The sequence below is a fragment of the Atractosteus spatula genome, chromosome 4 (assembly GCF_055471065.1).
Source record: "Atractosteus spatula isolate fAtrSpa1 chromosome 4, fAtrSpa1.hap1, whole genome shotgun sequence".
NCBI classification, from domain to species: domain Eukaryota; kingdom Metazoa; phylum Chordata; class Actinopteri; order Semionotiformes; family Lepisosteidae; genus Atractosteus; species Atractosteus spatula.
Genome location: NC_142709.1, coordinates 62211802 through 62283890, shown reverse-complemented (window position 1 = coordinate 62283890; position 72089 = coordinate 62211802). Strand labels below are relative to the sequence as shown.

The 72089-nt window shown below is 37.7% G+C and overlaps 3 protein-coding genes across 3 annotated transcripts; all 3 read right to left on the bottom strand.

Annotated features, from left to right (window-relative positions):
- Positions 1-1650: 1650 nt before the first annotated feature.
- On the bottom strand, positions 1651-9853 carry map6d1 (MAP6 domain containing 1). Its single transcript, XM_088913559.1, has 3 exons — positions 9101-9853; positions 6400-6619; positions 1651-2389 (listed from the first exon to the last, which is right to left on the bottom strand). The coding sequence occupies exons 1-3, from the start codon at positions 9628-9630 to the stop codon at positions 2312-2314; spliced, it is 828 nt and encodes a 275-aa protein (XP_088769685.1). The 5' UTR covers positions 9631-9853; the 3' UTR covers positions 1651-2311.
- A 6514-nt stretch (positions 9854-16367) lies between these two features.
- On the bottom strand, positions 16368-34500 carry klhl6 (kelch-like family member 6). Its single transcript, XM_088913632.1, has 7 exons — positions 34113-34500; positions 27057-27222; positions 24781-25230; positions 22947-23184; positions 19767-19969; positions 18865-19078; positions 16368-18068 (listed from the first exon to the last, which is right to left on the bottom strand). Exons 1-7 carry the CDS (start codon positions 34370-34372, stop codon positions 17767-17769), a joined length of 1833 nt encoding a protein of 610 aa, XP_088769758.1. The 5' UTR covers positions 34373-34500; the 3' UTR covers positions 16368-17766.
- A 4665-nt stretch (positions 34501-39165) lies between these two features.
- On the bottom strand, positions 39166-62385 carry LOC148836795 (uncharacterized). Its single transcript, XM_088913682.1, has 4 exons — positions 62295-62385; positions 42797-42907; positions 41269-42358; positions 39166-40924 (listed from the first exon to the last, which is right to left on the bottom strand). Exons 1-4 carry the CDS (start codon positions 62375-62377, stop codon positions 39962-39964), a joined length of 2247 nt encoding a protein of 748 aa, XP_088769808.1. The 5' UTR covers positions 62378-62385; the 3' UTR covers positions 39166-39961.
- Positions 62386-72089: the final 9704 nt, after the last annotated feature.

Below are 72089 nucleotides of genomic sequence, written 5' to 3'. Positions count from 1 at the left end.
TGCTAAAATAAGTGTTTCATCCCTGGTGCTGTGATACAGAGTATACAACTAAGATGTTTTGCTCTTCTACCTGCTTAAAATCTGTTGAGATCTCCCTTGACTAGGTCACCAGTGAGATGAATCTAGCATTCTTAGCTAGGCTTGAAATGTGTACAACAGACCCACAACACCTTTTTAAAGGAATGCACACGCTCCAATTCTAGCCCTAGGAATTTAATTTGCACTAGCAGTGTAAAATAGTGGTAGGGCTTTCTGGCTAGAGGTTCTTGTGTTCAAATCATGACTGAGGACACTGCTGCTGTATCCTTGAGCAAGATACTGTATTAAGATTGCTCATGAAAACCCAGCTTTACAAATAGGTACAGGTGTGTTTATATATTTAAAACTAAAAACTGCAATGCCTGTGAATTGCTTTGAATGAAAGCTGCCAGCCAATATAAGATGATAATCTTTCTGCTCACCCATGTTGCCATTTTTACAGCTCTTCCTTATACTGTAGCTTATTTTTCATCAGCAGCTTAGATGATCAAAAGAGGGGCATATTTTGAGAAATCTTAAGGCAGTGAGTTTGGGATATAGTTTGACTTGTACTGGCAGCAAACAAATTGCACAAAACCATCAAACATTTGGGCGCCTGGACAGGAAGCTGAACTGCCTACAGATTTCAGAATGTTGCGATTTGAGAATTTGAATACATCTATGTCTGGTGTTGGTTAGGCACTGAAGCAGATGCTGTTCAGAAGCTGGAACAGGTGTCTTTCATCTGTGTGGGTCTGGGATCTTGCTAAGTGCAGTAGAGTAGTGAGGACTGAATCAAAGCTGCTTCCGGAGCTGAGTGGGAGGATGGCTTCTGAAGATCGGGCTTACTCTTACCTTTGCAGAAGGGCAAATATAAATTTAGAATTTTCTCTTTCTGAGCATAGAGCCTGCCACTTGTTTAAAAAGGATATAAAAACAAGTCTAATCAAGCCCTTTGTGTATTTTTTTATTTGTACCTCAAATATGCTGCAGGCAACTTCACACCAGCTGGTCCTTTATCTTCCTGATGATCTCTTCGCAGGGCGGCTGCTTTAACTACTACAGTACCTCTCTTCAAGAGCCACTGTCTTGTCTGTAGTCATTTAACAGCTTTCGTTATTAAACCTTTACATTTATGGGTCTGGTTTGAAGTTGCTTAAAATGTACGTAGGGGGTACTGGAAAAAAGATTTCCTTCAAATTCTGTAAATTGTTTGAGATGCAAAAGATGTCAGATTAAAGGGCCCAGCACAATTAAGTCTAGACAAGACAGAATTTTCAAAGGTAACCATTCTGTTGTGCGGAATATTTTGACACTAGTTTGACAAGCTTTTCTTTCTTTCAGCTACTTCAAAAAGTTATTCTCTGTATTAGACCCTGTTTTATACAGTGACATGACAGTCTCTTCTGTTGTTCTTCTCTGACAGTAGTGAATTCTGAAATGGCCCAATGGCATTTTTCAGAACATTTTTCCTTCAAGGCAATCAGGCATGGTGCTTGGACCCAATAGCACTTGTTCTGCTTTAATGCCTCTTAGTATATTTAATTGTTTACATAAATTAATTAATCTCTTAGTATCATAGGTTTAACATTTAATTCTTCCTTGATAGTATTGGGGGGAAAAAAACAAACATTTTAGGAACCTAATATCTTTATTTGAACACAGTTTAAATATTTACATTATCATTGCTCATTTTAGTATTTTTCCTAGATAACAGGTTTTAAAAAAATAGAGACAAACACAACACTTATTGGATTTAAAATTTGGAAATTTGGAGTTTTAGTTTAAAAAAAACGCAAAACCCAAATATTTATTGTTTTGCCATTAATAAAAATCTAGCCGACTTAATACTTTATCATGAGGATATCAAACCGGTTGTAGCATCCATTTTAAAACCTCAAGTTGGATGTTCTTTAAAATAAATTCATAGTATGTACAAAAGAAAGATTAATTTCATTCCAGTTCAACAAGCACACACACACAAAACTGACAGGGCAGCCATTCTGTCAAGAACTCTAACTGCAAAAGCTTATTGAGACATTTTTACATGCATATTTTATCCCCAAAACATTCCTTTTACCTTGTTAGAGCATCAGGAAGAAAAACCTATTGTATACAGACTTAATTGTAATACAGAATACAGACATTGCCTTTAAAGTTATTACAAGACATGCCTTTAAAGGCATTGCCCATTTACGATGAATGTCCTCTTGCATAGATTTTGTGTTGTATGAAGTGAAAATACAGCATCCCGGGGCTCTCTTTACAATCAGAGGAAGGGTTCACGGCCTGTTCATATGTTGAAGATCCGTGATCCGCTTTGAAAGACAGCAGAGGGATTTGGAGATAACTTGGTTTTCACCAACTGCTCCTTGAAAATAAAGCAGAGGAACAAATGACTACTGTATTCCAGGACAACTTTCTTAAGATTCAGAAGGATGTGCTATGATGAAAAAGAAGTACTGCAGTGTTTTTGTCATTGTGGGGAAAGGGGTAACTTGAATTCCTAAGTAGTTCATGCATGTCTCTCTCCTCGTGTATTTTTCTGTTGCTTTTTCCATCCAGATTGCTATTTACCATCTGTTTAGGGATCAGACAAACACCTAAGCACTGCCTAAAGTGTATTGTGAGAAATTGTGCAGGGAAAAAAGTTTGCTGGAGGAAGATTATCTGTAATAATGTTATACAGGTGCATCCCATTTCATTCAGCTTTGTCATTTGCTTGAATCATATCGAAATGTTGAACTGTCAAAAACAATGGAGATTCTATTTTTCAATAAAATGCATTCAAAAGGTACAGGAGCTTTTGCATACACAGGTACAAGAGATCTCACTAGTATTTCTATACCAGTTGTATAACTTGAGATTACTCTATGTACCCTGCAATCATCTAATTTAGAATTAACCAATTAATTTTCAGAATGCATGCAGTATGATCTGAAGAAAAAGGCACTAAACAGCAATAAAATCAAGATTTTAGAAGCTAATAAGAAGAAAATGGTTAAAATATAGTTTTAAATAGCTAATGAGATACAGACGGCCAATTATTTATCAGTGTTCAAGCAGGATGAACAGCAGAGAGGTCATGACTGTTGCAAGGCAAGCAAAGGACAAGTGCTCACTAAGACACATTCAGAGTTGTTGCCAGCAGTCAGAAACACGAATATGGGGAGACATTTGGAGAAGACTGTCAAAACTAACTCCCATCAAACAGCGATTAACACCAGGTGGTCAGAATCTGCCTATGCCACATTGGGAGCAGATAGATGGTGGTAATATAAGGTAACAGAGCTTGCACCATTCATCTGGTGAATGAATTGGAACTTTTCAAAATGACTGTCTATTAATGGAAGGTATTTTAAATTAGATGCAGGTTTCCCTTCTGGTTCAGATCCAGTTGTTCTGTGGGCAGAAAATGTAGTTTTGATTCTCAGAAGCTGGTTGTGAAGGCCTGCTTATATTCTATTCCATCAAATGCGATTACACTAATTTTATTTATTGATATACTTAACAGGATTTTAGCATGCTAGAAAACCATATACATACAGTATGTTTGGTTTATATGTATTATTGTACCTTTAGGGCATGTTATCCCAGCTGTAAGGTGATGAATACAATCATGTTTTCCCTTGGGTTGCTAAAAGTGAACAGCCATGAATGTTGTACTAAGTCCCTTGACACAGCAGGCTCTGATCCTGCACTAAACTGCAAACCTCAGCCTTTTTTTTTTCCACAATGCAATTGCGATAATAGGTTGCCTATTTCTAAACAATGCTTCTGAGACTACAGGCTTTATGTCAAACCTTTAGATAAATCCAAATACTGTCATATATTAAAAAGATCATACTTTTTTTCATGACTTGCTATCTAAAAAGGGCTTTCACATTGTACAGAAACTATATGTACAACAGGCAGTACTTCTGCACTCGTGCAAACTGAAACCCCATACTGTATATATGTACAGTATATGGTTTTTCATCCAGTTAAGTATATCAATGAGTAAAATTAGTATAATCCCATCTGATAGAATGAATTGCAAATTTGGTGTAGTTGTAAATGAAAGGAATTGTAAAATGTATATGGGGTAGGATGATATGTCTGTAGTACATGGGACTACAAAGCCTACTGTATTGTGTAATTCAGTCGCAGTGATGGATCCATACCAATCCAGCAATTAGTAGAACTTATGTACTGGGATGGGACTTGCTACAATTTAAATTCGTAATGAAAAGGCAGAAAATGTTCATAAAAGACCATTCTGAATGAATTCACTGACTGTAGGTAAAGTTCTTGTGCAGAAGCATGGGACTGTTTTTTTTCTCTTTTTTATTTCCATTATTCACTTTGAATAACATTTAATTGCGGGTTTCAGATCATGCTGGTCTTGTTTTGTAAACAGCCTTGTCTTGGCTAATAATTATTTACAGTGTGTCTGATGCCCCAAGTCTTATAAATTGGATTCATACCACAACTACTGCTTTGCTGGGAGAGATATCAATTTTACTAGAAAGAAAATAATAGTGCCTGGGCTGTCTTCACAACTTGAAGCACACAATCAGGATCTAGGCAGATAACTCACTGCACTTTTCAGATAACTCAGGAGTACAGAAAGGTTCTTGATTGTGGAGCTGTAGACCATCTGTATCACCTGGTGCTATGTGAAAATCACATTCAGAGCGTTCAGAAAAATCTACTAATCAGACTATTACTGGATTATTCTGTACTACTAAACATGGATTGGTCACTGTTTTGTTCAAGTGTCCTATCTTCTTGAAGCATTGTTGGCATTTTGATTGCTCTTCCATATGTTTTGTTTCAAAGACTGTACATTAAAAATGAAAGCATTATGTATGGTCAAGCGCCTTCGGCATTTACAATGTTAGTTTCAAACATGCCCCTAAATAATTTTCGTGGCTTAATGATGGCTAAAGTGATTGGAAAAGCTTCTCGAAAAAGAATGCTTCCAATGCTGTTTTGTTTTTTTAAACATTTTTCTTTGATTCATTGACTGTAAGAGGAAGGAGGAGGAAGTGTTTTAAATACTTTGTGTCTCAGAACCTTGATAAATCAATTAATTTTTCCAAAATGAATCCTACTGCTCTTAAAAATTCAAATACGGAAGAGGTTAGTAAAGCCTTTTCATTTATACATTAAACAGAAAAAGCAAAAGGATAACCTAGATTTGAAAAATATGATTATTTTCTTCTGGTAAGTCAGAAGGGGTGGGCATCTAGTTAGCAGGGATGAGACCACAACATGCATTCATACACATATTAACAGTGCAGCAAGGATTTGTTTTTAAACAGACACTATCTACATCTTTGCCAAAAGTGCATCAACAAAGTTGTGTACCATTTTTAGATAAAAGATGCTAATGTTACATCTTGGGATTTCATGAATTATGAAAATTCAGCAGTGGATCCTGTAGTTAAACATTACATTTCATACTCTGCAGTGGTGCATGTTTTCCAATTAACATAGACATTTAAGGGAATACAAAGTTGTACATAATTTCTGCTTTATTTCTTATTACTAACCTCTTGGTCTGGGTTGCTTGCAGGTTCTTAGGATGCCGTTACCAGCAGTACCATTGGTACAGTGTTTACAGCAGTCGGGAACTAGTTGAACCATGTGAATTAAAAAGTTATGCATCCCTGCTATTTACACAAAATATTCCCAGTTGTCAAAATGCAGTGGGTGCATTGTTTATATCCTGTAACTTTAAATTAACTTTCTTATTTTCATCCTGAGCCTAACATGTCTCAGAAGGCATTAAGAAAGAGACAATCTCCACATCTTCAAATAAACATAACCACAGAAATGTGATCTTTCAAACTTGGCTTAAGTAATCCGTTAATTGTTACAGAATAAATATAAGAGTCTGTTAAAGGCAGACAAAGACTCACCTTACTACTTTGCTGCCCATGTGAGTATGAAACATGATGTCCCAGCAGCACTGTATATACTAAGAACAAGAAGACTGAAGAGTGCTGATCAATTATTTCACCTGCCCTACAACTCAGGAAGCCTTGGAAACATTTGGCTTTGTTTTTAGAACAAAATTTACTTCTCATTTTAAGAAAGTAGTTTGAATGCTTTTTAACTTGAATGGGAGACATAAATAGGAAGAGTCGACAGAAAGAATATTTTTGCACTTGAAAATTTGCTGGAGCTTTTTGGGAATGAAACATAAATTGAACAACTGCAGAAATCTATTCAAGATCATTGATTTCTCAGTCTTAACTTGGTTACAAGCCTACCCACCCATCTGAAACAATACTTGGGATGATAAGAGTTAACCTGCTGAAAGGACTACACTTTGGTAATTGCCTAGAGACGGCAAATAGTTATGTTTTAAAACAAAGGAGCACAGAAACGTACCTCCCCCTTGGTTCCTGTGCTTGCTTCTGTTTTGTCAGGTAAGGTGTTTCTCTGGGTGCTGGTGTCAACTTGCAGAGTCTCCATCTGTTTGAAGACATCCCCACCAAAGGCAGCCCTGTAGCTGGTTTCAGGAGGTACATCAGTACTAGAGCCCATGTAGGTCGGCTTTTTTCGGGCTGACTTTGATGGTTTGGCACCCATCCAGGGGCGAAATTCCTGCCTACAAGAACGTTGGCAAAAATCAGTATACTGTACATACTGAATGTTGGAATGATAATGATATATTTTTGTTAGACAAAATTAAATACCAAATCTAAATTAAGTACAAGGCACTTGATGACCATTATTTAATCATATATACCACTTCTTTATTTTTCCTTTGGTCCAGTGCCTTGAAAGATACAGTATAATTCTGTTACAATGAGAAAATCCTAGGAAAATCATATTAAGAGAATAGATGATGAGAGCATAACTGAAATGGACAGAGCCTTGACTAACAGGAGAACTGAGAGATCAAAAAGCAATGCATGAAGTAAAAAAGATGCATGATCTAGGACAAATAAATAAGAAGAGTGATGAAGTTCGGAAGGCTAGTGCTATTTTCAGTGGGTAGCACATATCAATGCAGCTTGGGTAGGGGTGGGGTGAGGTTTTAAACTGTGAAGGAGGAGTGGGTGTTCCATAGCAGAGGACCTTTGGTTTATTCCTGAAAAGGGAATTATTAGAAAGATGCTGTTTCTGTGCCAATATTCCACATGTGATGTGATTTGTGATGCTTCAAAAACTGCTTTCTCAAAGCCGGAGTGCTTACTCCAATGAGAAGATATACAGTTGAAGAAATTACAGAAACAACCCAAACAGGGCTCTTCTTATTAATTAATCACATTTAGTGCATATTGTGCTTCTCCAAAGAACTTTACTTATGGGAGGGGATTCATTTCCACCATTCCATGCAGCACACACCCTGGTGTTATGACTGCCCTTATGCCAGCATCCCCCGTCCCACTACACAGCACATCAGGTGGCTAGGTGAAAAAGTACTTCACAGATTGAATTTAGGGGCAACTTTAGTTAGATCACCCCAGTTCAGCCCCAGACTGCGAAACTGATCTTTCACTTCTATCTTTCAGAAGAATTAAGCTTCTCTTAATTTCTGCAACACTTGCCTGAGGTATCTGCTACTGTATGTGTAGTGTAGTGGCATTAATATTAGCATTCATCTGACAGTGAGAGCTTTCATTGAGTGTTAAGACGTTCTGAGTAGGTCAATTTAGTTCTTGTTTATAGAGGATTTAATATGTTTCGGTGCACTTGAAAAGCATTAGCTAAAGATAAAGGAAATAAGTGACATTAAAACCTGTTTCATATTCGAACACGCAAAAATAACTGTTGGTTCCTATTTGTTATTTTAATTCCCTATTTTAATACTTCTCATATATACTTTATATACGATTTTTTTATATATTTATTATATTAAACCTGGAGGATTTAAATTAGGTGGCAGTAAGTGGGGGAAAAAACTAATCGTAATTGAAGGGACCATGAAATGTGTGGATTATTTCATTATATTAAATGTTTTTTTTTCCAGAATTCATCGCTCGTATTCCAAAATGCACTGCAAGCGTACACTAATGCTACCTCCCACTATCCCTGTGATGCACAGAGATCTGTAAGATTAAAATCTGCATTTTTTGTGCCTGCAGGCTCTGTCGTCATCACACAAAGAGGCGTTTTGAATTTAATGCGTCGCTGAAATCTCCGCGGACCAGCAATTATTTTTCACAATCTAAAAATTCGATCAAGTACCGCCAGCTCTGTAAATGACAAATACACTGTACAACTCATGGATGTATGTGCGTGTATGATCTTCCACATAAAGAAAAGCTTTTTGAATCTTTTAGGACTTTAAATTCCTGTATCAGAATGAATGAAATAAAGTAGAAATGTTTGACTTCTGTTTAGTCGAAACAGTTGGGATCAAGTACACCCCTGCATGAGTCGACGTCAAACCCAGGCCCGTTTTTGTTAGTCTTGATGTTCAAAAGAACTTTTGCTGAGAACGCAGCTCAAACTTTACATCACAGAAATCGGAAAGCAGTATGTTTTCACAAATCATTATAGCAGCGCACCGAAGTTACCTCAGTTGTCAACATAAGGAAACCAATGGAAATGTAATGCCTTTCTTAGAGTAAGCAAAAACTTAGTCGTAGTAAGAATGGGAAAAAGACTGCTTAGTGTTACAAAATACGATCGTAATTTCTGATTTCGCGATATAAATTATTCCATTGTGAATGAACTATAAGATATTTTTTCTCTTACATAAAAAATATTTCTTTTTGCATTTTTTTTTCAAATATAGGATAAAACTAGTCTCGGCAGCAATAAAAAAAAAAGCTACAATCATAAAACCTGATACCACAAATATCCCCAAAGTATGAATGACAGATAAATGGACAGAATACTACAGTAGCTAAGTGAAACTGACCCAAATCGTTGACCTGATTGGGACTTTCATGTACATATGAAGGAGCAAGAAAAAGTGTTATTGACTCAGGTAGTAAAGATATTAAATAAGCGTCTGTTACAAAGTTAACAGTACAAAAGATAGAATAACACTTTTTGTTTTACCTCCGCTGTACCACCCGGGTAGCAGACCAGGGATAATAAATGGTGCTGAAAGAACAGCTCCGAGTTAACATACCTGTACGAGCTGGTTTTCGACCTTTCTGGGCGCTCTTCTCCCCTCTTCTGTCTGTTTTTGTCTTCCCTCTCCCCCCTTTGCTGGCCCGCGCTGGGGTAGTGGAGAGTGGGGCTATCCGACAAAGAGGCAGAGAACCCGTCTTTCTTGCCGCCATTGCTTATCCAAGGAAAATTCTCCTTTTTAGGAATTGGCCAGGGCTTAAAATCCTGCTTGTACTGGGTCACGCTCTGGAACGGCACACCGGGCGGGTGGTAATCCTCTCGGGGTTTGAAGCCGGTCTCTTTTCGTCCCTTCCAAGATCTCCTGTTCCCAAACTCCTGGACTGTAGGCGATCCTCTGTTATCGGGTGTTGTGGGGTAGTCATCCCTCAGAGCCCGGTCCCCCGGGACGTGTTTAGTGACGGCTTTCACTTCTTGCTCTGTGATTTCCGAGTAGTTTTGAATAGTCAGGGGAACCGAGAGGTCGGATTTATCAAACTGGTTCCAGAATCGAGCCAGACAACACACTCTACTGATGCATGGCCAAGCCATGTTCGATTTAAGGTTGTTGTTTCACTTAAAAAATAAAGACAAAGAAAATAAAAAAAAACGAGAGAAAAAAACCCGTTACATCCAAAAGTGACTATCCAAGTCCATTCCTAGAAAATTGCGTCGGTGTGCTATCTCCATGTCAGTATGCAGAAATGCCAAGCAGAGAGACGCTGCTTGCTTTCTGCTGGGACTTTGTCATTACACATTCATCTCACGTGGTCCAAAGGATTCTAGTGGATGCACAATAAATCTATAAGCGATCAAGTGACCTACGCGAAGAATGAAACATTACAATTGCAACGCAGTAGAAGCAGCATCGTGATCTTTTTTTTTTTTCAGCGGTAGGTTACTGTACATCTTTACCCTCGATCGGAGTATCTTTCCTTGGGTATCACAGCCAGTTCTTGGTTGCAATTCAGAGTGCGTGAGTGATTATTACAGCCAGCAGGTTTTTAGCTACCATTTCTTCAACCGAGATTCTCAACTACGCCGCGTTTGTCCATTTATAAGGGAAATGTAAACAAACTGAGTTTTTTATTTTATGGCTTGAGGGGATTTTTAGATGAAAGCAGCAGTATAAAATGTTTAGGGCCATCTCATCGGTTATATACTGTACCTGACAGACACACTAAAAGGAGTGAAATTAATTGGAATGGAAAAAGCTGAAAAGGTGCGTCAGATTGCTACTGGAAAACTTGTCCAGATCCCTGGATCTAATTGAACGGTACACTTTTTCGAATAACATGTAGTTGAGTTAATGTGCGTAGTTCTTAATGTTAACTGAGGATTTTTACTATTTTCTTTCTCAAAGTTATTTTTCAAAACACGAAACAGTACTTCGCCGCAAAAAGAACCAAGTCTTTATTTTTTCATGTCGTTAAAACCATATGTCGAATAGAGCAACTATAACTTTTTTTTTTGTTTTACCGAGAGATGGAGCAATACAAAACATGTCAGTTTGCGGAACTTTAACTGAACCGCCGAAGTGCACTGGTAACTTAATTAACACTAAAAAATACAATTCAAAATTATTTGCACAATTACGGCATATAATTATAATTACTTGTAAAACTCCAATATGCTGGAATGGTAACCTACTGTTGTTAGAAATTCTGCTTCTGAACGCACTGCCAGTCCATTATGTTTATTTAAACGACGTAGGCACAGTATGTCGTGATATTCCTAGTCTCACTTTCTGAACAGCGCAGTAACTACTGTACGTTGTTGGAATCTAGTGGGATTCCATTAAGGTCCTATGGAATTAGGGCATAACAGTAGCAGTCTTGTAGTAATGAGATTAGAAATCGTAAAACCAAACCCGACACACGCCTAATGGTCATCAGTTGCACGTGCAAAATGCGAGTTTTAATTGATGTTTGGAATGGATTCTAAAAACCTCAGTTCTTACCTACGACTAATTTCAATCGAATTGTTTGCGGATATTCCCTCCTAATCAACGACGTCATAAAGGCACCGTGTCTTGGTTTACCTACAGACAACCGGATGAATTGAGTGCGGCACTTGTCGCTTCTGTCGCCTTTGGTAACAACGGGTGAATATTTTCGGTGCTTTCCGCAGCAATCGCTATTTTTAAAGCAATCTCAATAAAGACAATGAACCGGAGATGTGCCCTACATTTTAAACTTCTTAACATGATAATTTGTCCGGCTTTGTAATGAGTACCTTCACTTTATAAAATATGTACTTTGCGTGCTGTTACTCATTAAGCGGGAAAAAAAACCCATAGGCTTTAATATTGAGGATCTCTGCTGATCAGACTACCGTAATAATTTTATAGTGATGAGTTTTATATAGTTTTTTTTTATATGCGAAAGAAAAATAATAAGATGCCTTCCTCTGGCACAAGATTCTATTATAGAAACGATTTCAGATCCTTTACAAAGGAGTTTTTGAGCAGTCGGGGACAGGATCGTTTAAAGAGATCTGCCAGGCAAAGTGGAGAAGGTCATTTGCTGACACCTTTCCCTATAGCCGAATGGACGTCCACGGTTTTGTGCTAAAGTCGGTCGAACACGCTTCAGCGGCTGACTACGGGCGTACAACATCAAAAAAACTAGTCAGTGAGAAGTGTCTCGAGAAAAAGCCCTGGTCTCAAATTAAATTAGACTTATCCAAGATAGCTACTAGATAACCTTAGACCGATTTTTTTTTTCCTCCTCCTCCATGTTCCCTACTGTAGGTAAACCGGATGTTGGAACTTTTTCCCATTGAAACTGATATCGGGTTGTTTGTCTCAGCCCTGGCTGCAGCGGTATACCCAAGGCTGAACAGGACTGCTCCTGCTGAGGAGGAGGAGGACTGTAGGAGGTTTTCCTATAAGTAATATCCATTATCTATTCAGAGGAAAACCTTCCAGTTCTGTGGACGAGCCTTGATTCACCCTTCAGGGGTTCTCTCTGCAACACACTGCTGCTTGCCGTGAGTCGGCTGCTTAATTTCATTTAAAAACAGCAGATAAGACCATTTTCATGATGTCCCAGACAATAGGTTTTAAACTGTATATCACGTGTATAACATGTTGCAAATACTAGAGGTGAAGGTGTAAATGTTTGATCAAAAATGCCGTTTGTGTAAAGTTGTGATATTTTAACGTGGATATATTGTACTGACTTTAAATTCTGGAGCCTTGTTGATGCCTTTTTGCTTCCTTTTGCTAATTTTAATTTTGTATATTGTCTTGCTGTTATATAATTCAGATACAATTGTACCCTGTTCTCTTCGAGTTGCTACTGTACATGTTGGCCACTATCTCCACTTCTCTTTTTTTTTCCCATCCAGACCCTCTCAGGTGACTGTGGATCTGGGAAGTTCAGTATTTTGGACAGAAGATCCAAGGACTCAAGGGATCCGAGCAGATTTGATATGCAGACACCCTGCCCACAGCACCCCTGAGATGATTTATCGTGACATCATGCTCATCAGGGTAAGCACTACCTTTTTTGTGACTTGAGAAAGGGCAGTAGTGCACTATGATCATGCAACCTCAGCCTGCGGTTTTTGTAATGCATTGGAGATCATAGATGGGTATTCCTGAAGAAGCATGGTGACTGCTAATTTCTTACTTTTTTTATTTTGTTTTATCAAACATTTTGTAGGACTTGTCATGAGTTTCAAAGAACGACTCTGATAACATTGTGAAGTTCTAAGCCTTCATTTTCTTCCAATACGCCTTGTTTTTATTAATGGTGTCACTCAACCCTAAGAGATCTTTGTCTTCAGATGTTTACAGCAGTAATGATTTATTCTAAGACCTGATATCATGCTCGTGGGCGATGCTTGATCTCTCAGGCCCTACATATCTGGCTATGTTCAGTAAACATTTGAGTATCAGATAAAAGATAGCACAATTTGTTAGTCACCAGACTCAGTTTCTTTCCTATAAACATAGGTGGTAGTGAGCACTACAAGTTTAAAAGGGGGCATTGATAAACGGGCAGATCAAAAATTGAATGTTTTAGTTTTTAGATAAATTTAATCCCCTCTCTCATATGCTCTCAACTGTGCATTAGACTCTGCTTCCTTATCACAGACATCTTGTCAGACAAATGAACTGTTGATTGATTATTGATCAATGTTGTTTGCCGAGAACTCAAAGACTTCACGGTTCATCTCTTCAACTCCTCAGCTCTTCAGGCCAGCAGTTCTGGGACACTCCGTTCACCCAGTTGAACTCCCTGACCCTTAAGAGAGTGTTGTGGCAGGACAAAGCTGCCTCATCTCTGGCTTTGGCAATACCAGGGGCAGGCTGCAGGCTGTTAACGTGTCCGTGAAGGACAGGGATTCGTGCAACAGGACTTATGAGGGAGTGATCACTGGAAACATGTTGTGTGCTGGAGACAGGCTGGGGAGCAAAGACTCCTGTTGGGTAAGAGATGTTTTTTTTGGTACCAAAGTTTAGTATGACCATACTCCCGAAGCTGGAAATGGGGCACATGGAATTCTGTTAACATCCTTTCTTTCAGATGGGAGGGTTCCACTTGAAGCTTTTTACCTCACCTGTCTCTTATATCTCATGGGGTTTGTAAACGGAGGCTTGTAAGGAGGTCAAACCTCTAATATTGCCCACTTCTACTAACTCACAAACATTTTGCCCCCTTTGTGCACGTCTTTTCTTCCGCTCCGTTTGTCTCTCTTCAGAGCCATATTTATCACTCTCAGCATTGCTAGATTTCACATTTCATTCTACTCTGTTCCTGCATGTCTCCTGCTCTTCTCAGTCGGTTCCTGCTCCATCTTTTCCTCACACTTGCTGGCCTTTCTGGAACCCTGGTGTTCATATCACTTCACCTTGGACACGTAGCTCCTTGACCATTACTTCTCCACACACTGTGGGAACTAATCTGTTCCTTGTGGTCATCACATCTCTTCTTCTTCTCTTCTAGCATCTGCTGAGTGAATCCTTCTTCACAAACCCCCACTCCTTCATCTGATCTCTCCTTCTTTTTTGCCCCTTTCATAGTCAAACATCCAACCCACCACAGCTTCAACCCCATGCCTACCTCTGCTGTTGATCTCATTCTGTTCCCCAAAGCTCTTTTCCTGCTGTCCCAATAGGAGCCTGTCCAGGCAGTGGAGCTCACTTTGTCCTGTGGATCTGAGTGCACAGTGTCGGTCTGTTTGATCTGAACTTGTTCACAGCCCTCACTGCCACCCATCCTCCACCCCAACAAAGAGGGGTTTTAAAAAAGCACCGGTTTTTATACCAAATTATGAGCATTATATAATGGAATTATCTTTAGGTCTTCCTAGTTCAGGAACTATATTGAATTGTTGTTGCTGTTTCTGCAAATTTGAGGAAGTTCTGTTTATCATAATGTACAGATGTTACTGGCTTGTGAGAGACAAGCTACCCAGCCATGCAATTGAAGATATTCTGGTTTCTTTCAGGAACCTGATGGGCATTTTCCGTGGCTCAAATCCTTAAGATTAACAAAACTGGAGTAGACGGTCCCAATTGCCTGATCTCTTGTAACCTTTCTCATGTACGTTTACACTACAGAATTGATTTTGCTCTGAATCTATTGAAATGGTGCCCTCTGTAGGTTAGAAGTAAAAGTGCTCCAACTTCTAGTTGTATGATACTGTATAATACCAAACAATCCTGAAGAAATTTCTTATAAACATAACCTAAAATATTCAAAAAGATTGAGAAAATGACGAAGCCTGTTCTTTTTTTCATATTATTTAGCATGTTATGCTAGACAATTCCAAAATAAGGAATTCATGACTCAGGACCAGCTTAGACTCAGGGAAGTCTTCTGGAGATGAGTCAGAGATCAGAGAAGTGTCTAAGAGGTAACAATGTTGTTCAGGGTTTTAATGGGTGCGGAATGATTCAGAGACTATTTAATATAATTTTATACTAGATTAATGACCAGAGTACTATGTACTAGCACATTGTACTGGTAATTGTAGTGAGGCCTGACTTACAATATTGTGTACAACATTGGTCATCATATAACAAAACATATTATGGCTGCACAGGAATCAGTGCAGAGAACAGCAACCAGATAAGTATATTCCTAGAATCAAAGCAACATCCTGCTCCATTTTATTTGGCTACAAGACCTACATCTTTTTTTGACAGAAAAGGTATTGAGGGGACAAAAGTCGGCTTGGTCTTCAAATTCAATATGAACCCATTCAGTACAAACTCATGTGAAAGATGAACTAGAGTAATGAACTGCTCTTCTGTGTGTTGACAATCTTTAGTGGAACATGTAAATATGCAACAAACTTTTATGAAATAGGCAAATAACATGGATGGCATTTAAAAAAGCTTTAGTTTTGGCAAAAAAGTATATACCTAAAGATAATTTCTGATTGTACTTTTGGGGGATTTAAAGATTATGCTGTGTATTAAGTCATGGAAATTAACTTGCAAAATTCTTTCTCTTCAGGGGGATTCTGGGGGTTCTCTTGTCTGTGGAAACAAGCTTTTAGGAGTGATCTCATGGGGAAGAGGCTGTGGGAGAAGAGGGTTCCCTGGAGTCTATACCTTTATAAAGTGCTTGGATTGGATATACAACTGCATCAAGTTAAATCACTGTGTGAGGATTTGGAATGGAACAACCAAGGTCGATCGCAGAATCTGAGAGTACACAGATGTGTACGATTTACCTTCATATCAACCTATGATGATGGCATGATAAAGGAAGAGCTGCTTTCAGTATGACTGTGGTAATCCTCTAACAGATTGTTCCAGGTACTGTAATGTAAACATAGCTGGTAGTACAAAACAGCAGCATTTTTTAAGCCATTTAGACCACTCAGCCTGAGCAACATCAAATTGATTTCAGATATGAAAAAACAAAGGTTCAATGAACCATATTAACTGGTTTTCTCTATATAATGTACAAGTTCTATTGTTATATTACATCTACAGTAAGTTAAAAAATGCAATTAAAAAGGCTCATACTTAAGGTGCTTTGTATTCTCCTAGAATCAATTTGTATGTATGGTTCAGTTTTGCCATCTTTCATTGGGGTAGACAGTTGGTAGCAGTGGCTCAGCGCTCCACCTGTGACTGGAGAACTGTGCTATCTGAGAAATAAGGTATTCAATTTCATAGAGGTGTGTCTCAAAAGTAGAAAGCATTTTTGTAAAGAAAGTAGTCTGCAGACCATGGTTAGACTAGAGGAGAACAATTTTGCATTGTTTGGGATAAAGTTTTCTTATGTTTGCATAATCCTACAGTATGTTTAAATGAACAAAACCATTTTTTTCTTTACAAAATATAATTTATTTAAATCTAAGACTTCTGACCATCTTTGACATCCAATCTGTTCTAGTCATCTGAGAAAATGCCAGTGGCTCTCTGTTAATTCACAGAAATTGAAAAATATAAAACATGCCAAATATATAATCTTTAGGGCAATGCACAGTGGCACATCTGAAAAACGTTAGGGTGAATGATTTTTAATATAACGGTTTATATTTATGAGGGGATTAGCGATTTCAGCCTTGGTACAAAGCAAATCACAATTCAAGTCTGCTTGTAGTTACATATTGGAGAACACTTCAGACATGCACTGTAGGTCAATATTTATCCACTATGTTTAGATAAGGAAAATTACATACAAATCTGAAATTTCCTGCCTACAGTCCAGATGGTACAGATAAGATAAGTGATTCCATTTCTCATAGTGTATTGAAGGTGTGCTTTTTCGATCGTTCTTTTCTCAATTAGTTGGTATTCTTTAATTGATCATGTTACATATTTGTTTATCAAGTTGTATATAGTGGAAATTGACCAACGATCCTGGCCTGTGAGGAACAGTTTTCTACCACTTTAGCACAGATGACAAATGTTTGGGGAATTATTGCCCTTAAAATGATTAACCTTTGTAACTAGGTGAGCAATTAAACTTATTTATAAAAAAATATTACAGGTGAATACTGAAAGACCTTAAAATACATTGTTGTTGATGGATTGCTAGCTAAATCAGATTTAATTATTTTTGTCAGTAAGGCTATGATTACAACTTATCTTTTGCCTGAAAACCATAATCAGTACGGTAAATACAGCAGTGACAGGGGAACAGACTATTCTTTGAGCTTCAGTAACTGAAATATAAAACGATGGTAAAAGCCAATCTTTTATGCCTGGAATCAGTTACCCCATTCATTTTGGGTGCCACATCTGTTTGATTCCTACCATATGTCAGTTACTTGTCGCCACACAGTAACATAAAGGAGGGAAGGCAATCGGAAGTAGGAATCAAAAGCAAATAATTGTTCATCTTTTTTTTGGCCGTTACCAAAAGGGAAGTCTGCTTAGCTGAGCTGTTTTTCAGCAGTCCACAGTAAACATAAACTTCGACAAGTGTCGTAAATCTCATACTTTGTAGTTTAAAAAAAGCATACATGCCAAATAAATCTTCAGACGTTTTACGTAGAACTAGTATTGTTTTCAATTCAAGGATTCACACAGGGTGAACGTCTATCATATTGAGATACCCTAAGAACGGGGGCAACATGCTTCTGATCCTTTGCAGTTAACATGGCATTATGTGTCAATCTGAGGTAAAGAGGAATTCGAGGTAAAGTACGTTTTGCGCACTGTTTGCAGAGCTTTTGAGAAGTCCGTTTCCCGAATCGGACAACCGATGAAGTTTATACGGAAACAGCTCCGGGCACGATCCTACGGATGTGAGTGTAGGACTTCCGGAGGGTCACGCTGCCGTGGTGAGACACTCCGCGAGGCAGAACGCACTCTTCTGTGAGCTTCTGCAGTTCTGGGTCCCAGCACAGCACCGTGGCGATAACTTCGTTCTTCTCATCCCGGCCCCCCGTGATGAAGAGCTTGTTGCTGCAGGCGGCGATGCCACAGCTCGCTCTCTCGTGGTTGAACCTTGTGACTAAGCTCCAGGAGTCCTCTAGGGGGCTGTAGCAGTACAGAGCTTTCATCGCACCACCTTGAAAACAGTGGAGAAATGGGAGAAAAGGTTGAAATTGTGCTTTGGTAGACTCTGCTTTTACAACTACGATCTTATTCTTTTCCCAATACCTCATTACATTTGCTTCACTAAGTTACACTTAGCAAATGGCTAGGAAAATGGCAAGAACCTGTACAATAACTTCTGTGTGTGTCATTCTTTTAATTGAAATTGCCATGGTATACTCTAGAACCTGGAGTGACCTGTTTATTGATGCCACCAACTTGAGGGAGGAAAAACAATATCTGCACCGCAGGACATATTTCCTTTGTTTTAGTCCATTTACAATCATCATGAGTGCATTACTGAATGTTGATTAAAAAAACTTAAATTAATGAGTCTTTTATTTTTCTAGCTTAGGCCTGGGCTTGCCTAGTTTCTGTTATTAAGAAAGGTTAGTAGTATTTATTCCTTGGATTTACAAAGTATTTTTCTTCAAAAAGGATCCCAAAGTACTTTACATGTAGGGCAGTCATTATGCAGCAGCAGAACAGAATTGTGGAAAAATGACTTCACTGAATTAAGGGGGACATTTTGGTAGGCATGAATGAGCAGGCCCAAGATTGAATTCAGCTGGTGCTAGCCAAGATCCTACTGTTACAAACAGAGTACATCTTATAGCACAGAGTTCTCAGTCACCGTAAAAGGGCATTGATTTTAAAACTCTGGGCCTACCAAACTGCAATACTAGTACTGCTACATGCACGCCTTGTTAGTGACGGTTAAATCCATCCTTTTCCTTTGGTGTTTAAAACAAGTGCCATATAAAACCAACCGACTACATAGATGTGGTCCTTGAAGGTCACAGCATTTGTGCACTTAGCCTCAGTAGGCATAGGTGACTTGAAGGTCCATTTATTTGTTGAAGGGTCAAAGCACTGTGTTTTGTCTGTGGCCAGTTTGCCATTTGGACCCCCTCCAATCACGTACAGTTTCTTGTTGTAACTTGTAGCTGCAAAGGAGCTCACATTCAGTATCAATGGGGCTGCCTGTGAAGAAATACAAAAATGTTCTGATCAATCCTAAAGCCTATGCACAGGGTGAGAACAGAATTTTGCTTTCTCTCCTGAGCTGTTCTATTGAACAAAGTATCTACAGCCCACCAGTAGAGGGAGTACTTCTTGCACTGGTGCTTCATTTTGAAGATCAGTTTTTTTAAAGTGGAAGTAATTCCCTGCTTCAGATGGACTAGTGCATTGAGAGAGTAGTTTTTAATTTATACAATATGAAACCACAAAGTTGGGATCTTTTTCTTTTGGTAAGTATACTCAGAATGTATGACCTTTCTTCTATATAGTCCTGTAAAAGGCTTACCATGTCAAACTTGTTTAAACCAGCATGCTTTACCCAAACCTAGCCTGCTTTCTGTGTTTTTTCCTTATAGAAGTATATTAATTTTGGTCACTTTTTATCCTGCAGCAGTGATAGATACAGTAGCATGACTCTAGTATTAGCATACTTTTTTGTGAAAAAGAAGTAATCAAAAGTAATCAGTGAGAAATATGCATTTTACTAATCCTCCTTGTATTTTTTAGACTTCTAAAGGGGATGGGAGTATGTGTGAGTGATAACTGCTATTTTCCTGCAATTCAGGGACTTTCACAGCAGATGGGTTAACGTCAGGGGAGAGTTGTCGCCTTGCCAAACCGAGCTTGTGAAAGAAAAAAAGAGCATTACCTCAGTCCAGCAGTTATGAAAGGGGTCATATGTTTCCATGCTGTTCAGCCTCTGAATGCCATCGAAGCCACCTATCACATAGACTTTCCCTCCCAGGACGGCCATTTTGTGTCTCCAGCGGCCCGTATTAAGGTATTCAATTTGGATCCACTTGTTCAGGGAGGCGTTATACTTCCATGCTTCATGCTGGGTCTCCTTCCCACCTGCAAGAAAGCTAAATATGTTCATGACGGAACTAATGAACGAAAGAAGGAACTTACATTTCAATAAGCGGTTTCGTTTAAACTCTCCACTGTGCTGAATCATTGATTGTTGCTCAACCTACTGGAACCGTGTTTCAGGGCATAAAAACCGTCAATGTGTATCCATCTGTAACCCTTTCCTCATAGAGGATTCTCGCATTCCCACTTTCAAGCCTGAGCAATACTGGCATGGCCATTACTGATGCTGCCTCCCAGCTGCAGGGCTCTGGGTTGGATTCCAGACCTGGCTGCTGGTGGGTGTGAAGCTGGGTGTCCCTGTGTTCATGCAAGTGTCTCCCAGGTGCTTTAGTTCTAAATGGTCCCTTTCTCCATGGCCTTTGGTGAACTGGCATTCTGTTCAAGAGAGGTGAGGGAGGACTGCTCACAGGCGTAGGCTCTGGTTGTCTGCGAATGGATGGCTGCTGCAGTGTACCTCTGAGATCCAATCCACAACAGGGCAGACAACAGACCAGCCCAACCCAGTGGTCTAACAGTGCTGCCAGGCGATATCACTCCCTAGGAACTAGCAGAGTTCATGCATCTCTTTGCTGCCAGTATCATTTTGTGCTTAAAACACCCACCTCTGAGAGAAGTGTGTTGAATTGTTTTCTCAGAGGAAGCAACTGGCAGGAAAGTTTCATTTCCTGAACTAAAGAAAACAAACAAATACAAAGACCCTAAACCACATCCTCATGCTATATCTCGAAATCTCCCCTGAGTCTTATCTTCGATATACTATTGGTGTGGGATGCATATCAGGGTGGAATAAAGATGAGGCAGTTAAATAGTGTGAGAAAATGTTCATCGTTAGCTAAAATGTTGTTGGAGGTACAGTATAAGAGTGTATTGCATAGTATAGACTTGGAATGTATGTTTGCTTAATGCTTTATATACTGAGCTTTAGATTAAATGTAGAAGTGCAATTATTAGTTATTAGTTATTATAAGTTATTAGAATTGTGACGATTTTCTGAAAAAGTTGCACTGAATTTTTTATTGAATAGACCTTCCCATCATTTGGTTTGTTGTACACAATCATTAAGTGTATTGTTTATCATGTTTGTACCACACTTGCTGACATCCATCAGTACAACCTACACAAAACCTTAATTAATCCCTTCATTATAGAACTTCAGAATTCCACTTCTGGTGAGATAGTTATAACATTTTATTATACTGTATATGAAATTACATTGTCATAACTGTTTCGACTGTTTTTACTGCATGTAATAAGAAACATTTTCCATAAACGCCAACCAACAAGTCTGATGTTGACTAGATGTAAGGTTATAGAAGCAATTAGAACTAAACTGCAGGATTAAGATTTGAAAAGACAAGGTCTGTTAATTCTTCAGAATTCTATGAACAAACAATAATGAACACACAGTATGGTGTTTTTTTTATTTTCAGAAAGCTACTGAGAAAGGTACTCAAAATAGATTAATTTTAAATTAAAGGCAGTAGGCATGTGGAGAAATTGCATTTAGTTAGACTGAGAACTAGTTCATGAATAGAAAACAGAATACAGAATACAGGGGGAGTATGTGCAATCTGGGGTGATAGGACTAGTGGAGTACCACAAGGATCTGTACTAGGACCACTGCTGGTCTTAATTTATATCCGTGATCTAGATTCGGGTATAGTTAGTATCATGTTTGCAGACAATACCAAAATCAGATGGATTAGCAAACTCTCTAGAGGTAGCAATTGAAATTTGAAATGATTTATATAAAATTCAAGACTGGGCAAATACCTGGCATACTGTACAATGTTTAATGTAAACAAAAATTGTAAATACTACATGTTGGTAACAAAAACATAAACTATAGATACAAAATCAGAAACTGAACTAGGAAATGATACTTATAAAAAAGATAGGAGTTTGACCCATCATTTAACATGAAACATAATGTCTACACAAAATGGAGAGGCAATAAAATGGCAAACAAAACATTAGGGAATATACACTTGTTACAAGTGTATTTAAATCAAGGGACATCATGCTAAAATAGTATAATGCACTAGTAAGACCACATCTGCAATATTGTGTACGGTTTTGGCAAGCATGTTGCAAGAAAAATATTGCTGCTCTGGAATGAGTTGAGACTAGAGCAAACCACTACATTCCCTGGCTTAAGAGAATGTCCTACTCTGTTAGACTTAAAGAGGTGAATCTTTTCAATCTTGAACAGGGAAAATTCCAAGGCGAGTTGATCCAAACATTCAAGGTTTCGAAATCAAATACTCTAGGTATAGTCAAAACTAATACCGTCTTCTTTAAAAAAACAGCTGAATAAGATCCTTGAATTAATTTGCTAAGTAACAGTAGTTTCAACCAGCTTAATTGATTGAATTGCCTCCAGTTGTTAATGGTCTTAGTGTCAGTGAAGAGAAAATCTAAACAATTTAAGGTAAATTATGCAGCTATCCAATATGAAGCGATCATGTAGTCATGTAGATAACCTGTCACAAATCCTTTCTATCCATTAGCAGAAAGGTCCTTATTCAAGATAATGAGTCAATTAGAGAAGACTGGTAAATATGGCTCTGGCTCTGGGTTTCTACAACCATTGTAATGTGTTCTACACATATGTACAAGCTACGTTTTGCACTATAAAGCACAGATCTGTCAGAATGATCTGCGATCTTAAAAGATAATGAAAATTGCCATAGAACGGTTTCTGCATAAAGAAGGAAAACATTTGATTGTAAAGGGTAGAACCAAGCAAAAAAGTCTAAGGCTTTTTCCAAAAGTATGATATCAAAATAGATAAAAAGATCCAAGTTAAATGCTAACCTTTTCATGTGTTCACGAGCCAGTGGCTAACAGGAAGTGTGAATTCAGATTAATGAGTGAAACAAAGAAGGGAACGCTCGATGCTTTAGAATAACAACTGTGCCAACTATGGATCTTTCCTGTTGTTGGAAGACTGACATACCTGATATGTACACTTCATTCCTGAAAGTGATGCAGGCAAACTCCACCCATTTCCTGTTCTCAGATTCTGTCTCCATCTCTGTGATTGGCAGCTTGGCCACCTCCAGGCGACTCCGGCGCAGGGGGTCCAGGCAAGTCACCTCCGAAACAAACTTCTCATCCTTTGTGCAGCCGCCGATGATCATGAACACCTCCGACTGAAACTCCTGCACTCGGGGTTTTGTGCGCTCCGAAATGACCTGAAAATAGATACGGTACATGTTTGTTTTCTTCAAAAGGAGAACGTTTTTGAGAAGAATATACGAAAAGTAACAAGTGAGAGCAGGCTGCTGTTTGGTAGACAACAGTATATTGATGCAAGGATCTCTTCCGTTCCTTTCGTGAAACAGGTCAGAGATCCTGCTTCAAGAAAATGGCCGAGTTGAGCTCCCATAGCCCTTTGGGTAAAGAGGTGCCACCTGTGTATTGTATCAGGTCCTGGGTGGCTTGATGGCACAGGGGTTAGCATTGCTACCAGACCTGAGTCGCTATCTGCATGGAGTTTGAATCTCTCTGGGTGTTTTTGTGTGTTTTCTCTGGGTTCTCTGGTTTCTGGAGTCTAAAAACATCCTGATCAGTTAATTGGCTTCAGGGAAAAATTGGCTCTGGTGTGAGTGTGTGCATGCTTGTGTCTGTGTGTGAACCCTTTGATGGACTGGCATCCCATCCAGGGTGTACCCTGCCTTGCCATTGCTTGCCAGGATAGGCTCCAACTCCCACACGACAGTGCATGATGTGATTGAAAGATGGATGGATGGATGAATCAAGTCCTCTGGTAGTCTTCTTTGTTCAAGACTTAAAAAAAGTACAGTCCATTCAATCTATCATGATAGTACATTCCCATAAGCCCCAGATTCTATCAGTTTGATCTTCTCTGGACTGATTCTATTAGGTGGTGACCAAGACTGTACACAATATTCTAAATGAGGCCTTACTGTTATGATCATTATGGAGGACCTGTCACAGTAAAGCAATTTACAAAAGAAATGTTTAGACAGATTAGGCTTAAAATTGATCAGTGGCGTTGCCCCTGAACTAATTATGTGAAAATGTTTGTGACCTTGAAGACTTGTCATTGCTGCAACTTGTGACTGTTCTCATTGTGATGTGCTTCTCAAAGCCTACACCCCTCCTGACCACACTGACTTTTTTAACACTGCTGTGGTTTCACTACATTGCCAGAAAACGTCAGTCTAGTCATTCTTCTAGTAATTCTCCCACAAGACAACTCACTAACAGCCATGCATTCAGTTTGCAATGTTAGCAGCCTTGTTAACCAAAGTCACAGTACCCCAGGTCTCCAGGAACTTTGAAACTCTTAAAGTTTTTTTTTTAAATCATGACCTACATATGACCTATGAGAAGTGTTAAATGAGTCTAATTAACCAGGTGATTAATTAGTTAAGAGCTCTGATGGAAGTTCTAATGTAAACCCTGTGAGCCTTATGTAAGAGTACTATCCCCCCTTAGTCTGAGCTGCTAAATGCAGTAAACTTAAATGTCAAAGCAGACCCAGAAAATTAGTCATCACACAGGCTTACTGTCTCTGCACGCTCTTTTGAAGCAAATCATCTCAGAGTCATTTTTGCAAAAAATAGCTATTACATTTACCTGCTGACACCAAGGCTTCATTTCCTGAAGAAATGAAATGGACATTATGAACAATGGGCTTTCAAGGCTAAAAAAAAATGAACGTCTAGGAAATCATTGAAGTAATTAGGAAAATTCAAAAGGTTACGATGGCGGGGAGTCAGACACCGAGGTGCTCCAGGAAAGCTCGTTAGAAGTCAGCTCACCTCGTTTCCAGAAAGGTGATACATCCGTGCCTCCTGCAAGAGGGGGAAGGCCTCTGGGCACCTCCGAATCAGGCCATCCCCCTCCACTCTCTCCACAAAGTACCAGGGGTCCAGCAGGGGCAGGCGGACGTGCTGGAGGACGTGGGGCAGCAGGGGCAGCCTCTCGCTCTCCCGCGCCCGCACCCAGCCCATCACCGTCTCGAACACCTGCTCCTCCTCCGTCACGCACAGATCGTCCCTCTGCAGGATGTGGCAGAACACGTCCCCGGGCAGCTCCAGGAACTCCTCGTAGGCCACCACTTGTGGAAACTTCTGGATGATGTAGTTCTGGACGCGCGTTTTCAGGCCGCTCAGAGAGTGAGTGTCGGCAAGGCGCAGGACCCCCACACAGTTGTCTGGCAGGAGAGCTTCTGTGAGAAAGTTGGCGCAGGCGTCCACCATTCTCAGGAACTGAGAGAAAGGATAAGGTATTGGGGAAAGCAAGAACACAGGACAGATCTCTTGTGGTATTTGGTGTACAAATCAGTTATGTCCAATTCCTAAAATGTATTTTTTTCGAGAAGTGGAGCAGATTTTGGATAAACCACTCAAAAACTGCATTTTTATATCAGAATAATTTAAAAGAAGCATCCCCTTATCGTTTCTTTGGAACGAACTGGTCCGAACTGGTCCAGAGATGGGAATTAAGGCATGTTATGGAAAACTTTCTAGACTTGAAATTTTGCTTAGTAGAGTACAGTAGGGGCCCAAGATCTGTTCTGCTGATTTTGCCTAAGCTCTTGGTAAAATGGATCTTTGAGTAATTAAGGGGCTAAAGGCACGTGTGGAACCTGTTGCTTTCCAAGCAACCTATTATATTCCCATTATCAGACGATGTATCCTAGCAAAACTTCAAAGTCTGGTTTGAACTGCTAGAACAAATTTTGAAGAAAATGTATCCGGGTTAGAATTAACTATAGAAGTTTAGAATTAAGTTTCTGGCTTCTGCGGAGGCAAATTAAGTAGACGGCAAGTACAGGTTTCTATAACGCACAAACATTTAAAATTATCTTGGTGTCTTTAAATAATTACTGGTGACTCATCAGAGAAATAAACAAGCACCTTCTTTTCCTCCTGGGACCACGCAGAAATAGAAACAAATAAAATCTGTGAAAACACACCAAAGAAAGACTAGTTTTCACTTCCCTAAACTTCTGTCACCTGGTTGATATCAATAGGCATCTTGGTAAATAATATGTAATTAAGCAAAATCTTACTATTTAGGTGGGAAAGTATAAAAGCTTAGTTATCACATAGAATGTATTTGAAAGAATAAGTTATGTTTTAGAGCTACCAGTTTTGTGTGCTGTCTTCCACATGACTGGACAAAAAGAGCATTTTTAGATGCTGTTGTGAAATGATGTTTTGATGTTTATGCTCAGTTTACCAGGCACATTTCCCCCTTGTGTGTGTGAAGCTCACACACCCTGTGTCCAGGACACGCCTTCCCTGGCTGTCAGTTCACCCGACACACACAATATAAAAAAATAAGTTAAACCGCGCTTAAATACAGTGTGAGAAGCTTTTATTTCTTTCAGTTCAAAGAAAAACCCTAACAACGGTGTGAAATGTGGTTTCATTTTTAATGTGTGGGAAAGGTTCGACCTGTTTACAGTTATTGTGAGAAAATTCTCAACACTTGTCAAAGAAGTGAAACTGTTACGCACACCTATATACAGTAAGCCACAACTTTGATGTAGTTAAGTGTTACTAACTGTTCTTAATATGCTTGTGACATGCACAGAATCTTGGCTGGGAGATTGGCAAACAAGACTAACTATGGATCTTAAGTTCTTTCCTCAGCTATGTGTGAGATATTTTGGTTTCTTTCCATAGGGCAGCTCTCTTGCTCTGCCCACAGGAGGTATAGAAAAATAACTTGCGAGCTTCCCAATCCTGTCTTGCCTTGCATTGGGTTGAGAACAGCGAAATACAAACCAGAGGTTGCAAGTGGAAACTGTTGCTGTAATGTACAGTTTTTAACAATAAGAAGTGGAGGCATTTTTTACACAGAAGGTTGTGGGAAAGTGGAACAAGCTAGCCAGCCATGCACACGGGGGGGGCTTTTTTCCTCTTAGTCCTAGAGTTGTGAGACATACTCTGGTGTCTGTGAAAGATATGAAAAGGCTTAGAAAAAAGTAATTTGCTATCCTATGTTTTGAGAAAGAATTGTGTTTCTTCTTGAAGAGTCTCAAAGAGATTTTAGTTTTTTTTCCCTTCACTGAGCTAGGCCTCACCTGGAACAGGCTTGCAGCTTCAAGAATTTTTTGCACGTTTTGCTTCGTAATGAGCACTTTGCTTGTGTAGGTATAATCCAGGAGAATCTTCATGGTTTCTGCTTCCACACCTTTAATAAGGATTCTCTCCTCGTGTTTCTCTTTCAGATCATTACAGAACATAGCCCTAGAAAACCAAGAAAGAGGTCTTTTAAAAGCAAACAGAACTGTGAATAAAACAGCCATTCTGATTTTGTTCTGTCCTAGGCCACTATTTTATGAAAATATAATAATACAAAAAATATCAAAGGTGATAGAGAAACAACAGGTTCCTCTTATGCATTGATTATGATTTTAAATTTACTATTGGATAGATCATTGAAATATGTCTTAATAATTGAGTTGTCTACTCAGTTTTTGACAAAAGAAAAAATAAAACATTAGTGCAATTTTCAAGACTCTGAATCGTGTACTAAATAATTGATGTTTTTTCCAATCACTGTATACATTTTAGTGAGATTTTATGAATCAGAATAGTTTAACAGGTTATTTCCTCCTGGTCCATTACTCCTGGTGTTAACACCTGGTGTTACTACCATTTTTCTTTTAATGAAAAACATACCATAACTTTGCATTTGCATAATATTAATAGTACATCAAGGAACCCCCTTATAGTCTTAGAACTTTAGTTTAATTTTAATTATCTTTTATAATTTCTAAATTATGTTTAGAATTGCTAAATATGTTAAAACATTTTACAACACAGGGTCACAGCACTGAAACTAAACATTTCAAGTCAAGCTTTCTGTTTTGTGTCTTTTTTTCTGACAAATGAAACCTCAAGACCTTTGACACTGTGGCCAATGACTGGGAAGGTATTTTCCTGCCACACAGCAGTTTTTTTCTGTATTTAAAGAATTCTCAGAATTTAATTTCAAACTCAATATAGCTTTTGCACTACTAGTAGTTAAACATATGTGCCGTAAGCCTCTTGGATTAAGCAAACAAAGTTTTGTTGAACTCGAAGGGCGATTATTTACAGTAGTTTCAGTTTCTATAATATGCTAAATGTGAATCCATTTAGCTTCAGATGTTGAGATGTGTCTCACCTGAAATGTATATTAAAGAATGAATTTTTAATTTAAGGGTTCATATTCTGTAGAGGGCATTCTCACCACTAAAAAAATGATGATTACATTTATTCCTCTTCGATTGCTACAGGAAGACAATATTTTGTATTTTTAAATATTAAGTGGATTTTGCCTGTCTGGAAATGTACCAAAAGCACACTGCTGTGTGGAAAATGAGTAAAACTGTAAAAAATACTGTATATGACCAATCATTGTATCCAAATGACAATTCCGAGTTTACATGAAGTACGTGAAGATTTTTCTAAACATAGATATGATGATTCAAGTACTATATAGAATTGTTAGCTTTGTGCATCACCAATTCTAAAGTTAACCAAGCAAATGGGGATTTTGACGATACACTTCTTAACTTCTTGATTAACTTCAAATCTTTGTTGTTTATTTTTGTATTGAGAGATTCTCTTTTGAATACAGTGAAGCATACTAGAAGCACTGTTTATTAACCTCAATATAAATAATAGCCTGCTACTCAACATACAGTACTTCATGACCGCTTCAGAGAACACGTCAGGGCTGTGAAGATTAAAGATCTCTCCAAGCCCATTGTTTCTCATTTCACCTCTGACGGCCACGACCACTCTAATCTCTCCGTCTGTGTTCTCAAAGACGGTTATCCGAACTCATACATCAGAAAGACCACCGAAACCAAAATTATTCTGCAGCTAGGATCACACATTCTCCCTTCTCTTAACGACAGACTACTGTTCTTTTAAATTTTCTCCATTCATTGGAAGTTTCATTTCAGACCTCTCTGCACCCATTCTGACTTCACACCTCTTGATTGGCCTCTCTTTCTGTCCCCTGCTCCCACCTCTCACTCCTACTGCCCTGTCTCTCTCACACCTGAAGAAGGCTCCACGGCCGAAACGTTGTGTTCTCTTTCTTCTTTTTTTCAGCATGGAATAAACCTATTACTTGTACTTCATGTATGTCTTAAAGTAGAAATCTTGTAACATTTTTATCATAAAACAAAAAAAATTAAGAATAAATGCTAAAAAATTAAATGTTTCTTGTTGGCAGAGACATTAAGCCCTCACAATGGTGCACACAGAGAACAGACAAGAACTGGCCTACATGACTATATGATAGATTTGGCTGATTTATTTTCAAATGGGCAAAAGCAGATTCAAGTTTTTTGCAATGCATTTTCTAATACTGGAGCCTCATGCAGTACTAGCTATCACATTGTTTTATCAAAACAGTTATATTCTCCTCACAGCATCCAAGTCTTACAGTTCATCTAGTTTAATAATAAAAGCTTTCCGCATCATCCAAAGTTGATTAAGACCTGTTTTGCTTCGCACTGACTACTTCTTCAAAGATATTTTGCTCTGTTTCTTTTTCCATTTCCTTTTCTGTCTGAATCCTGCTCTTAGGTAATCCTTAAAAATGAACTGAAACCTAAGAGAATCACATTTTGCAGTGAATTAGCAGTGCTTGCTCTATCAGAGTTTTAAATCTCTTTGAAGAGATTGCAAGTGTTAGTTAGCCGTAAATGTGAAACTCTGATTCATGACTTTAAATTTGTAACTTCGAGCCCATGAATGCTAGCTGCTAGATGAGTTGTGCCTTTGTGGGTTAAATGAGGTCCAATTCATATCCACTTACCATTTAAGTATTTTCTTTGCAAAATAAAATATCTAATGTCAAAAAATAGCAAAGGTGTCAAGAATAAGAAAGCTTTTGTGCTCAAGAGTTGCATTTCCTGGCTCATTCTGGCTTTGCTTGAGTATTGAGCCTGTGCTGTGAAACCCAAGGTTTTATTGTTTACAAATCTGCACAGATTTTTCATGTTATATGACAATGGAACTTAGGTAATGAAGTACTCAAAGTGTCTAATATTTTCAACTGGATCTCAATGTCAAATGTCTTCACGTTTTCTTTTCTGCCTCAAATTGTGAGTTAGAAAAAAACTTTAAAAATGAGTTGCATGTTATTGCTATGAATGTGTTTCCACTACATTTCTGAAGGTACTCTGCATACAGAATGTGCAAGATTACACACATGGCAGTGATAACCATGAAATGCATATGAAAGAAAATCTGTTACATAGTGTAAAAAGCATTTTGTCACTAGATTAAATAAACATAATACATTCACAGGAAAAAAAAAGTGTCTTTCTCCGTGTAACAACCTGACACACAACAATGTTAGGACACAGTTTGTAATATAGGATATGTTTGATTTTAGTGTCTAACGTCAGGTACAGGAGTTGGATTAACTAAGGAGCAGAGGAACAAGTAAAGGTTTATATCAATGCTGAAAAGAAAAGAGACAATGTTTCGACTGCGGAACCTTCTTCCTGGTGTGAATACAGCCAAAACGTTGTGTCTTTTTTCTTTTCTTTTCAAGCATGGAATTAGTTGTTTACTTGTTCCTTTGCAGCCTACGCATGCTGACGCAGCTACCTGATTGAACTTAATTAAGGAGCCCGTTTTCTTTGTTCTTCCTCCGACACAAGGACAGCAAATGGTCTATCATTTCTGATCTCTGCAAAATAATTATTCTTTTGTTTACCTTTTTAACTGCGACAACAAGAATACATACGATACACACAAGAGTACATATGACATCATTGGGGGTACATTAACAGTTGCATCCTACCAAAAGAGACTAAAGGAGGCAAATAACTGCAAAAGAACTACATAGTCTGGGACTCTGCCTTTTGTTTTGTTAGCTCCTCCCCCTTGCTCCCACGCACTGTGGCTTTTAAAGGAAAACCTCCCTTTTAAACACATACTCAAACCACAACGTTACAAATAACGGCAATATTTTCCCATAAAATATACACATTTTTGTGTTTGTTTTATGTTTTCATAATTAGAATGATAAAATCAATGGTAAAAAATGTTTTATGATAATGTGGTAATTGTTTACACATGGTGTGAATGCCTGGATGGAAAGATTGGTTCCCCTCCAGACCACAGGAGAGCGCTGTGGACGCAGGCTTGCTGACATCTGTTTGCTGTCTCCCAGACTATATATGTGGCCCTGACCTTGAGTGTGGTTTTGGCTTAAAGTATGAGTGAAATTTAGTTAAAGCCTTACCAACACAGCTAAACAAATACCTATGAATCATTTTAGAAGCTCATTTCTTTTGTTTTTTCTTCCCTGTGGAGATTGACACTTCCATAAATCCTGCAGGACACGATGGATCAGCTAGCAACATGTAAGGCCATTTTATTTTCGTTATCACTACTTTTCCCATGGGGAAAGGTTATGTGCTATGGCATTGGTCCCTAAATTGCTCACCTTCTGGATCTTTTGTTGTACAATGAATAACACCCTGACATCTCAATCTGATCGGGCCAACTGGTCTTACAGCACAAATGATGGGTGTATAATGATGGCAGCTTCTATATATCTGTCCATTCTATTTCCTCACCTTATCCTTTGCTTTTGTGAAATTATCTACAGTATAAAGAACCTTCCACTGTGAGCTTTAATGGTATCAGGGATGGTACTGTTGAAGCCTGGAGATGCGTCACAGATTGAGTGAAAACTATATTACATTCATCCTCTGTTCCAACTGTCTAAATTTGACTATTGACTCAACAAGGTCTTCTCTGGGGTCATAAAGTTTTTATTTTTTTGCCGCTGAAAAGTCGTCTGTCCATTAAACTTTTGCATATGTAAAAATAGGACACGTCTTGAGGTTAGGTATGTGTGGCCCATGTATAGATACATCAGTTTTGCTCTTTTTGGAAATACAGAAAGTATTAAAGTAATACATAGTCCTGTGAGCATTTTGTATTTCTACAGGATTCAGTAATAGTAATTTTCTCTCAGGTCAGGCCATACTGCTTTTGCTGGTTGAACAGCCATGTAAGATGTTAGTCTAACAGCAGAGGCATTCAGCTCAGTATTAACATGTTACAAAGGAGCTGTGAGACAAAATCATACAGGGCCTGGGCGTAGCTACATTCAGTTTTATAAAAATTAAAATACAAACAGGAGTAAGTGATTAATAATAGAAACACCATATGTACTGGCACCAAAAGAGGTGTGTCAGTTGTTTGAATACTATCCTAACATTTCTTGAATTAAACTTTAAATTATATAAAAATGACAAATAAATGTTTATTTATACATAAACTAAATAATGCTACACTAAATAAGTGGTTCCTCCAGCAAACACTTTATGTGAGAATTTGAAAATATTTCTACATTCTAGTTGTTCATGCTTCAGACTCATGCACCTTAAGAACAGTTGTGAGCAGTGCAGTTTGTAAAGATTGTTAATCTTGCCCAGATGAGAAAGATTTTATAGTAATAGTTATAATAACCTTTGCCTCTCTATCTGTGCTTTCTCAAGTTGTCTGTAGTACTTCCTGAAAAAATTTGTTTTCAAAACTTCAGTGTCTACTTTGGCTACCTAAACTCTGAATTCACTATTCATAGTATAGCAACATGTCATGCTACAGTAAAACAAGATAAAGGCTTTATTTTTAAATGAGAAGTCTGTTGATATTTACAGCTGTCCACTGTGGCCCTTTATCTGGAGAGCAGAATTCTGTGCAAGGTAAAGACGTTTGAAAAGGGAGTGATTAGTTTTCAGGGACAAATCTAAAATTGTAACATGGTAGAGACTCATCCCACCCACAGTTATGGGGCTTTCAGATGTACAGTGAAAAACTGTATATCACAAAAGAAGTGTGTAATTAACACTTAAGCACAGAAGGCCAGCAACAAGGAGGGCAGATTTCTTAAAGGGAATTTTTAAAGGAGAAAAGAAAAGTAGTTGAAAAGGTATTGGGGATATCAGCTGAAAAGTTTTGCAAATGCTATGTTCAGGATAATGCATAGATTTTCCGAATACAGTGATGTACAGAATACAGTACATCACTTTTAAATATGCTTTGAGTGCTTTGAGTGTTAATCTAACACTTCTGTCTGTAGTTCAGTGTACCACTGAATAGAATGGATTTTAGAAACCTGTTTGATCCAGTGGAAATAATTTTGTACCTGCATGTTGTGTGTGGGAAAACAGAAATGAATATGTTAAAATTCACTATGCTCTGTGAATTAGTATTTTCCAAATGAAAAAAGATTTAAACCAGATACAACCCAAACACAACATTAGACTTTTTTCTTATTCCAACACTGGTAGATTTAATAACCAATTGCCCTAGATTGTCCCACATTTAGAAAAGTGCAGTCCAGCTATGCAACACCAAGCCTTTTTCTACATTCAGTATGGTGGTGCCAAGTCAAAGCAGACATTTCTCCATCTAACTGAAGTAATTGGTTAATCACTGTTATCTTTTTGAACTTGGCTAAAGTGATACGTATAGTTGACAAACAATAATTATGTTTGAATATGCACAAGTTGAATTGTATTAAAACATAAATCCTAAAAGTACTTCCTTCACAATACAACCATTGAGATTTTTGGCAGTCGTGATGGAATATAAGTTTTAATTTATGAATTATGATGTTTTACTTGCAAATAATGAGTAAAAATGCCTTTCAGCTTGCAGTGGAGAATAACTTATCGTGTCCAGAGTGCTGTGCAAAATCAGTATAAATTAATGAATTCTGGAAAATTCTGTGTGTGAACTATCTCCAGTCTTTCTGATGAAGTGATGCAGCCTTTTACAGTTTTCAGAAACCTAGGGACCATAATCATATACTTCTCTCTTGTTTGAATCAATTGTGCTCTTAATTCTCTTGGCAAACTCTTACTAAAATCAATATACCCTAGAAATCAATTGGGCTCCATGCATGGGAATTCTCAGTAATCATGAAGGTTGACAAAGCTTTGATCGATGTGAAAATGACCTGTTTGCTTGGGCCTTTAAAGTCTAATAATGATGAAAAGAGTATAAGGAAGAAGGTAGTAGAACAGCTCTCTTCTTTGTGCTGCCATTACCATATGAAGATGGGTTTAAATAACATTGTGGCAGAGCTGTGGAATGGTTCTTACCTGAAGTAGTTGCTGGCTGCTGCCAGGACGACCCTGTGGCAAGGGAATTCCTTGTCATCTACATGTAGCGTCACATCCGTGAGGGAGTTTTCCAAGCGTAATGCATCCAGGCCACTCTGGAGCTGGGAGGAGAGACCGGAGTCATCGAATTTCACCCTCTCCTCGGAGGATCTCTCCAACACCTCTGCCTCCTCACCATGATGGTTGCTCTCCAGGGTCCCCAGGGGCACGTCGGCGCTCTTTTCCACTGGGCCTTCCATTGCACTTACGCAAAATTGGAAAGCTCCACCACCAGTAACTCATCCCGATGCTGACACATGCTGCCACAGCTGTTGCCCTGCTGTGGGTCTCTGACTTGGTCGTGTGTTCGTGTATGTGTGTGGTGTGTGCGTCTTTTTCTGCCTTCCTGCTGGGCTACAGAGCAGCTATGGGGTGGATTTCCTGTTCAGGACGACGTGCTTCGCTTATCTATAGCCAGCAGGTGCAAAACAGGAAACCCTGCACTTTCTCAACACCATTTCGACAGTTAAACGCATTGCCGGGCTACGTCTTTAACAACTTCCACTTCGAAAGTGACTGCATGATAATGAATTCCCAGACTCTTCCCTCAGCATCCCTTCAGAAGGCCCGGGGCCTGAAGGCTTTTTAATCCTTTGGGCTCCTGCAAAAATTAAAGGCTCTCATTTGAAAAAATCTAACTCGCAGGGCTCCAGAACACCATTTGGTGTTGCGGGCTACTTTTTCTTCAGAAGGGGACCGAGTACCTCTCTGTTCCCCAGGGCCTGTTCTGTGACCTTCAGGCAGGAGCCAGGAAATGGTACTTTAAGGAAGAAGAAAGCATGAAAGATGCTAAAAATGGACTAGAATTCCAAAGATTTAAATTAACTCCGAATGGCACTTGAGAGCTGAGTGAGCTAAATATTGCCCTTCATAATCCCCCACCCTTTAAGTTAGGAAGGTTATATAATGTCATATTTTTTACACTTTTGTAACAAAGAATTTCATGCACTTTTCTCCCATGCTCTGCCATTATTGTCTGTTAATGCATTCAGTCCCTGTTTACTTCGGGCAGAGAGTAGGATTAAGTATTGGAATCTCACATTCCCACCCTGTGCCAGAGCCTCTCCTGGATCCCCCTGAGAAAACAGATCACACAGAAATCATTCGTTTTAACTTCCCACAAGAAAAACACTCCCACACATATACTTCCTTCTGCAATCCTTTGGTTTTTCATGTGGAGGTCTAGCAGTATCTTCCAGGAAGGAATTCCAGAAGGATTTGTGTGGTGTATTTGAAGAATTTTAGAAGGATTTGGGTCCAAAATATTTCTCGGGAATCCATCAGTATATTTTTTGTTTGGGGTAGAGTCACCTAGAAATCCTAGAATTCTGGTTGCTTCCTGCTTTACAATATTGGGTGAGACCTTTATTTCTGTTAGTGTGATCTCTGCTGGAGATTAATAGTATAGTACAACTGGGCAGAAACCTTTACTTGTTCCTTTGCAGCCCACACACACTGATGCAACTCCCCGCTCGAACATATTCTAATAATGGATGTTTAGACGGAAAATTGTGACAATCTTCACTCAACTCAAGCCACTGAGCACCTGGTGTTTTTGTGAAATCACAAGACATGAGTTCTGTACTGTATTTTGTTATCTCAAAGAAAATACTACTGAACAACATACCCATTTGTTGATTATTTAAAATGAAAATAGTGTAATTGTATGTGCCCAAAATACTTACATAAAGCTTAGACTGGTGCATTTTCACTGTGCGCCATTATAGCTAAGAACAAATCTATGGATATATACCAAAGGCAAAACATCAACAGTGAGACTTGGAATTATACAGGCAAAATACCTGAATTTTTGTAAGTCTGAAGTTTAATTTAAAAAGTGGCCACCTGGTACTGGTACACCTGGTATTGAACTACGTATCGGTGTAGTTATAATAAGTGACCACTATATTTTATTATTGTCATTTGTCCAAAAACACTTTATTTACAGAAAAATATTTTTCCCTCCAGTTCGTAATACAGTATATCAAGCAGAATTATCACAGAAGCCATCTAACACCAGCAAGCACACACCTTTTAAATTACTTAGCTCAACATTTTCTTTTTACTGGCTGCAGAGACTATTCCATAATCTTGTGGGAGGAGAACTGAAAACACTAAGATTATGTCTCAGTCGCTGAAACATTACATCTTCTCTGAGAATCTCTGGTCTCTTACAGGTGAATTTTTCCAAAGTAAGAAATCAGCGTTGTTTTCATCATAAAAATTGTGCTCATAGTGCATGCTCATTTTAGATATTCTGCTTTAAATAAAACAAAACTACTTTGTTGTAGTGAAAGTAGGAAGCTGTAAAAACCACAAAGCAAATTTAAACTGACTTTGTCTTGGGCCAAATAAAACTTTCATGTCTTGTATATACAGTACTGCCACTGGGTAGAAGCAATAATTATTTGGCAGAGAAGAATCCACTACTGCATACAGGGTTATTTACAGTATGTGTAATGTGCTCCGGGATCAAAGATTTGATTTTAACTGGATCTGTACTGTACGTTGGCTTATATGGTATTTTTAAACAAAATGAATCTTGTTTGAGCCAGATTAATGCAGGAGTTTAACCTAACCAAAGTTCTTTAACCTGACTGAATTTCTTTATGAAAAGCACTGAGATGACATACACAATAGAAACTTCTATCAGGTAGCATTTTTTAATTTGAGTTTGACAAGTGAGCCGAAGTTGACAAAACTGGAGATCATTATTCGATTTTAAGATCAAGTGAACAAACCTGGAGATTACTATTAGATTTTAGACACCCATATATACAGAGTATATGCATGCTTTTTAAAATATAATACAGGGTTTAAGACTAATGCCTTATGTAAATTATTTTAGTGTCAGTCCTTAAGTTACAGTCATAAATTACAGACCCTTTCAATGAGATAAGACATTTTCTTCCATTAGACATCCTTCCAAACATGTTCTTTGTAGGTTTAATTGGTGTCACCAAATTATCCCCTTGTGCTTGTGTGTACCCTGAAATGCACTGGTGTGCCATCCAGGCTGTTGTCCTGCCTAGCTTCCTATGCTACCAGGGTAGGCTATAGGTTGCTGTGAGCATTAACGGGAATAAATGACTTCCTGTTAATAGATGGAATTTCTTTGCATTTCATTCTTAACCTTAATCAACAATAACCTGGATTAGCCCCCACACCTTGGTTAATTTTACGCCCTGTTGCAAAAACGTTTTCGGCATATTATCCACGTTAATTGTACTCATCAGTGCCAACTGTTTTTTAAAGAATCCAGGTATTTTTTTTAACAGCATGGTGAGGTAGCTGGTTCAGACACTCACAGTCTTAACCCCTGTTTTTAACACACATTCACGGGATTTTCACTTGGATCATTGCTGGTTTTGAAAAATCCATTATATCAAAGTATATATAATCACAGGTATATATGGTTCTGTCGTACCTGCAACTATCACCTACCTCTGCATTTTTACTTATAGAAAAGAGCGTCATAATGAAGAAACCTAGAGAAACCTTTAAAACACCTTGCTTGGAACTGTTTTATTACTTCTTACTGCTATTATTAGGTAATTATATCTTAGAGATCAAAGACTTTCATATCTGAAAACCTAATGTGGGTAAGGTTGGTTCCTATTTTTGTTTTTGTATAAAATTATAAATTGCTATTGGCTATTTTATTCTATTGTTCTGAAAGAGTCTGTTGCTGATATTCTGGTATTGTTACCAACCTGATTTTCTGTTCACCTCCTTTTGGCACACTTTATTTTTTAACCCAGTATCTCTTTACTAATATACACTCCCTGGCTTAAAATACCTCTCTCTCTCGGTGATTGTGAATGGGAAGGTGACTTGAGGATAGATCCATCACTTTCTGCAGACTTCAATCCTACTGAAAAGTGTGGGGTGTACAGTCAATCCCACACATCATTACCCTCATCACAACCTCAACCGAAGGCAACCATGTTGTAAGAAGGAAATGAGGGACAGAGCAGCAAATATTTCCGAACCTTGTAGATTGCATACCACCTCTTGTTCTAGCTGTCTGCAGAGGCTCAATGAGTATCACAGCTGGTGCCGTCCTGAGATCCTGAGGTGGCTGTTTGCTCCACAGAGGTGCTAGAGAGGTAGAAAGGGGCCATAGTTGGAGTGAAGGTGAAGGTGAGCCTTTAGGTGACATTAGTGGATGAGTGAAGGGAATGAGAAGGCATATAAAGGTAGACAAATACCACTCATGCTGAAAGACAAGTTGCATCTCCCTCCTCCCTTTTTTATCTGTATTCTACCGAAATATTCTCTCTTTGTGACACCAGCGATGAAGGAAGACCGATTATAGCCACACACATACCCTTACAAAAGGAATCAAGCAGCTTTCCTTGTACAGTATTTTTAATTTCTCATAAGATACGCCTTATCAGAAATGCTCAATATTTCTCAACAATATTGTTTTGGTCTCATAAGACCAGAACCCCAGCTTCATACTTCGTGGTTGTACTAGATCTCTGGGATCTCAAGGAACTGTGAATACGAATGAATATGTATCAGCCCTTCTGCAATGACTGTAGCAGGACCGCCACAGGTGCTGACTTGAAACAAATGCATACAGAAAACAGAAACGTATTGTGCTTAATGATCTACCCTGACTGACCGTAAGTGATTGACACATTAATAATGTTTGTTTGTCAGCATTTTTGCCCCACAACTACTAAATATTAAAAAAGGCTTCTCTGATTATATAACATGCTTTTCCTATAATCTCACTGAAAAAATCAAATGAACATAGTGGCATAAAAGTAGGAAAGCATTTTGGAGATGCTTTATCTGCAGATGAAAATAATGATGGATGTCCACGGATTCCAAAAAAAGGATTCACCATTCAGATTTAAAAATTAAACCCAGAACAGACCTTCTGAATTCTTTTACTTCACCTATAAAAGTACATTCTGCAAATTATTACATCTGGATAAAGTATCCAATTTTTTTCACATAAGAATTCAATGGACAAATTCAGTTTTTTCCAAGATCATTCATGTTTAATGATAAATAGTGTTTCTGTTTCTAATCTATTTCAGGCAATATAAGTATTGGTTTATGGCCTTTTTGGTAGTTTTATTTTGAGGAATTTTACCTCTGTTCCATTAATACAATGTGCTCTACATCATCTTCTCTTAATTTCATAATGAAGCATATTCAATCATTTTCCTCACAAAGCACCTCATTTGTAAAAGAAATTTCTGAATTCTCTAAACTATTAATAAGTTATATGGGAAAATACTTTACACCCCCCCCCCCCACCCACATGGGTGACACTTGGCACCCATTGCACCAGCCAAGCAATTAAGTGAAGTAAAAAATACATCACCAGTCGGATTAAGTGAGGCCACAGTAGATTTTAGCCAGGACAGTAGGTTTGAGTCCCCTACTATAATGAATGGTGCCATCGCTTGAATCTATTAAGATGGGAAAAATTATTCCTCTTCAGTACAGATAATACTACATCCAGAACTGGTGCTCTCTCACAAGCACTGGCCCTCCCTGAACATCAGCTCTTCCTTGAATGTGATGTTAGGAAAGCCAGCTAAGAGGTCCTGATAGTTCAGTCTAAGGCCAAGTGATTTGAGATGCACTGACCTTGTCCACTTCTGAACCACGGGCTACTACCTCTCTAGTCTACCTCCTAAAGGCCAGTCTTGCCAACTATGTAGCTCAGAGACTGAGGCCCTGGCTCAGACTGGCTTATTGTAGACCTCGCTGACCTGACCTGTCGACTTGGAAGATATTTCCTCATCCCTTATATCGAAATTGTTTCAAGGCACATTCTGCAGGCTGCTTGCTGTAGTCCAGTTGGAAAAGCTTCGATGACCTTTATAGACCTGATTTTTCACATTTCTCATTTGAGCAATGGCTTTTCTGGCTTCCCAGTTCCTTGAATGATGGGTCCTGGACTTGCCTGGACTTAACTGGTGTGAGGAGGCTGACAGCTTAGCCGCAATATCCGGAAACTGCTTGGTATACAGTAATGCGGTGTACTGTAGCTCAGGCATGATGAGGCTCTGACATTTGCTTTTGGTTATTTTATCTAGCTCAGGGTTGAGGTTGTAGCCCTGAATGACAGCGGCACCGTACTGAAAGGGCTTCAGGGAAGTGTCTTTGATCTGCGAAGGGTCCACAGCCCCTTCATCCTGCAGACAGGTCTTCATGAGCTGGGCCCTTCTCTCTCGAAGGCGCTCCACTTCTCGTTGCATCTCCTCTCGTCCCACCATTTCATCGATCTTCCTCCAGAAGGTGGCATTGAAATGCAGGTAGAGCTTCCAGTCTAGGGAGTTCCATTGCTTTATCTTCTCCATGGTCCGAGGGGACAAGTCCTGCCTGGTCTTGTTGCTTCTGCTGTTGAGCTTGAAAGAGACCACGTCATCCAACTCCCAGCAGAGGGCGTTCTTTAACAGGATCATGGACTCGTCAAAGTATTCAGACACCAAGATCAGGTCGAACGTGTTTTCTATCATAGTTATAGACAGGTTGGTGTATCTTTCATTGTCATTGGCATTGTTATTGAAGCCAAAGTCAAATGTCAGGAGGTTCTTGGCATAATGGTTGTTGTTTAAAGAGGCATTATAGTGCTTCCAGGGATTTGCTAGGAACTCGTCCAGGTTTCGTATCCTGAGGAAGGCAGGAATGCTCTTGTAATAGGAGAAAATGGACTCCATCATGGTGACAGGATTGCGTACAATTGAGAAGTAAAATGAATCTGCTGGCATGACCTTCTTGACCTGTGAATACAGCACAGTAATTAATCATTCTTTTATTAAAACTGCAATCTTTGATTTTAACATATTAAGGTAGGATATCCTTTACCATGTTTTTGTTTGCTTTTCAAGAAAGGCTTAGTCAGAGTTCAAATAATAACAGAATACTATGTCTGTGAGATTCTACCCTAAAAGCCATAAAGGTAATAAGATCTCTTTAAAACATAATTTCATTTAGGACACTAACCAGTAGAGAGGTCTACCATAATTTCAAAACAATGCACAAATCAATTCTTTTTTATTTATATTAAAAAAAAACACCATCACAAGCAACACAATTCAATTTAAAAAATGAGTTAGTATCTCACCTCAGATGACAAGAACCTCATATGATTGCACATAATGTCATATTCCTTCACGGTCCTTGACTTGAAGCCTTCAACAAACAGAGATGTGAAATACAGTGGGTAAAACAGCTGGCTGTGTTTGCTCAGGGGGAGAGCAAAGGTGAGATTTCGGCTCTCTCCAAAACGGTATAATATGTTGAGGATTGTACTGCTAGCTGTTTTATGTGTTTTGAGGAACACAATGTGCGTCTTTGGCTGGCAAGTGTCCTTCTCTTCATTTTGTGCTCTTTTGGCACTAGGTCTGCCCAATGAGGAGTGGGCATGTGGTAGCAAGTTTTGATTGAGAGGCGAAGGCACAGAAGAGGTAGATGATTTTGGCTTGGAGATTTTCTTTTTCTGCTGTCTGTATGCCTTTAGATGTTGCTTGGTATTAATTGTTGAATTTGAAGTGGACTGCAATAGTTTTATTTGATCCTGGAGAGAACCCTTTTGATATTGTTTGGTTGAATAGGTTATACCCAATCCTACTGCGGTATTTTGTTTGAATATGTTATCTAATGATCTTGGCTGGTGGGCTAAGGTATTTCCAGCAAGGCCTGTATAATTTGGAGATTTTGTATACCCTCTGACAGGTTGTTCCAATGTTACTGAATGAACCGTCTCATCCATGCTTTGAGCACGAGCGGTAGCTACTGCTTGCTTTGATTGTTTTGGATTTTCTACCACTGTGATTTTTGTGTTCTTGTTGGAGAGAAGATTGTCCTGATGAGACAAACTTAAATTCTCCATGGACAGTACTGATTCCCTAGGACCTCGGGAATCATGGCTTGTCACAGGCAGCAGTGAATCCTTTGCAATGTGTACGACGCCATCTGCTTTAAGACTGGACTTATTGCCATGTCTCAGATTTTCAGAAGTTCCATGGCCATGTCTTTCATTTTTTAGAGTGGTGTCCCTGCTTAAACCCTGGATGTATTTTATACTACGGTTTCTGCCAGGAGATTCTTCTTCTGACACTTCTTGTGTTGTTGTGATTGTCTTTTGAAGTTCAAAGGTGAATCTCATGCGGAAAAGTTTATTGTCGGTGAACTGCTTAGAAATCTTGTCACTCCTGAAAAAAAATTAGAGTTCTTTATTAGCAAGTTGAAAGGATACAGTTGATCTACCTGTCTTTTTTTTCTCGCTAAATAAAGAAGAGCCTACTTGTATGTTTACTATATAGTAATATAGTAATACTTATATGTTAATACTACCATACTAGTAATACTAGTTTTTTCATATTAAAAAGAATGATGACTTTAAGAGTATTTAAAGAGATTTACAAATAAATTATATACTGATTAGTTTCCCAGCATGGTTTTGAATATTTTTAGTTTTAGTTTCTTCACCCTAAAATAGTAATTTTACATGGTGAATTCATGTTCAATGAGGGAAATTAGAATATCTACTTTCAAAAGAGAGTAAGAATGGTACCAACGAAGTTATCATTCAGTCATCCGTTACTTATGCTGGATTTTTGTCAATACCCATTAAAATCATGACAACTGACCTGTATCGTCTGGTCATCCCTAGTATTTGTATGGCCACACAAAGAACTGTTAGGGCCATTAGAGCCATCCACATGAAGCGCAGATGACTACACAGTGCTGCCTTTACACGCCTGGAGGAGAAAGAAAATCAAGGTTCAATCAACTTCTCCTCTGGTAAGTTCATGGCAGTTTTGTAAATGATACTGTACAGTGAACTGCACAGATGCTTATCTTATTTAAGCACCACGTAATTAGACATGAGATAGCCTTTATACAAATGTTGCTACCTGACAACAGTCCCTTGGGTTGAAAATATCCTTATCACATGAAGACCAAGCACTGTCAATCAACATGCTTTCCATTTTACACACAGGAACATTGGTTAGACTCAATATCAGAGAGAAATATAACTATACTAAGTTTCCATGAACCATGTAGCCCTTTAAATACGCCTAAATTCTAAGCAAGTGTGAACACTGATATTTCTAAAGAGACATTCAGGAGAAGCACTGGGACACCAGATACAGACTTTTTGGTTTGTTGATCTCCTTAATGGGATATGAGGCCATTTATTGGCCACTTATTTTGTGGAAATCCCTTCCACAATGCTGTATATCTTATATAAAATATTCACCTTCTGCGCAGCATTGGAGAACAGTATAATGCTATTATGTGATCACCGTGGGTACCATTCAATTCAAGCTTTGTCTATGTGTATTACCAGTAGGGGTATAGCTAGAATATCATTCTTGTGTTCTTGTATTGGCCTTCACAACAAATTATATTTACAAAGGTTTCACAACCCTCCATTAAACAAGCAATCACATACTAAATATATTATTATTGTATAAATGTTAATTGTGTTTAGTATTTACTTGTAGTGGTCATTATAGTAGTGATAGCACAACCAAACTTCTGTGGAACATGTTCAATGAAACAAAATGTTTCTTAATGGAAAGTTATATGGCCTGTTAACTGAAACTTAATTGCAGTAGTTTAAGGTTGATGGTTTTGCTCAATTTAAAGTTGTTTGTGTGAATCTTTTCCTGTGTATTTAATCATGGCCACAAGGTGGAGCTATTATTGTATTTTTACAATTGGGTTATCCTAATATTGTGGGTAGACCTTTGGATTCATAACTGAAATGCTTTAAGCCCCTGTGGCAGGTACTGCCGTTATACTCTTGGGTGAGATATTTTGCCACCAGAAATAAAGTTCACCCTGTTGTATAAGCGGGGACCAGCATTGCTGGAGGGGTGATCCAGATGACGGGCTGGTGTCACATCTAGCTCTCTAGTGCACTTAACACTACAGAAACCAGGATGAGCTCTGACATAGACTTCAGACATTATATCTGTGTTGCTGTTTTGACTGAGGTACAAGTGGGATTAGAAGTGGGGAGGGGGGGGGACACACATACTACTGAGAAATATCTTCATATATTTTGTAAGGAATCAAGCTTTTCTAGGGCCCTTTACCAGTCTATTGCCCATTTACTTAAAACAGCGCTAATTGCAGGCTGAAGATAGTTTCAATACGTCACACCTACAGTATTGCTTAGACATTTGTTAAAGTGTTAAAAATAAAAAGGTCAATTATCAAGAAAATAAACTTTGGTGTAACTTTTTGGGGGTCAGTAATTGAACATAATCTAAGATGGTTTGTATATCTGCGGAATATTGTCATGGAAATATAACTATCAAGGAAGCCACAAAAGAGAGTTCTCACCTGAGTAAGGTCTTTATTTCAATATTGCAATATTGGGAGCCCTGCTGCCACTTCGCCAAGTGCAACCAGAGACTCAATTTGTTACAAGCAGTACAGGGTTTTTATAAGACGTTGCGCTGTAAAAAAGTTCAGCACTTGGTCCCTTCTAAAACTTCCCCTTTCTCTAAGAGAAAACAGATTACATCATAGAGCGAGAGAAGAAAAACTAGATTTGTTATTCAAAGCTTACCGGTTACTTTCAGCTAATTCTAATGACCCAGACAGCATATATTGTTTTGGTACATTGTCTTCTAAACTAACCTAAACAGTGTACTTTGTTGACGAACTGTTTTCTAAAATTCTGCACGCACTGTAGCACAGCAGTTACATCCTTGAAATATATTATCTAAAAGCACCAATATATTTCTCTACATTTTTAAGAATCAATTTACTTATTAGATTTCCACTTCAATATACAGTATACATTTGAGGCATGTTTTCTTGTGTTAAAGTGATAAGTGAAGAGAGCCTTCAAAGTATGAAATACCACCTGCTTTCTGGAGACACATTAACCTTTCACACCTTTTGTGAGCTTCCTGCCATAATTAAAGCAAAGAAGGTGCTTGTTTGAACCTGACCACTTTTTACAAAGCTGCTTAACATCTCTACAGGAATAATCAACCCAGCAGCCTCTTCAATACCAAAGTATTGACAAACCACCCACGGGACATAAAGCTGACAGGCAAGACATTTAAAAAAGGCCTTTGTGGTCTCTTCTGTGGTTGCGTGCAGCTGTTGAAGAAATGGCAGATGGCAAAATGGTTGACAGAGTTTATTAACTGTTTATGAATCACTAAGCTTTCAGCGTTTTGCCGCCGTTTCTGAATTCTGTTAGGCTCCTTAGGGAAGGACACCCTTGCCAGTGACTCAGGACCGGAAATAGTATCAACTGTAAATGCATGATGAGCGTGAACGGTACTGTAAACACCAAAGATGTCTTTTCTGAATTCTGGGAGTCTTGAGAAGAAACAAGCCACCCACATCTTCACATCTCACCGACTGTATTGTAGAGAACTTCTCTTGGCACTTGAGAATTAAATTAAGACAAATTATACATTGGGTTGTGCTATTTAGGTAGCTGAAGCGTTCTACAAAATCAAATACTGTACTTTAAGGAGTTGTGCTCCAGCACTCATTGGTTCACTAATTTGTAGACTGCTGACAATGGATACTCGTACAACACAACTGAAAATGAGAACTGAAAAAGATCACTACATCTACGTCAGCTTGGGCATTTTTCTACTCAATTAATTCAAATCCTGTAAAAATAAAGACTGCTAATGCACAGCTTTATTAGTAGAAAAAGGGCAGCACTACTGATATGTGAGGGTTTGAAGATGTACCACTGCTTATGCAACTGAACCTAAGATTTTTTTTTTAATTCTGAGCAACATTCTAGTGGCTTTTTGGTCAGAAAAGGCATAGCAAGCCAAGTGTACTTTCTGCTGGGGAAAAGCATTACTTGTTCAATAAAGTCTTCATAAAACATACCAAAAGCTCCAGATGCAGCAGAAATCGTAAAAAAGAAAGCTGAATGCAAATCACAATGATGTGCTTATGAATGATATAACATTATATCACAAAAATTATATCATTTGTAATATGTCATAGATAGATCCTTTAAAACAGAATTAAAATACTGGAGCAATCCCTTGTACTGTATGTTAGACCAAGAATCTCAGGAAGTAGGCAGAAACTAATTCAACCTGAGTGCAGGTTTGCTCTAGAGCACCACTGGGGTGACCTAGATTAGTCTGAATGAAATTAGAGGCAAGTGGACAAGAGAAATCTATGAGTTAAATGGCAGTGGAAATGTAGCTGCCTGTAACAGAGAGGGAAAGGAAACTTGAGAGGCCTTTGCGTATCTAGAAAATGGAGATGTTGCCCAGGACTATGGGTCATACATGGGCCATGGCTGCCAGTCAGATTGTGCGACTGCAGTTTGAATATATGGAACAAAAGGAGTAAAATCATGCACGATTTTATAGAACTGCTCTCCAGTGTTTGGTATTATAAATAAAAATTGGGTTAGCATTCTCAATCATGTGGCCCAGAACTGGGGAGCCTGGGTAAAATTGGATCTATGGGTCTGATAAAACAATATATTTACTGAACAAAAAAATAGAAACAGCTAAGAATCTGATTTTGAAAAAAAAACAAACATTGGTATTATACTTATTTAAATGAATGGCCCATTCCTCCAGAGATTTCTCAGGTTTTGACTATATGTCTTTTGACAGCCGCAGTTGAAATGACATTCTCCATTCACGTTCAGATCTTGTCTGACTCAGCCTACTGCTAGGCTACACATGAATTCTGGTATTGTTACTGTAGTGAAATAGAGCTTCAAAATTAGATTTTCATAACTGCTTTTTTGTATGTTGCTTAACCAAATCTTTTGCTATTCTTGTAAGAATACCGATTACCAACAGAGCAACACAAGTTTAATGGACAAAGCATTACAAACGTAATGTTTTTCAAACATTACAAAACCAGTGCTGTTTGTCACTATCTGAAAACCTTTTACTGCCAGGTGTTCCAAAATTAAAGAGGACTGGGGAAAAATATTCAGGTAGTGACCTTTTGTACTAACACAGTCATTAGTACTTCCTCCAGCTATGAGATGTAAAAGGTCCCTCATTAAGTTATAATTGTTTCTATTTTCTGAACTGTTCTGTGTCAGTAGGGAGATTTGAAATGAGTGGAACAAAGACAATCATGAAACAAACAGTTTTTTCTGACCATTGTACATTAATTTTTATAGAAACACACAACGCCTGGTCTTTAATCCTTTTAGATGGGCTACTTGCCTTATCTAATCAGTTACAAGCTCTCCTACTTCACCTTGGTACCTTTATTTGCACTTTTTAGTGGTGGATTTGTTGTGGATCACATACTCAATCAATCCCTCCCTGGAGAATTTGGTAATTCTGCAGTCACGGAATTTTCAGCATAATTTCTAGCACAGTTAAATACTGTTTATTATTATTTTTTTATATAACTAGTATGCTGCTTTTTTTGACTTCTAAAAACATTTCCATTAAATATCTAGCTGAGTCTGTGGGAGTCAAGTGACTCTAGAGAAAATTGTGTCCACAGAAGTCTGCTGGGAGTGAACAACACTGCATTTGATGGCAAATGTATTTTTTTTTCAGAAAAGCAGTGCAAGCATGAGCTCTTTCAAATCAGTCCAGAAATTGTCTGATGCACACATCTTTGGTTATCTTTTGATTTCAAGCCAATTAAGCATTTGCAGCACCTACAGAATTATTTCCATTCAGCTTCCCAATTAAAAAGGAGAAATAAAGAACAGTCTTGTCACCCTTACTTACCATGCACAGTAGTTGGTCTTTTTTAAGTTGAGGGTTTCTTGCGTAATATTGGAGTGAAATAAATAATTGAGATTTTTTTTACTGTTACTGTTATTGTTAAAAATGTATGTTTTTTTTCTACTCAATGAAACTAAGGGGCTGGCTCTCTATTTCTGTCTCTCTCATAGTGCGATCCAGCCTTTGAAGTCCTCCTACACATCCAGCCCTCCACGACTTTTAGTCTGTTCCGATCAGTGCCCTTCCTGCTGCCCTCTCCTCCAATTATCCTTCTCCTTGTTCATAAAATCAGCTAGACGTCCTGTTCATTCATCTCTCTCATTACAGAAGATTACTGAGTACACCGGGCTCCCTAGGAAAATTAAAGGGATTCCTAGGTTAATTCCTTCAGTACATGTAGTCCAGAACTGTTTGCATAACAAAACAGCAAAATAGAATATTTCTACTTTACCAATATAAATAAAAAAAACATTATTTTAACGTCAAACCTGCTGAGAACTTCCACATGCTGGATTTTCTAAAAAATATTTAGAGAATAATAAAGAGTGGTAGACCTGAAAGAGACATACAGTTACAGTATATCTACAGTAATTGAGGTTTTGATATATTTCTTATCACATCTTTTGTTTTCAGAGCATAAGAACACACAGAACACACAAAAACATACGAGCGATGGAAACGTACACAAAAAAGGACATTTCAAATATCAGTTCCGCGTCATATCTGGCAAGATCTTTATCAGTCAGCTCAAACACTTCAGCCTCTCATGGCCTGCTTTTAACTTGATTTTGTCACATCTTTCATTTCATTTCATTTCTTTCTTTCAATTCCAAAGCAATCAAAATCCAGAATGCTATGGGCATGCCTAGCTTTGGTCACACCTCACACAACTGACCAGGACATTTTCTGTGGCTGGACATGGCAGGAGTGAGGTAGAACAAGTGATTGAATTTAGTCAGGTGGAATAATATAGTTTTGATTGGAAAGCTCACAGGTCTGGTGTCAATTGTAGGAGAAAAAAGAGGTGGGAATCAGCAACAAAACTTATTAGACTAAACTAGAAAACTGTATATTTAAACTTAACTACATAAACGTGGTTGAGTTGAGAATATGTATTGTGACTTTGTTTTAAACAGCAGTTCGATTTACAAAGCACCAGGAGCTTATTATATTCTTATGTAATGGTTTCTTTAGTCCCAGACATTTAGCGACTCAGGCCATTTAGAGAAGCTCAGGTGCAGCTGCACAAGTTTACTCAGCTCTGCAAGAGCACATTTATCACTATGATGGTCCACAGAGACATTTACCTTTACCCTGGTCTCTGAGAGCAGGACTTAATCCTAATCCATGTATTAGTACTTCAGACTCCTAACGGAGATATTTGATTAGTGCTCAGTGTTTGACTGTGGTTAATCACACAGAGTTCTTTCTTTTTTACTTGTCTTTCTATGAATGGCTGTTCCAGGACAGAACTGAGTTTCAGTGGGATTGTATTGTTATTAAAACCATATTATACTGAAAACGATATTTCAGTTTAGGAATAGGTTATAAAAAGTATTTTTCAGATTTTTCTCCTTCACCTTTCAGTTCTGCTTTTTTACCAGATTTTGTAATCTTTATGAGCTCTGGGTGGCTAAATTCTTAACAACATTCAGGTTAGTTTTTTAGCACCTCACTCACTAAAGGCATTTGCACATAACTCAGGTTGAGCCCTGAATCCAGACATTGTTTCTTTAGACTTGCATCCTCTTACTAACTGATTCCTCAAACAGTGATGCACAACTGGCAGAGCACTGCTGGAGTGGGAGGGATGTTAACTGACCAGCGTCCTCTCATCTGTGGGCGTAGTGTGCAGTATTTCAGATAATGAATGGCTCTCACTGCTGGGCGCGTATGAAGAACATTTTTGCAGGTTATCGCATTCCTGCTTAGCAGCATGAGGGGTTGTCTTCATGTCTTCAAGTAAAAAAAATCAGTGTGTTTTATCAACAATAACTGGTAAATCACTGGTCAGAAAAAAGGAGAGCTTGCTATGCATGTTAATTCCTGAGATGAAATGCTACATCTACGAAAACAAAACCGTTTGCCATGTACCAGCATGTCCATACATTACATAGAAACAAGCTGTCTTTGGACCATCAGCAGACTGAGTAAGTTCACTTTAAATACTCTGGCCCAGGTTGCTTATGTGCATTACGAAGAGCAACAGAACTGTCTCACACACATACAAAACTCATTTTCTCACACTGCCTTGTGCAGACCTTCCCTCCTCTCTCTGTTGGATATTTTAGCTAGATTAGCATCCACCTACAAAAATCCCCTACCTATTTCTATGGATTTTAGACTTAAATCTCTGAAATCTTAAGCATTGTCTGAATCAACACTTTTAGCTGATGGCTGGAACAATTACTTAACCACTCTTTAATATGTCTGATTGCTTCAGTGTATTAAATGGTTTATTCACTATACAGAGGTTATTATTGCTACTTTGTATGGCTGGGGCATTATATATTAAACAAAAAATGACCTTGTTTTTATATCTCATATTAAATCATGCCAATAAACTGACCTTCACTCAGCATGAAGGAAAATCTTAAAGTAGCTCTCTCATGTTAAATATTAATGTCCAATGCCATTGAATGTGATTGTTAATATTTGCCTTAATACTTACGCAAACATGATGTAGATGGAACCTGCCACCACATCCTACTGTAAGTCCTACACTATTGTATCACTATTCAAATTGGTGGTGGAATGATGGCTTGTAAAGGCTTTCTTATTTCTTAATGCTCTTGTTCTTGATGCCTTCTTAACTGAATATTGACCAGGTAGGTCCAACACACATTTCAAAAAGAAAGGAGAGATTCACATGTAATTAAATCACCCATCAACAAAAGAAAGCATGCCCTAGCCGAAACTATATAACCAATTAATTCCTGAGGTTTTAATGATATTCTTATTCATAAAAATACCAAAAGAAAATATATTCTTGTTTTGGATTCCATTGACACTAAACAACATATACGTAAAAACAAGAAATTGATAAATGCAGAAAAGAACATGATTAACATCCCTGAAGAGATATGAGACCAATTGGAAAGCAGCTATTGACTTGCTTTACGTGACATCTTAAAAATCCATTGCATGGGATGGCAAATGTTTTAGGCTGGCTCCTTACAATCTAATTTAAACCATTTCTCTTAGAGACGCCATTTTCTGTGTTCTGTGTAAATGTCTAGAAATTACTACAGCGAAACGGTCTCCATTCATCTCATCATTTTGAGATTAAAACTGGGAAAACTTGGTTGTGCTTCCCATAAAATACAAAAGAGAATATGCTGTTCTTTGTGACTATTAAGGAATTACAAGTAAATATTTTATTTCTCAAAACATTGCTTGGAACAATCGAAGTCAACAAAAAAAATATTCTATACAAAGAGCAAGTATGACATTTATATTTCAAGAGAATCTAATTTCAGTGAACTAAAGTGTAAACATTAGTAAACACAATGAAATTTCCCTTGGGAACACTTTGCACTCTCCAGACTATCAGGGATTGTTTGACCAGACTTCCATACACAGGCAGGCCCTCAAGTTAGTTTCATACTGTGCGTTTTATACACGCAGTCGGGGGTCATCTCAACTTAGTGGTGTCTAAGTAATATGTAATATGTAATATGGCTAAGTAATATGAAGGTGCTTGGTCATTATTGTGACTAACTATAAAAAATAAAATACAATGGATTTGTATTATGACAGAGAAGGCCAATGTATTTAGTAAAATACTGTATGCTGCCTCATTCACATGTATCTGCTCTGTGTAAATGTTTTACAGTAATGTAATGAGCCTATACACACTCTATATATCATTTCCTAGACCTTAAACAATTCACTTTCCTAACACATCAAAGGAGGGTAACAACCTGCTGTAGTGTTCAGACTTTCCCTCATCGGCTCTGACACACTTATGGTACTGTTTTAGTTTTAGTTTTGATTCTGCCATTGTTTTGAGAGGATTTAGAGTGTTAAAGTGGTTTGGTGACAAATTTGTGGCACTGTTTGAACTTGGCTTATGGAGCTATTTTTTATAATTTCATGTCAGTTCTCTATAATCATTATGTACACGCAGTGCTTCAAGCACTATTTTCTTTTTTTTTCTGTAGTGTTTTAATACAGTAATTGTACCCATTAATTTAATTGTTTTTCATGCAAGGGCTGCTGCAGCACTGTTGACCCACAAAGACCTTTTGTGCAAAATCATACTTTAACTCTGCGTCTCTATTGGACATGCCGTTTTTTAATTTTATATTTTAGAGAACAGAGCAAACCATTTAAAATACAGATGACCTTGTACAACAATCCTTTTATAATAGAAATTTATCAATATACACCATACATGAAAATTTAGTCTATTCTTATGTTCCCCTAATATTTTACAATTACTTTACTTCTAACCAAACTATATGTATTCAAAATAGGGAAGATATATATATATATGTTTTTATGATTTTTGTGGGAAAAAGTATTTAGATATATATTCTTAATTCTAGTCTCAGTTAATATGTATCTAAAATAAATCAGCTTTTAACTGTTTAATGTACTGAACCCATCTAGACCGATATTTGACAAACCTGTTAGTCTGTAATTTAAATGAAAATGTTAATGTTTCCATTATGTAAATTTAATTTATTAATTCAATCCAACTATTCACTGTTGGTAAGTCTGGGAAAAGCCACTTTCTTGTTATGGTCTTTTTACCTGCAGATAAAAGAATTCCAAACAGATATTTATCAGTATTTCTTAAGTGAATGTCCTGTACATGTCTTTTTAAATATACACAAATTGTTTTCTGTTGAACTCCATCTGGGTAATTCAGCCTACAGCATTGTAGGGGCATTTGCCTGAAAACGGTGTCTGGACAGGTACTGCCGGTAACATTTATGACTTCTCTTAATTAACTTCAGCAGCAAATCCATAATCTCAGAAATAAAAGTTGACCTCTATGTACCTTCTTCAAGCAATGCAAAACTGAGCAGTGAGATCTGACACATTTTAAGAAAAACATTTTGCCAGGATCTGACAATGACAATCCATGACAAAACCAAAAACAGAAAATTCATTGAAAACCTCAAAATTACCATTCACAATGGCCAAAGTCTATTTTTTCCAGATGACAACTATCCCTGATCTAGAATGTCATATAGGAATTTAGAATTATGAAAAATGGGAAAATTCATCATTTCATCTTATTATGATTTCATTGTGTTTGAGTTGTACAATAATGTATAGAAATAGAAGCTACTCAAATGAACAATGTTTAATTTATAATTGTGCATAAAGATACCTAAAGCTTCCTAATCAGACAACAGACTTGCAGACACATTAGCATTTTTGAGAATATAGTAGCCCCCGGATCTGTTCATACCCTTGATGACATGTATCTAAGTATTTACCAAATAGAATGCAGTTGTCCATCAAGATTTTTTATATTGTGAAATGATCTATAAAATATGTAGTAAAGAATAGTACTAAATATCCACCTGGAAGTGCTGCACAATGGTTAGCAGCAGCAGTGGGTTCAGTTTGGTATGTTCTCCCTGTGTTCACATGGCTTTCTTCCCATTTTCTCCCACAGTCCAAAAACATACTGGTAGGTTAATTGGTTTCTGAGAAAACTGGCCCTGGTGGGAGCATGTCTGTGTCTGTGTGTGCCCTGTGATGGACTGGTGTCCCATCCTGGGTGTACCCCGCCTTGCGCCCATTGCTTGTCAGGGACTTTCCGGACACTAAATTGGAATCTGTTAGAAAATGGATGAATGGATTCACCTGGAGTTTTGTGATAAATAGCCAGCAGCCATATCATCCTGCATATCACAATTGGCAACAACTGACAACCCACTGGAGCTCAGCAGGTGTGAGCCTGGTCAGTACCCGAATGGGAGACCTCCTGGGAAAAACTAAGGTTGCTGCTGGAAGAGGTATTAGTGGGGCAGTAGAGGGCGCTCACCCTGTGGTCCATGTGGGTCCTAATGCCCCAGTATAGAGATGGGGACATTATAGTGTAAAAAGGTGCCATCCTCCGGATGAGATGTGAAACCCAGGTCCTGACTCTCTGTATTAAAGACCCTCGTGTCCTGGACAAATTTCCCATTGGCCTTTACCAATCATGGCCTCCTAATAATCCCCATCTATGAACTGGCTTCATCACTCTGTTCTCCTCCACACTGATAGCTGGTGTGTGGTGAGCATACTGGTGCACTATGGCTGCTGAGGCATCATCCAGATGGCTGCTGCACACTGGTGGTGCTGGAGGGGAGTCCCCATTACCTGTAAAGCACTTTGAGTGGAGTGTCCAGAAAAAGCGCTACATCAGTGTAAGGAATTATTATTATCATTAAATCAATGCTTGGTTTATTTAGGGTATGAATAAATTTGGAAGCTACTGTATATGATGCTTTATAGCCACTGCTCTAAAAAACTATAGAAGCACTTTACAGAGGTGACATTTCATTATTACCCATTGCTTACAGACTGTAGTCACATGAACAAGTTTCACTGACAGCTCAGAACTTCTGCTTGGTTAGAACTCCAGCGGTATTAAATGGGAAGATTTATTTTAGATGTAAATGTGTGTTTGCATATAGCGGTTTCCTAGAGACAAAAACACCTAGGAATGCAACTTTCTTTGTAATTCACAATATTGCTGGTTTTCCATTATCCGTGTCATACACAGCTGCTACCATATGTACTTTTATGGAGAGAACAAAAACATTAAAATAAATCCATGTATGCATAGTATGATAATAATAAATATCAGTTTCAGAAACATAAATTAGGGAAATGATGTTTTACATTGTTCAGCTTTGTGCCACTACCCTTTACATTTAGGTCATTTTGCTCTTTTATTAGGATCTTCTGTTAGCACTAATAAATTACAAGTAAAAGGTTTATTCCATGCTGAAAAGAGAAGAAAGAAAACACAACGTTTCGGCTCTGGAACCTTCTTCGGGAATAAGCAAGAGAGCAAACTTACATCCGAAGAAAGCTCCACAGCCGAAACGTTGTGTTTTCTTTCTTCTCTTTTCACCATGAAACATTTACTTGTTCCTTCGCAGCCTACTGACACAGCTACTCACCTGAACTACATAAATCAATTAGTATTACTATATAATACAAAATGGAAAATGTCCAAGTATACTGAATAGAATAAGAGATGAGCTCAAAAAGAAAAGTCAGGTCCAGTGTCAAGTCATGTACTTTCTGACTAAAAATGTGGTACAGGTTTGTTTCAGGATAGTCTTCACTTGCACACAACCAGAAAAATGAATCAGAAAAACTGTTCTATCATGTAATACATACTCATGCAGTCCCGCCACCATTAATGGATTTAATTCCTAAAAACACACCGCAACTTTACTGTAGATCAGATTCAAAGTTTGATTTTCCCATGTTTGACTAGTCAAATACTGATTTTGCATGACTATAATCCCCACCTGAATAATAAAATTGAACAAAACAGGAAAACAGTCAGGAGGTTGTATATGATCATGCTTCCTCAAAGTGTCTGATTAGAGAGAATAAGGAGACAAAGTCCTTTATTATGTCACAGACCCTAGCTGTAATTTCTTAGTTCTTCCTGCCTCACACACCAAGGTCAGCATCGTTTGTGACCTCAGCATCTCACAGCAGAGATGCCCAATAATGGTATCCGCTGGTATGTTTCACTACTGATTATAGAGAAGTCCAATAGGATGATTTTGTCATTGCCTTTGAGGATTTTGAATATTTGAATATTTGATTTAGTCCTCATAGAACAGAAAATAGAAAAAAAAGTGTTCCCTTATTCTTCAGAGAAAAAAAAAATCCTTTAATCCCTGGAAAAGCATCTGGTCACTCAGCTGTGGACAGATTCCAGAGCAGCAATATCATTTTTCTAAATCTGGTGATCAAATTGCACATAATATTCTATATGAAGTCTTACTAGTGTTTTCTACAATTTTAACATAATGTTCATTGATTGAAATTCTTTACTTTTGCTAAACCGTGCATTTTACCGTTCTGTTTTCCTTCTCATTGCAACCCCACACTGTCTGGAATGCCAAAGTGGTTAAATACCTAAGCCTTTTCCATAGACACCTTTGTGAAGCTAGAGTTTGTTTCATCTTCCTGCATGTATTACTCTGTACTTGTGTACATTAAATGCCATATACTGTACTATGCGTGCCCAGCTTATAATCCTCCAAATCTTTTTGAATTTCATTTGCAGTTTTTATAGTGTTTTCTAGGTAATCCTCCAATTTTGGTATCATCAGTGAAATCTAGATTGTTGTTTTAAATTAGAAAAAACACTGGTCCTAATACAGATCCCAGTGGTACTCCACTAATTACATAATCTCTTCTCTGTACTGTTTTCTGTCCATTAAACTTGTTCTTTCTCCAGATACATGTATTTCCTTGAGTGACTCATGCCTTCAATTTAAGAAATGAAAGACTTAATGCCTTATACCAAGGGATATACTGTTTTTATCCATTGCCGCTGTTGCTTTTTTAAAAAAAAAATAGAAGTAAGACTTTTTGGTCTAAAATTGCTTTTAGTTTTGCCACTGTTTTTATGGGCAGGATCTACACTGGCAATTTTCCCAGTCAATGGCTATTAAGCCTGCCTTGAGTAATTGTTGGACAACTGGCAGATTACAATCAGGCCCTGGAGTTTTATTTAAGTGGTTCTAATGCCTGTAATCCTTCTGCCTTTTTTACGCAAATGCTATTCAACACATCATTTTCTTTGCTCAGCCTGAGCAATGTTGTCAATTTATTCCTTAGTAAATTCCTGAGTAAAATATTAATATATTAAAGTTATCTCATTATCTCTGAGACTCTTCATCATTCTTTACTTTTTTGTTTATTTTAGAAAGCACTTAGTTTCTCCTCATTTTTCTTATGCGATTCGTCAAACCTACTGTAGGATAGGCAACTTCAGTGCTCGAGCTATGTGTTACTGCAGGGTTAGAAGTTCCTCTCAATTAGCACTTGATAATTGAAAACTTAGCCCAACATAGCTGACTTCAGCTAATTGAGTAATTAGTTCATTTAAATTACTAAAGTCTTAAAATCAGAAACAAATAAAAGTCAAGGGCCAGACTTGCCTACCCCACATTAATCAATTTTAGTACCTGTTAGCTTGACTTGACTTTCTTTTGCTTTAGAGCGGAAACTGTATTGGGCTTCAAGCAGAATGTAATGTACTGTAAAAAGAAGAATACAGTTAAAATAATGTAAGCTGTTTTCTTCTGATTCCATATTTTTCCCATCCAATTTCAATTCAATTAAACTGACTCATTACTTCATAATCTGGTTTCTTGAAATTGTAAACTTTTTAAGTTTGGACTCTACCTGTACAGTTTCAAAGTGTACTTCAAAGCATTCTGCAGTCACAGTACCTTTGCTTTCAGGCTATAGAAGATTCCTTCTACCCTTTTTTGGAAGGTAAAAGTTCATGGATCAAAGGCAGCTCCTGTATAGCAATGTCCTCAACCAAAATCTTGCTGGATCTTTTACTGGGAAGCGCTGTTAAACCTCTGAACAAAATGTCCATTTTGCTAAACCGTGCATTTTACCATTCTGTTTTCTTTCTAATTGCAACCCCACACTGTCTGGAATGCCAAAGTGGTTAAATGCCTAAGCCTTTTCCATAGACACCTTTGTGAAGCAAGAGGCCTCCAATTTTGGTATCATCAAAAATGGACTAATTTCTGATTAAATTTCTTATTAATATTAAATGGGAATAGGAGTTGAACTATGCCTACAGCCCAGACTAAATCCAACTCCCTTTGTGTTTCTAGGCCTTTCTCTTAATTGCACTATTGTTTAATTTGAAAAGAATTTAAAAAAACAGATACAAAAGGAAGAAAGTAAAGGTTTCTATTGAGACAACTACAGAAAACATTAAAACAGATAAGCTATCTGCATAGCTCAAGTGCACTAATGTCATAGCCCATGAAAATACTTTTAAAGTACGTACTGTATACATGAGATATACTGTAAAATCATATCTGATAGTATTACAAAAGCACTGTGTCTTGGTATTAATAATTAATTGTACAGTATTTATACAGTTTTAACAGTCACCTGATACAAGAGAGACACAATAAAAAAGTGACATTTGATTTACAAAACTACATTTTGGCATGTTTTCCCTGTGATGAGCTTATACTCTGTATCTATAATATTAATTCTAAACATTCTTCCTTTGCAAATGAAAATTTTCAAATTTAAAATAGACAAATGTAATATTTATGTAATTATAATGTTGAGATCATTGATTCAGCACCACAAATGAAATACAGTACATGTACATGTATTAAATTCTATATACTGTATATACAGTGCAGTTCATTGGTATTTGGACAGTGACACACTTTTTGCTGTTTTGGCTCTGTACTTCAGCACATTGTATTGTATTTTATTTTATTTAAGATTGTTAATGTGTCCAATTACTTTTGGTCCCCTAAAATGGGAGAACTATGTATAAAAATGGCTGTGATTCCTATATGGTTCAGCCAATATAGACGTAAATACCCTCGAATTAAAGCTGACATTCTGCACTTCAACCTCATAGTCATTGTTTCATTTCAAATCCAATGTGCTGGAGTACAGAGCCAAAACAACAAAAAATGTGTCACTGTCCCAATACTTACGGACTGCACTGTATATCATTATTTTATTCAAAAGGATTTGACTTTTGTCTAAATGCTGTCAAAGAGTTATTTCTGTTGAACATGGAGCATATACTGTAGGCAGTGTAATTGTACTGCATAACTATGGTGAATGTTTTTTTTGGTACCAGGATACAGTTTTCATAGTGACAAATTTCATCTTAAATCTAGAAACTCAGAAAAGATCTACTGCACTTCATTTGAAAATTAATCAGAATAAAATGAGAACCTAACTTATTTTAGAGTGAGATACTAAATCCCCAAATTTTCTAAAAATGTCGGTTTTAAAGATGCAGTACTTTTTTTTATTGTGCGAGCAAGTGATCTTGACACACCTGCTCAAACAGAACTCGGTAGCTTGCAAAATTAATTCCATACCGATAAGTGCCAGCTGCATGCTAGGATGCCACTTGTCCACTACAGCTTGAAACAGGTCAGAGACTGGTGCACTTTCCAGGCAGTGCAGGCAAGCTCAGTCAAGCGGCCAAATGTCAAAATATTCAATAAGTAAAATCCCCCATCACAATGGACAGATATTTAGATATTTCCTCATATTTTGTTTGATGGATGTCCTGGTTTTGCCATTCAAAATTTGTAAAAAAGGTTGTGAACAAGTCAAAAAATATGGAGGAGGAGGCACAGGTCATGTTTAGAGATCCTAGATACTTGGTTACCTGTAACAGAGTTACAGCAGTACCTAAAATAAGAAATATGGCAGAAATGGTGTTTGATTGCATGTGTGTGCTGTGCATATTTTATGTATAATTCTGCATTAAAGGGGGACTGCAATGCTATTTTTACATTTTGGGTTTATAATGAATGAACAATGATGAGTGCATTTTAAACCACAATGAAACTACCAAGTACATGGTAACAGAAGAGCCGCCTGCCTAACAAATAAAATACACTTGCATTCATTTTGAGTTTTGCAGAATTTACATTGGTAGTACTATATTTTATGGTAAATCACACCTAAAACAAAAATTCTAGCTGGACTTATATTTTTGGAGAACTTGTTGCGCTGAACAGCTGATTTGAATGAATTGAATTGAATTCAATATATCGAGTTTTGCTGAAAAATTCTACTTGTAAACTCTGCATGCAGATCACATTCAAACCTTTTCTGGGGTGAAATGTCTGGTGAACAAACTGTATTTATTTTAATGTACATCATGCTGAATCTCATGATTCAAGAAACGTGTTGATGGGACCAACAGTGCCCATGTTTATTACCCATATCTTGGATAGTTGGCAAATACTGTATGTCATACTTAACATGCTATGTCCTGAACAGCCCAATAGGCAACAGTGGGGTATCGGTTAAAATACGTGAGCTCAAAAAGACAAAAAAGGATTAACGTTGTTAGGAGACCATGTTTCTCATTCATTTACAGCAACTAGTGAGCAGGAAGGGCCGTTTTTATGTCACAATTCACACAAACTCTCGCTCTCGACCATGGTGAAACCAGCAGTTTCTTGTCTGCCAGTGAGAAAATAGTAACTATACAGTACTTTCACAACGTTAACGATTATGCATTTAATTCAAAATTTGTAAAAAATTTGTGATTCCATCAATAAATGTATTTTGTTACCGAGATTTAATACCCAGTCTAAGAAACTGGTACTACAGTTCCCCTTTACTGGGTAATGTCTGGTATACTTTGGCAATCAGTTCTTTAAAAGGAAAATTGTGGTTACAGAAACCAATCTGTTTCATGGTAAAAAAACATACCATTTCTACACATACTTTATGGATGAGAATGGCACTGAAAACAGAAAAATGCTATTTGTTTCGTAATGTGTGCTTCATTGATAAAAAAAGGATTCCAATAAACAGAAAACTTGTAAAGAAACTTACAAGAAACAGACAAGCACAAACCACCTTGATATTGAATGTTATATATTTTCATACAACCATTTTCAAGAAGGAATTAGTCCAGTACAGGGCATATTAGAACATAGAGAGACAGAGCCTAACCCAGCAGACATTGAGCACAAGACAAGATACAACCTGGACAGGTTGCCAGTCTATCATAGGGAACACACACAGGGAGTCATTTTCACATCATGCAGACTCCATATAGAAGGCACCCCAGATAAAATCATACCCAGGACCCAAGATCTATGAGACAGCAGTACTAACACTACAGCAATACCACTCTGCTGCCCTAGTGCCTGCTATTCCAGGCTAATTCAAGTATGCAAACTAAAGGATTAGCATTATTTCAGGATGTAATCAATGTTTTCTTTAGAAACCCCCAAAATTATCCCAATGTTTACAGAAGTACAATTATTCCTTAACATAAAAACACAAGTAGAGTAGAAAGTAAAATGCTTTTCCAGAAACAGAGGGATTCATAACAATATTTTCCGGGTTCCACTTTTTGCATATTTAACATAAAGCACTATCACTGTATTAAACCATATACACCGTCAGATTGGAAACAAATTGTGAGTAATCTTATGCCATTAGTTGGCTTCATTCACTTAATGGAATTACATCAGAAAGCTGCACGTCTGGGATAAAAACGACTTTCCTTCAGCCTTTGTCCCTTTGATTTTTTAATACATAATTATTATACATTGACCTCAAAGCAGTCCTCAAAAGACAGTTAATAATTACAATATATTTCTACCATTGAGTTGCAACAGGACCGACGCAGATGTACCTTAGAGACACCCATTATCAAAACAGTCTGGGGTTAATGAGTACAAATACCACGGTCATAAAGCACACCTTAATCATTGACAAACCACGTATAAAATCACCTTATCACGTAAAAGCCCAATGATACAAAAAACAGAGCTAAAATAACAAATTACGACATGCTTCAAATCAATGTACAGACATTTTACACTTAATATATGAAGTATATGCGAATATCAACAAAACATGCTATTAACAGTTCTATCCGTAATTGTGTTGACTCGCTGTAACAATTCACACATTTGTTGTCACACTAGCTTTTAAGATAAACTTGTAGCTTTTCTGTCTGAATTGCAAGAGGTTTTTGTATGCGATAGGCACTCTGACAGTTGTGCATAGAAAGTGCGGTCAAAACCCATGTTAAGTGAAATCAAGCAACAATGCAAAATTGCATAGAAACTCGCGGAGAATGGGGCTCTCGAGGCTAAAGCAGTTACAGCCGTCGAAGGTTCACATTGCTGTGACTGACTGGTCTTGTGCAGTGTATTCATAATCGGACCGGGACTCACATTCAGTACAGAACTAATACTGTACATGCAAGAGTGTGTGCAACTGAAGACACTATATTAAATGCAAGGTGCTAAATCATATGCAATATCATTTAGGAAAATCTGATGACTTCTTAAAACGTGGCTATGAAGTGTACCAACAGCGACGTAAGGGAAACAAAAAAAAACCCGAAAACCTATCTTTAATAACGTGATCGGCCGCTTCGTTAAGGAAATGTTAAATGTAGCTGTTGGCAGCAAAAAATTATGCAACTATATTACTGTTAACACAGTAAATCAATTATAAAACTATACTGTAAATGTTGCCCCATCCATAAACAGATTGTACAGAGTGGGTCTCAATTAGCACACAAACAAATCTAAATTTCACACACAGATCCTAAATAATTCCAATATATGGTCCCTTTTGTGATGTAACACACTGGTACAGTATTAATGTAAGCATAGTGTGTAATACAACAAGAAACGTACAAATCATGGACTTTACTTACAAGGACCAGGGCTGTGCTGTCTTCCAGAAACTCGGAGCTCTTTCCTTCATTGCTTTCCTGTGCGGAAAGGGCATTTGATGCATCGTTGCGTGTATAAAGAAAGGTTCGGTTCCACAGCCCCCGTATTTAGAAACTCAGTAAAGTCACTTCGCCAGACGCTCCAGTCTTCAAGACCTTTCTAGTTCAGACACTGAGCATCAGCTTTGCGCGACCAGAACTCCTCCTGCTGTCACGCTATTGGCTCTAAGCACGGATAAATCTGAATATGTAACTCCAATGGAGGAATAAGCCTGCGGGGGATGAATGAAGAACAAAAGACCTGAGACTTTTTTTTTGTCCTCAGGTACAGTGGAAGAAGCGGCAGTCATTCATTGTCTTCAGGGTTATTCGTGAAGCGAACTGCATATCATGAAGATGACCAGTGAAACGACTGCTTGCGCATCTTAAAGCCTTGCGTTTTCTGCACACAGAAGTATCTAAAGTATACTGTAGATCTACTGTAGGAAGGTGCAGGGACCAACACATTGCATTCTTAGGCAGAGTCGATCTTTGTTTCAGTCGTAGTTGCTGCTACAGTATGTGCGTGACTTTATAAAGTTAATTTAATAGCAAGTATATATTAAAAAACACCAATTTAATCGTACGCGCGTCGAAACACGAACGCAATGCAGAGGAAATGTACTGTATGATGTCGTTACCTTGGTAACCACTCTATAGGATGCCAACCCTTAAAGCTCGTGGGGAGTCCTACAGTATGGCTTTTATGGTGATCTAGAGATGAACTGGTTTCCTAGTTCAAATAATTACTGTTTGATTATTTCAAAAATCACAACAATCAGAAACCCGTGTACAATTTGAAAACTGAAACAAGACATTGACTTCTATTCTTATTTCTATTCTATTACTTGGTTACTAAGGAAAGTACGGCAGACTGACGTTCAAACGTATAGGAATAGGCTATTTTAGAAAATAATTCGACTCTAGTGCAATTTAGGTAAACTAGACGTTTTGGATTTGTGTTGTGGAGCAAACATTAGAAAACATGCGTTGTAAATGCAAAACCACTCGAAGCTAAACCAACGGTCAAAGTAAACAAGAAATTTGTCAGATCAGGACGACTTGTGCACTTGAGTGACAGAAGAACAAAAAAAAATCCCTTTTTTCTAAAAAATTTGATTTACGACTCTAAGACAAGATGAAGGGTGAGTGTTTGCAACAAATCCTTTAAAGGTCAGCTTTACCTCCACACAAGGAGAAGAAAAGGCCTGTGAATCAAACAGCACAAGAGCCGAAGTGTTACCCTGTCAAGAACAGACCAGTCACAAGGAGCCAGTCAAAATGCCATTCCAGGCCATACAGCCAAGATTGTCTGAATGCACAGCTCTCTATCTGACTGGGATGACAATCTGAAGTGTTTTTTGGAAGAAACCCCTCTCCTGATAAATTGTAAAAACAAAGAAAAATAAAAAGTAAGACATTGTATAAACACACCATATTATGTGTATATATACTGCATAATATACTGTATATAATATACAGTATTACACTGTACAGGTGTATGCAAAATATGCTATATATAACACTGTGTATATATATACTGAGTGACGTTATATATATGGATAATTAGTGTGATTTCAACACATTGGTGAACAAATTAAAAGTGGTTGATGTACATTAACTGGGTAGCTGGCTCCCTATAATAATTTCAATTGACATCATGTTTGGGCACTTTATGTGATGAAGGGTGTTGTTCTCAAGTCTCTGGGTTTCACAGGCTTTGGTGTAGTTTTTTAAAAAACTCATAACTGCCACTTCTGTAAGCCAACTAAAAGGTAATTTATAAAGATGCAAACAAAAAATAAGGGTTAGTTGTAATGAATAAACCCTCTGCCTTGCAGATGGATGAATCTCAAGACCGAACAAAACTTTGATTTGAGATGGAATTCAGACCTGAAACATTACAGTGCATTTGCTTTCAAAAGACAAGGTCTGTCAAAACACCTTGAGAAGACTTTCTCATTGCACTCTTTTAATGAAGACATTCAATAAGTAGTTGAAAAGAGGAAGTGTCAGAACTTGCAAAGATAGTGTCTTCAGTTGCACACACTCTTGCATGTACAGTATTAGTTCTGTACTGAATGTGAGTCCCGGTCCGATTATGAATACACTGCACAAGACCAGTCAGTCACAGCAATGTGAACCTTCGACGGCTGTAACTGCTTTAGCCTCGAGAGCCACATTCTCTGCGAGTTTCTATGCAATTTTGCATTGTTGCTTGATTTCACTTAACATGGGTTTTGACCGCACTTTCTATGCACAACTGTGGATCACCTCTAATGCAAGTCAAGAGAAATGACCTGCAAATCTAGTAACGTCCATAAAATCATGATTGAATACTGATATAGTGTGAAATATAGAATAGAAATGGACCTGCATGCTAATTTGATGAGTTACCTTGTTTTTAACTGCAGTTTAAATGTATTAAACCAATTGTAAATTCTAAATAAACTTACTTTTGAGTACAAACATTGAGTAGCTGAGTATATTTTTAATCATGAAGTATTCAGACAATCACATTTCAAACAAGGGAATTCAATGAAAGAGTATTTTCAGCTTGTGACTATGGAGCTCTTGTACTGGGGAAACACAAGACAAAGACCAAAGTTTTTTCTAGTCTACAAAGATCTTCTTTGTGCCCTGAATGCAGAGGTAAAGTGAGAAGCCATTTTCATGACCGACGACAGGAGTGTTCCAGCAGCCACTGATGAGAAAGTACAGAAACTGGGGGAAAAAATGAAATGGCTGAATAAGAGTGGGATCTCTGGATGAGGTGCCCTTTCTTGGATCAGAAATATTTTTTCTAGATTAAAATAAAATACATATAAGGTGCTACAGGTTGAGATAGCTTACACTGTGTATTTCAAATGTATGTTAACACTGGACTGTATTCATAACAAAACCTTGCCAGAGTCTGTTTTAATATGGCAAACAAGAAGGGACAGGCAGCTAACTTTAGGCCCCAGCAGGAACTGTTAGCAGGGCTGTTGCTGCTCTGCTGGAGGCAGAGTCTCTCCATCTGGTGTAAGAATGTGTCTGAGCCTTTTACCTACATCTCCTGATCTCATTTAAAGTGGGTTTTGCAATAACTTTCTATGCATGCTACTATGCTGAAAGTACTGGTGTGGAATTTTCAGTTTGATTAACTTGGAACTGGGTATTTATAAAAAGACTGGGAAAAAAGCACTTGGGAGTTCCAGGAAAAGTGGCTTTTTAAATTTGATTAGTGCAGAATGAAGTGGGATCAGGGTGGCATCATGACATGTTTTTTAGTGCTGATGCCTTACAGCTCTAGAGTTCAAATTCAATTTGGGTTTGAGATGCCTTCTGTGTGGAGTTTGCATGTTATGATTGTCTTTTGAGTGGATTTGACCAGATGTTCTGCCTTCCAAAGGCATGCTGGAAAAATAAATTAAATCAAGCTCCTTGGTGGACTGGTATTCCATTCAGGGGCGTATCCTGATCACGAATAAGATTAGAAATAAGATTTTTTGATATTTGAAGATAAGATCACTTTATTGGCCATATACAATTTCTTGCATTAGGAATTCGTCTTTTTGCATACCCCAACTTGCTCTCCGTGAGACACACAGACAGGGAGAGAAGCTTAGGGTCAGAGCACAGCATCAGCCATTTATATGGTGCCCTGGAGCAGTTGAGGTTAAGGGCCTTGCTCAGGGGCCCAAATAAGTAGGATTCCTCTGCCGGCCACGGGATACAAACCGACAACCTTCCAGCCACAGGCAGAGATTCTTAGCCACCACCCTAAAGTGAGGTTATGATCTTTTTTCTGACAGCAAAAAAAGGAAGATGTCAGTCTTCTGGATTTTATCATCTACAGCTAGACAAACATTTAAGAAACATTTCTATTTTAATATTTAGCATGTAATTATCCCCAGATTTGCCAGATCCACCATTCCAGTATGTTCTACTCCTTGAGGCTGTTCGTACATAAGGTGAAAACAAGAGGTACAGTATTTCTCAAGTGAAGTAATTCTTTCTGCTGGAATCAATTGATAGAAGAATGTAGGCTGTTTTATTTTCTAGTGGGCTGATAGTTTGGAACACTCTTGTTGGTTGTCTGCTTATGAGCAACTGAGTACACAGAAAAGACCTAGTGAACTCAGCTGAGCACTGTTCAACTTTCTCTAACTTTTCCACTGAGTGAAGCTATTGTGGAAACAGGTGGTATACGGTATGCCCCCTTTTGTGAAAGCAGCATGCTGGCACGATTCCCCAGCTGGGATCTGGTAAAAAAAAAGCCAACCATTTTCAAGTTAAGCCTGACATTTTTTTTCACCTTACATAGGAAATCTTAGCAGACTGAAACTTCATGTGAAATGTCTAATTGACATCTATTAGAGATATAGGAGTGGATGTGCAGGCTGGCTCAGGCAGCTACTTTAAGCACGTCTCTGCATGGCTTTTGGCACTTTTCCTTTCTGCTTCTTAAAACTACCCTTCATCTGTGCTGAAATAATACTGCATCCTGGTAGATGTTCTGCGAAACGTCTGGTTTATAAATTCACTTCCCGATCTCTTATGATGTACTGTAGGTTCAATCATGTAATCACTCAGTCCAATGTGTTTGCAGTTCAAGGCTCAGTCAAGAAAGGAGCTGGGCCTGATTAAGGGGTCTAGCAAAATAACCTAATAAGGGCATATACCCTGTTCTATGATCTATTATAGTGTTCACATCCCAGATCGTGTTTTTATGGTGTATTATTTAAAAACACAACTAGAATGGCAAACTCTAGCTTCAGTGGGGAAGGGTGAAAACACTAAAAAATGTGTTCTGTCACAGGCAGCCCGGTGCTGGTGATTGGAATGGAGATTAAGAGTTAAGGTGGGATTTTGGGACAGCAGGGACATGAACCAGCCTTGTTTGACTATGTATTTTCTAAAGTCTATAATATGCTGGTACACAAGCAGCACATTCTGTACATCCTCCACACTGTTTGAAGATGCTCTAGAAAACTAATAGAGAATGAAGGCCATCATGCACAGCAGGAGCACTGAACAGGAAGTCTTTACTATGATCAGTATCAAGACAGCTTAACATCAGGAATTCATCTCGCTCTTTCAGTTTAAAAAAGCTATAAAGACTCTTGAGAGATCTATGTTTTAATGTTATTATGTATACTTGTCTGAATAATCTTCTCACTTATACTTTGAAAATACTTTGTACTTTCAGAAACAGCTTCTAAGAAAGTGTATTGTGTTTCAAGCCCTAATCAGTCTCTGATATCATTCCTAGCCTACAGGTAGCTTCTTGGATAACAGGATTTATTTAGGTGTTTTGTGGAAACATAGTGCAGCAACAATTAGCCAAACTGTTTTTAGGAAATTGCAATTGTTTCTTTCCAAGATACTTTGTAAAATTTATAGCACACATCAGTGTTCACCATTATCAGCATTTCAGAAATAAAATGCAAAAATGGTCTCATAATACTTAAATTATTTTAGAATGCAAATAGTATACACTATAAATTTGCAATAGTGTGTAAACTAACGGATTATTACCAAATAAAATGTTTTAATTAAAACCATATAAAATATATACATTTCAGTCAAATGCCTGAAGCACATTAACATAGAAATCACAAAGAATATACAGGGGTTCAATGTATTATTTTCTAAGAAAAATTCAAGAAATATGTCATATGGAAGAGTAAAGAAATAAGTGGTCTGCACAGAAGATTTCTATATTCTCCCAAACCAGTAGGAATGTCAGAAGCAGAAAATGAAATGGTATACAAGGTTAACAATTGCCTTCTCACTCAGTTTGTGAGAGAACCTGTAAGAAGGAATGTTTGTATTGATCTCTCCTTTTCAAAGTATCAAGTGAGAGAAACAAAGGTGAGAGAACCATTAGGGAACATTAGATCCAAACCAATGGTTTACAATTACAGGAAAGCAGACTATGTCAGAATGAGGTAGAGTTTAAGAAAGGTAAAATGCAGGACAGGATGGACATAGAAGCCGTACAGAATGGATGGATATGGTATAACAATATTCTACTTGAAGCACAGAACTGATTCAGTCCAAGATAAAGTAAATAAAAGCAAGAAAGCCATGGCCCAAATGGTTTAATAAATCAATTAAGAAAAATAAGTACAGAAAGATCTAAAAGAACACGACCCTTTTAAAGAAACAATATGAATTGCAAGCACAGGTTAGAAAGGATATTGGAATGCTCAAGAGAAATAGAAAGGTACAGTATATTACAAAAGAGGCTAAAATACTGTAAATATAATTTGAGTATTACAAAGGCAAAACAAGAGCAAACAATGAAGTAAAATGTATCCGGGATAATAAGCCCTACTAGGAAACCTCTAGACAAATAAAGTGGAAATGAGTAATGCATTAAATAAATACTTCGCTCAGGTGTTCATCAAGGAACTTACGAATAGCATGCTCCATGCTGAAGAAGAACAAACATCTACTGTATATTACACAGTATTTGCATGGAAAAAGTACAAATGTAGCAGGTACTAGAAGCACTTAAGATAAACAAATATCCAGGGGTAAATAGTATTTTATTCAAAGTCCATTAACAAAACTATTCTAATATTAACTCAAGACAGGCATAGTAATCATTGACTGGAAAATTGAAAATGTAGTGAAAACTGTCCCAAGTATTACAGAACAATAGGTCTAACTTCTAAGAGAATTAGGTTATAGAAATCTTAATTTTGTATTACAGTATATTACAGTATTTGCATTTTGTGGAGGACAAAGCAAAAGGTAGAAAAGAGACTATCACCATGTCACATCCAATCCCTCAGTAAAAAGAGAATGACAGAGACAGATTGATTTTTGCTATGAAAGAGTCATTAATGTTGTGGATATACAGAACCCCCACATCATCTGTCTCTCAGTAGTTATTGTCTGTGGGGGCATTTTCACAAATGCTGATACTAATATATTCATAAACACTCATACATTCTTTTCTATCTTCCCTTGCCATACCACATGCTCTAAGTAATATTAGTCTTAAGGTCTTTCTGTGCAACTTGTCTTTAGGTCCCCAGTGCTTAGTCTTGCCATCTGGGGACTTCAGTAGAAGCTATTAGAGCTCCCTCTGCTCTAGCTCAGGCTATGAAATTCAACAGTGAAAAGGTCAACATTCTCCACTTCGTCTGAAATTGAGGACTAATTTGATTTTCACCGTTGGATACATAAATATTCCCCTTGACGTGCCTTTTAAATTTAACTTTATTACAACACATAAAGCAATTCCATTCTGTTTCATCAGTTTTTTTTCTATTAAGAATATTTCACTTAATTGAAGCTGAAATTTAAATACTCCAGCTTGTAGAGTGACTACACTGGAAAGATCTGTAGAATAATTGCTACAGATGACTACTTGTTTCACAGCAGAAAAATAAATGTTTGCTCTGGAAAGTATAACAGCACTAATTTCAGGACAGAATGTTTGTGCACAATTGTCATTCTTAAGTTATGGGGTGAATAAGGCATTCATTTTGTATGATGATACCAAATGACAATTGTAGCTGAATTTGAATTTGCATGTTTATTGCTGTTGCTGGTTTTGTTAATCATTAATAATTGTCTCATATGGGAATTTTCTGCTGTTTATTTATGAAGGGTATGCACGTATGGTAAATCCTTCAATATGGTAAATAGTGGTGGTAAATATGGTTCAATAGTGGTAAAATCCTTCAATAGACCAGTATCTAGTGACATTCTAGTATGTTCTGATCAGGCTAGACTCAGGCAAGAGAAAGAGACATTTGGATTGGGCAAAAGATACTTAGCCAAAGCAAAAAGGTCAGTCAGAAAATACAATTCCTTCCTATTTTTTTCATAAAGATGGAAATACAGCTTCAAATAAAAAGTGCACATTATCTTCCGGTCTACTGACTGGCTCCCTCAGATATCATCCTAGTGAGTAATATTTGCTTGGTTGTTTGGAACGGTAACATGCATACCCATTTTCAGCTTCTTGACATCACAAAACCAACTCAACACCTCTCTCCTATCATTAAAAAATCACAGTCCATTTTGCATACTGCAGGCTATCAATGGTTCTAAAGCAGACATGAGCTTGTACTTCACTAAACCATCTTGGGGTCTTGCAGCATTTTGCCTGTGGAGATGTGAGAAGTGAGTCAGTTCCAACTCCTGTAAAGAGAAGTGGCATTTGTGTTCTTAAAAGAGACACTCATAATACAAATAAAAAAAACAGGCCACATACAAGAATAATGAGCCAAGCTAAGTGTGGATGAGCTCGATGACATCATCATGCTCTTGAACCTGTTGTTTTCATAGAGCTTTAGATGCACCAAGAGCAAAACCAATTTTGTAAACCTGAAAACAAGAATGAATTACTACAGGAAGCAATTGAGATATTATGGGTTTTGCTTTGGCTGTAACAAGCACAGCAAAAATCACATTGACATTTTCATACAAAATACTTTTACAAAATCACTTATTAATTATTCATTTAAAATTTGCAACATTGACCTCCTCTTTCAAGTATGCTAGCTTTCCTTATGGCTGAGATCCACTCAAGAGGCTCACTTGTTACTCATTTTGATATCCACAGCAAGCTTTCTTAGAGATGAAATAAGCTGAAGGGGCACACTCTGTTCCATCTGTTTCCAGTCCTGTAACTGATATCAAAATCAATGTTTCTTTTCACTCTTTTTTTCAAACACTACAGAATGTATAATTGGTTTCTTATAGGTGGGCTATGGATTTTCTACAACAGGGATTTATCTATTGGCTGTGCTGTTCCCTCCAAACTTTTATTTGTTTTTATCTAACAATTGAGTTTTTTTTAAGATGAGAACAAAGCTCAGTGAAAGAAAGTATGCATTGCCATTTGAGTATGAGCAATGAGACGGAAAATGAACTGTTTTAGAGCAGTTTGTAAGAGATTCCAGGGAAAGCAAACCTGCAGCCTAAGCAACCCATACCGAGAGAATAATAAAAGTGCATAGAAAAAGCTGCCCTTGAACATTTTAGTGGATCCCGTTTAAACAGATTGGAACATGATCATTATGATGATAAATCAGGCTGTTTTTCTTGTAAATGGCACTGAGCAATGGATTCATTTAGGGTCTCTCATTGACTTTACTGTATCGGACCTGTTTTTAGATTTGAGACCCAGAGAGCAGAGCAATACTCACTGGCTCATCCACACCGTTTCCTGTATCGCAACACTTTGACTAAGGTTGTCACCCAAATATCAGCCTGGTCTATTCTTGCTTGCCTGTTAGTTTCACACAACACCTGAGTCCATGTTTGTATAGACACACTTATTTTCTTGGTTTTACAGTTATAGTATAAACATTTAAAATAGACATAACTACAGATATGGCTTGTGTGAAGCAAAACGTTGGACAGTAAAATATGTGCTGTAAGTGCTGCTGTTAAGTTTTCTTAAATGGAAAATGATTAGTTTGACTTAATTTGGGAATGTATATTTTTACATTTTACATTTATATATATAATATATATCTGGTATACAGATTACTAGAGAGATTTTTCTGCTTTAAGAAGAAAAATATCTGGAGAAACAGACTGTATCTGTTATAAGAAGAAGCAATGACGTAGTCTTTTGGATATTTATTTTTTGAAAGTTTTAGCGAGTCCTCAGTTATTTTGATTCATTGAGTAGAGGAAAAAAGGCAACGCCAAGCCTGAAATCTCAGTCCATGTGTAATCTGCCCACCTGTTGTGTGCAATAGGGCTGCTGGCGCATGACTG

Coding starts and splice junctions, on each gene's coding strand:
- klhl6 (XM_088913632.1), bottom strand. CDS start 34,372: ATGGAAGGCCCAGTGGAAAAGAGCGCCGACGTGCCCCTGGGGACCCTG. Junction 27,223..34,112: donor GCAGCCAGCAACTACTTCAG/GTAAGAACCATT, acceptor TTGGTTTTCTAG/GGCTATGTTCTGTAATGATC. Junction 23,185..24,780: donor ATCACCTTTCTGGAAACGAG/GTGAGCTGACTT, acceptor ATCTATTTTCAG/GTCATTTCGGAGCGCACAAA.
- map6d1 (XM_088913559.1), bottom strand. CDS start 9,630: ATGGCTTGGCCATGCATCAGTAGAGTGTGTTGTCTGGCTCGATTCTGG. Junction 6,620..9,100: donor TCGAAAACCAGCTCGTACAG/GTATGTTAACTC, acceptor ACGTTCTTGTAG/GCAGGAATTTCGCCCCTGGA. Junction 2,390..6,399: donor GCACAGGAACCAAGGGGGAG/GTACGTTTCTGT, acceptor TTTATTTTCAAG/GAGCAGTTGGTGAAAACCAA.
- LOC148836795 (XM_088913682.1), bottom strand. CDS start 62,377: ATGCATCAAATGCCCTTTCCGCACAGGAAAGCAATGAAGGAAAGAGCT. Junction 42,359..42,796: donor GGGATGACCAGACGATACAG/GTCAGTTGTCAT, acceptor ATTTTTTTTCAG/GAGTGACAAGATTTCTAAGC. Junction 40,925..41,268: donor TGAGGTTCTTGTCATCTGAG/GTGAGATACTAA, acceptor CTGTATTCACAG/GTCAAGAAGGTCATGCCAGC.